Below are 72089 nucleotides of genomic sequence, written 5' to 3'. Positions count from 1 at the left end.
GTTCTTACTGCAGCAGCATCATTGATCTTAATTGCTAAAATGTCTGTTTTAATCTGGACTAATGCAGGGCTGTTATTTTAGTGATTTTCCTTCGGGGCTTTCAGAGTGGGGCTTGATTAGGTTGATTGACAAGTAAGGTCATGTGTATGGTGTGCTGGCCTTTATCAATCGAGGGATTGAGTTTAGGAGTCCGGGGATAATGATGCAGCTATATAAGACCCTCGTCAGACCCCACTTGGAGTACTGTGCTCAGTTCTGGTCACCTCATTACAGGAAGGATGTGGAAAAGATTGAAAGGGTGCAGAGGAGATTTACAAGGATGTTGCCTGGATTGAGTGGCATGCCTTATGAGGATAGGCTGAGCGAGCTCGGTCTTTTCTCCTTGGAGAGACGAAGGATGAGAGGAGACCTAATAGAGGTATATAAGATGTTGAGAGGCATAGATCGGGTGGACTCTCAGAGGCTTTTTCCCAGGGTGGAAATGGCTGCTACGAGAGGACACAGGTTTAAGGTGCTGGGGGGTAGGTACAGGGGAAATGTTAGGGGGATGTTTTTCACACAGAGGGTGGTGGGCAAGTGGAATCGGCTGCCGTCAGTGGTGGTGGAGGAAAACTCAATAGGGTCTTTTAAGAGACTCCTGGATGAGTACATGGGACTTAATAAAATGGAGGATTATAGGTAGGCCTAAAAGGTAGGGATATGTTCAGCACAACTTGTGGGGCCGAAGGGCCTGTTTTGTGCTGTAGTTTTTCTATGTTTCTATGTGACTGGGCAGGGCTAGGCTCACAGAAAGAAACTAAGTTCAATTGCCATTTGGGATCTGTGCAGAGAAAAAAATAGCTGTCTGTCTGTTTCTTTCTCTCTCTGGAGGTTCTGGGATCTGTCAGAAAACAGGTCTCTTTCTCTGAAACCCTGCTTGAAGGTAGATCGTTCTCTGAAAACTGCTGTATGGGCGTCAGAAATCAGGTTTCTTTTTGTATCTGTCCAGAGAAGTTAAAAGGCTGGAAATCTAGCATCCACATGAGCATATCTGTTTTTGGTGCTAACTGGTTTTGAAGAAGGATGCATGTCTATGGGGATATTGCTTAAATTGGAACTAAAGAGATAGATAGCTGTTAAGAATTATACTTTGTCGTGTTTTAGTATTTTAATTTGTAAAAGTTATGCTAATTATTTTTGTTATATTCAAACTGTGCTCTTGAATCAAGTTTATTTTCATATAAACTACCGAATGGGTCAATAGAATCACATCTTCAGTGGAACACCTTATGCTCATACTGATGCCAAAATCAAATAAAGTTGGGGTCTTGGCTAACCTAATTATCTACCTTGGAGTTTCTGATCTGGTCCCTAACAGTCTCGAGCTGTTGAACTACCTAGTCATGGGAGCAATCTCTTCCTTAATGCACAATAAAGGGTGCTTGGTGACAAGAAGCTGGCATTCAGCTGAATTATTACACCAAGGAAAGTGTGTTGAATATCAACCTGAAAATCCTTCGAATGCATGCCAATGGCAGGTGTAAAGAGCTGGAGAGGGTCTTGGTCAGCCCCATTTGATGGACAGAATATTGGTGCCTCTATCCATAGCTTCAGACTATAATAAAATGCCACAGAAATTCAATTAATGACAACCTTTTTGGAAGATATTTTATATATTCTGTACCAAAATGATGTGCCATCCTGATTTAACTGCCAACTTGAATAAGTTATCGTTTTTCAGTTCTATTTTAAGTCAAGTGGAAATCAAAATTTCGATAGTGGTTCATCATTGCTATACACTTCCGTTCCGCCAATAATTTCCAACAGAGTGAGTCAGAGGCAATGACCTGATTTGCTGTGTGTTCTGGAATTACGTCTCTTTAGCAATCATCGGGAACTCTTATCTCAGCTCAGGGACTCAATAAGATAAAGCTGCTGTCGAGAAAGAAGCCAGTTCACTCATCTGGCATAGCGGTTTGGGACATCTACTTTCTTTCATACCATGTCAGGGACAAAGGGAAAATTCTTACCCTTCCTGCAAGTTCTGCTGCTTGCATTTTCATCTGTTAAAGCTGTAAGTGAATTTATAAGAAAGGCATCAATGAATCATTTGGAAAGAATTGACTTTACAGCTGTGAACAAGTGATAATATTCTCCTTTTTCTTTTATTGCAGGTTTCACCACTTTCATCCTGCTGCATCTTAGACGACAGATTTGTAAGTAGCAAGTCATTATACAGTCTGCCGTGCAATCACAAGGAATATGACTTTCTGGTTGGAAATGTAATATCACATCATTTACTCTCTGTTGTGGCAATTTAGGGAGAATTCTGCCCAACAACATGTGGAGTTGCTACATATTTTGGAAAGCGTCAAGCAACAGTTGACCAGCAACTTGGGGCAATTGAAAATAGGTTGCATCGCATTGAAAATGAAACCACTGTAACAACAAATAAGATTGAGCATATCGAAGAATCCAATAATCTCATTAAGAAACAATTGCCAGGTAATATTTCCATGGTAATTTAAGTACACAAGCTAAAACAGCAAACTTTTCATTTAAAACCAATCAGAATGACTCCTCTGCCAGGAGACATATGACTTTAATCTGCATTTTTATGTTTTAAAGATGTATACATTAACAGGATTCGCGAAATACAAGGAGAAGTTCTGAGGTTTGAAAAATCCACTGGAGACAGAGATCAAGAATTGCGGTAGGTACAAAAGTATATTGTTGTGAAAAACAAGTATGTGATTCTTTGACGCTTCCACAAGCATCTAAAAGACTAAATCTACTTGTCGATTCAATTTCCAATTGATAAAAAGAACAAACTGAAAAAGCTTTTAAGTCTGAAATGAAAACAGAATCTGCTGAGAATACACAGTAGGGGTTATCAGTATCTTTATGTAGAGAAGCTGAGATTATTTTCTCGGTGTAATGCTTATGTCCCTTATAGGCTCAGTCTATGTAGGAGCAGATTTCCAGGTAGAAATAGCGGTGAGGCTAACAGCATTCACCATAATTTACATGGAAATTGGCCAACGACAACGAGGGTCCTTACATGAATGAGAGAGGATCTCATAGAAACATATAAAATCCTGATAGGGCTGGGCAGGCTAGATGTGGGAAGAATGTTCCCAATGTTGGGGAAGTGCAGATCTCGGGGTCACAGTCTAAGAATAAGGGGTAAGCCATTCAGGACTGAGATGAAGAAGAACTTCTTCACTCAGAGAGTTGTGAACCTGTGGGATTCTCTACCACAGAAAGCTGTTGGATCCAGTTCATTAAATATGTTCAAGAGGGAGCTGGACATGGCCATTGTGGCTAAAATGATCAAGGGATATGGAGAGAAAGCAGGAATGGGTTACTGAAAGTTTATGATCAGCCATGATCATATTGAATGTCGTGCAAGCTCGAAGGGCCAAATGGCTTACTGTTTTCTGTGTGTCGTTAAAATGTCATGATGTGGAAATGCCGGTGTTGGACTGGGGTAAACACAGTAAGAGTTTTAACAACACCAGGTTAAAATCCAACAGGTTTATTTGGTAGCAAATGCCATTAGCTTTCGGAGCGCTGCTCCTTCGTCAGATGGAGTGGAAATCTGCTCTCAAACCGCATTTGCTACCAAATAAACCTGTTGGACTTTAACCTGGTGTTGTTAAAACTCTTACTCGTTAAAATGTACCAGGGACAGAGTGCAACATAGCAAAATTTGCGGATGATACTAAAATAGGAAGGAAAGCCGGCAGTGAAGAGGATATAAAGATGTTACAGATGGATATTGATAGGCGAGGAGAATGGGCCAAAATTTGGGAGATGGAGTTTAATGTGGATAAGTGTGAGGTTATCCATTTTGGCAGAAAAATAGAAAGGCAAATTATTACCTAAATGGAAAGGAGATTCAAAATGTGCAGGGGCAGAGGGATCTGGGTGTCTATGTTCAAGAATCGCAGAAAGTCGGAATACAAATGCAGCACATAATAAAAAAGGCAAATGGGATGTTAGCATTTATTACAAAAGGACTGGAGTATAAAAGTAGAGAAGTATTATTGCAATTGTATAGGTGAGACCACATCTGAAGTGTTGTGTCCAATTTTAGTCTCCTTATTTGAGGCAGGATGTGGTAGCATTGGAGGCAGTTCTGAGGAGGTTCACCAGGTTGATTCTGGGGATGAAGGGGTTGATGTATTAGGAGAGATTAAACAGTTTGGGAGTTTAGAAGAACATAAGAACTAGGAGCAAGAGTAGGCCAATAGCATGAGAGGGGATCTGAACTCGCTGACGGTTAGAAGGATGAGAGGAGGTCTGACCGAGGTATATAAATTTTAAAAGGGATCGATAGAGTAAATATAGACCAAATGTTTCCTCTTATGGGACAATCTCGAGCAAGACACCACAGATATAGGTTGAGAGGCAGTAGATTTAAAACTGAGATGAGGAGGAACTACTTCTAGCAGAGGGTAGTGAATTTGTGGATCTTGCTGCTTATAGCGCGGTGGAGTCTGAATCATTGAATGGTTTCAAGAAGATAGATATATTTTGAATAAAAAAAGGGATAAGTGGATATAGAGAACAGTTGGGGAGGTGGATTTGAGAGCAGGGAGAGATCAGCTATGATCTGATTGAATGGCGGAGCAGGCTCGAAGGGCTGAATTTGCCTACTTCTGCTCCTAATTCCTATGTTCCTATGTGAAAGTGTGGAAGCTACTGTCTGAGATGCCTTGCTCCTCACCAAACATTTTGGAAATACGGTAGCTCGCCAATTGATTTCCCATTAGATGCTGACACCCTGTGAGAGAACTGATAAAGTTAAGCATCATCTATTCTAGTTTTAACTTTGAATGACATTGTTAATAACTTACCTGGCACTGAAAACTAACTACTGAAAAAATAACTTTTTTCACTTTGTCTCCTGTTCTCTCTTGTTTAAATCAATCTTTCTTTCCCTGTTTATATTTTGCTCTCTGTAACAGGGTTGACATTAAATATTCTTACTGACCTATATCGGCCTCTGCGCTGTTCACTAATGATTCTCCAATCTACTTTGTTAAGGAGCTGCATGCAGGTGCTGTTTAAACAGGAGGCCTGTAGAGGCTGCTGTGCCATGTAGAATGACAGCAACTCTCAACTTCGGCAAATGCATGTTTGTTGACCACCGACTCCTGAATCCAGTCTGTAATTTTGCAGAATAATCCACATCCAGACCACTTTAAGCAAGCTCAAATTGAGGAAAAGATGCAGCATTGGTTTAATGCAGTCAAGCTGTTGATTGTAGCTTTTAACTTACAAAGAAATAAAACTGACCATTGTGTATATCTGCACAACAAGCAAATGGTTCTGCACACTTGTTAAAGTCATTTTCAGTTATTTAAAATCAGGTTCCTCAGATGGTGAATTCTGATTTAAAATTGCTATAGGTTGGCAAGTAAGCTTTGATTGGTTGATGTGTTACCATGGAGAATGCACCAGGAAACAGTTAACTTCCAAGCTTTTATATCAGCAAACAACGATTTACAAAACTAGAGCAAGCTTGGGAGCAATTTGTACCTGCATCATCAATAGGGCCAAAAACAAAACATCTACCTCCCTGTCATTGGAAATTGCTAGTCATTAATATCTGTTCACACGTTCAAATCCTAAACATGATTTCTCAGAAATTGCTTATGTTGCTGATTCTTAGTTTTACGATGGGAATGTGTTTCTTATTGAGAAATGTTTGCTAAAATTATTATAATGATTAGGGTTTTACCCATATGACTGGCCCTGTCTACATTCAGGAGTAGAGCTTGGGACTGATTCTCTGATTGGGGAATCCCAGTGAGGTGTAATTCTTGCAATGGATTAAAAATCTGGAGGCCAGTGGGGCTGCATTTTTCTAACCAGTATCCTGCAAGTCAAAATGTCCAATTAGGGAATCAATGCTCCTTTGGCAGAATAGAAAGAAGTATGAAGGGAGACAGCGGTGTAGTGGTATTGTCACTGGACTACCCAGAGACTCAGGGTAACGCTCTGGGAACTCAGGTTCAAATCCCACCACAGCAGACGGTGAAATTTGAATTCAATAAAAATCTGGAATTAAAGGTCTAATGATGACCATGAAACCATTGTCGATTGTTGTAAAAAGCCATCTAATGTCCTTCAGGTAAGGAAATCTGCCATCCTAACCTGCTCTGGCCTACATGTGACTCCAGATCCACAGCAAAGTGGTTGACACTTAAAAGCCATCAGGAATGGGCAATAAATGCTGGCACAGCCAGCCATGCCCACATCCCATGAACAAATAAAAATAATGAAGGAGTAAGACCTGAACCAATGACCTGCCTTTTCTTTTTGAAGGTGTGAACTGACTTGTGTTTTTCAATCATTTTCTGTTTTGATCTTGATTTGTTGAGATTACCATTGTGGATATTATTGCCTTTCATCAAACATCCATGACTTATTTTATTTTTCAACAGGCAACTGAAAACCCTTGTCCTGATGAACAATGAAAAGATCACTTATTTAAAGAGTATTACTCAACAACTCCAGGCCAGGTGCAGAGACTCATGTCAAGACACTGTTCGTATAAATGAAATTACAGGTCCAGGTTAGCATCCCCTGCTAAATGGTTATGTTTGTGTATGTATTTAGACTTTACCGATTACCTCAGAAATCAATTCTTCTTCGGTTGGATAGTTTAACGTTCTATTATCCTAATTCAAATCTTAACTTTCACCAAGTCTTCGCTCTTCATCCATCTGGCCACCGACTTACACTGGTGTTAGTTCCAGCACAGTTTGAGTTTAAAATTACCCTCTCCATCTTCAAGTCCCTCCATGACCTCATCCAATTCTGATCACTGCCTCCTGTCGCACTCTGAAAACTCTGCGTCCCTCCAGTTCTGGCTTCTTGCACATTCCTACTTCCATTGTTGCTAGCTGTGTTTTCCTCTGTGCAGGCCCTAAGCCTTAGAATTCCCTCACGAAAGTCGATGGGTGGGATTTTACAGCCTCGCTCGACCCGAGACTGGAAAACCCCGTCTGAGGTCAGTGGACCTTCTTATCGTCCGCCCCTCGCCTGCTCCGATTCCCATGGTGGGCGAGACTGTTGAACTCCGGCCTTTAACCTTTTACCACTGTTTCCTTCTTTTTAAAAAAAATCTCCTCAACTGCCTCTTTGTGATAATATGTGGCTTGGTGTCAAATCTTTTCTCATAATGCTGCCATGAAGTATCTCGGTTTTACTATGTTCAAATTGATGTTGTTTATTATAGTTTTAGTAACGATTATTGCACCATTGAAATAAATAAGTTGTTTGGTATGATGTTACTGTAATTGTAATTGGCTAATAAACAATTACCGAACTGTAACCTGCTCCTATTCAGACTGTCAAGGTGTTGCTGACAATGGTGCTCAAGAAAGTGGCCTGTACTACATCAAACCACTGAAAGCTCGACAGCCATTCTTAGTGTATTGTGAGATAGACGGGAATAGGAGAGGCTGGACAGTGCTCCAAAGGGTATGTTACACCATCGTTCTGCTATTGACAAGCGAAACCTTTTGTAAATGTGATAAAAGGTATCATCATGCAATGCTCCACTAATTTCTTTCAGCGACTTGATGGAAGTGTGGACTTCTCTAGAAACTGGATCCCATATAAGGAAGGATTTGGATATTTGTCACCTGGTGATACCACAGAGTTCTGGCTTGGTAATGAGAAAATACATTTAATAACTACACAGACTGACAGACCCTATTTACTCCAAGTAGACTTGGTGGACTGGTCAGGTGAACGAAGGTAATTATTGATTTACTTTGGTAAAAAATAAAATATATGTGGAAGCATTTGTAAGAATTGAAAAAAAAACTCCCTGAACAATATGGTATTAGTGGTTATAAAAATAACTGTTTTAAAGTGCCAAATATTTGTTTTGTTTTACATTTTTTTCACATTGATAGAAATTGCTGTTTAATTTTATTTTGCTGACTTTAGCTGGGGTGTTATCATTCTCATCTCCACTCACCATCCTTCCCCATCCAGGGCAGGATCCTCTGGGAAGACCCACTCATGTTAAATGTCTCTCAGACACTTAAGTAGCCAAAGGTAGACCTCCCTCAGGATTAAAGGCCACTTTGGTGGATAAACCTGCCCACTAAGAGCTTGCGGCCAGTCAGAGGCTGGCAGTTCTTTTTCTCCCCAGCATTATCAGGGAGGGGGTGGCTGCTAAGGCCCAGGACCGAGTAATGAACAATTTGGTAGAGTGGGGGCCATGCGGCGGGGAGGGGGGTGTTCGATAGCAAAGTCAGATGAGTGGCTCTAAGCAGGGTCCCCCTTCTCAATGCCCGACCTAGATCCGGCACTGAGTGCCTTTCAACAAGTCCACCTCTGTCTCCCCTCAACAATACGTGGAGAACACAAGCAGCCCGCAGCTCCCCGAGTGACAATATCCCAGCCCGCAATTGGGTTCATAGCAGCCATAGCAGAATGTGGTCCTTACATGGTCATTAATTGCCCACTTAAGGGCCTCAATTGGAGGCTGGGCATTGGGAAGCCCAATCACGGGCCTTCCTGCCAAAAACGTAATGTTAGCGGAGGCAGGTAGACAACGTTGTGTTCACCTGCCACCCTCCTGCCTGGTTAACTAGCCTCCCTGCTTCCAAACACATCACCAGCAATGGCATAATATTGCCCCACAGTCTGTTACTTTCAATTCAAAAACACTTAATTATAGGAGAATATGGTATTTTTTGAATACCAAGTTTTGCTGAAAAATTCAATTTTATAGCACAAAAAATTCAATTGGATTATCAGGAGTAGACAGTTTCAGCTTCACATTCATTTTTAAAATTATATATTTACACTTTTAGTTTATTTTTACAGACACAGTTGTCCTTTTAGTTCTTCACTGCACCAAACATTTTCCAGACATTTGGTCCCCAGTGAACAGAACTCTATCCTCGTGTGTCCATACAATAAGAGAACAGAGGATCATCTTTGTATGGAGTCAGTCTTTAGTAATAGAGTCATAAAGGTTTACAGCATGGAAACAGGGCCTTCGGCCCAACTTGTCCATGCCACCCAGTTTTTACCACTAAGCTAGTCCCAATTGCTCACGTTTGGCCCATATCCCTCTATAGCCATCTTACCCATGTAACTGTCTAAATGCTGTTTAAAAGACAAAATTGTACCTGCCTCTCCTACTACCTCTGGCAGCTCATTCCAGACACTTCTGAGTGAAACAAGTTGCCCCTCTGGACTCTTTTGTATCTCTCCCCTCTCACCTTAAACCTATGTCCTCTAGATTTAGACTCCCCAGCTTTTGGGAAAAGATATTGACTATCTACCTTATCTACGCCCCTCATTTTTTATAAACATCTATAAGATCACCCTTAAGTCTCCTACGCCCTAGAGAAAAAGTCCCAGTCTATCCAGTCTCTCCTTATAACTTAAGCCATCAAGTTCTGGTAGCATCCTAGTAAATCTTTTCTGCACTCTTTCTAGTTTAATAATATCCTTTCTATAATAGGGTGACCAGAACTGCATGCAGTATTCCAAGTGTGGCCTTACTAATGTCTTGTACAACTTCAACAAGGCGTCCCTACTCCTGTATTCAATGTTCTGGCCAACAAAACCAAGCGTGCCGAATGCCTTTTTCACCACCCTGTCCACCTGTGACTCCACTTTCAAGGAGCTATGAACCTGTACTCCTAGATTTATTTGTTCTATAACTCTCCCCAATGCCCTACCATTAACTGAGTAAGTCCTGCCCTGATTCGATCTACCAAAATGCATCACCTCACATTTATCTAAATTAAACTCCATCAGCCATTCATCGGACCACTGGCCCAATTGATCGAGATCCCGTTGCAATCCTAGATAACCTTCTTCACTGTTCACTATGCCACCAATCTTGGTGTCATCTGCAAACTTACTAACCGTGCCTCCTAAATTCTCACCAAATCATTAATATAAATAACAAATAACAGTGGACCCAGCACTGATCCCTGAGGCACACCGCTGGTCACAGGCCTCCAGTTTGAAAAACAACCCTCTACAACCACCCTCTGACTTCTGTGGTCAAGCCAATTTTATATCCAATTGGCTACCTCATCTTGGAACCGTGAGATTTAACCTTATGCGACAACCTACCATGCAATACCTTGTCAAAGGCCTTGCTAAAGTCCATGTAGACAACATCTACTTTTGTGGTAACCCCTTCAAAAAACTCAATCAAATTCGTGAGACATGATCTTCCACTCACAAAGCCATGCTGACTGTCCCTAATCAGACCTTGCATCTCTAAATGCCTGTAATATTTCTTTCCCTTCAGATTTGCTCAGTATATAGCTTTTAAAGTGGCAAGCGAGGAGGACAAATATCGTTTGAGTTATGGCTATTACATAGGTGGAAATGCTGGAAATTCCTTTGATGGCTTTGACTTTGGAGATGATCCCAGTGATAAAATGTATACTGCGCACAACTATGCACAGTTTAGCACAGCAGACTCTGATAATGATAAATACGAACATAACTGTGCACAACAGGATCAAACCGGCTGGTGGATGAACAGATGTCATGCAGCAAATCTTAATGGCAGATATCACAGAGGTAAATTTTGTCATCAATGCGAGTCTTGTAAATGATGTCCGTAACTGTCTGTGCAGAGTCTGCACATTCTCCCTGTGCCTGCGTAGGTTTCCTCCAGTAGCTCTGGTTTCCTCCCACAGTCCAAAGATGTGCGGGTTACCCAGGAAAGGTTCAAAGGATTACAGCCACCTCTAACTCACGGGTAACTAAACCACTGACCCCTAACTACCTCCCCTGAACCCCCCTCACAGGGCCACCTGGCTACATGTACACACTTTGAGTATATTCCCCACCATCCAACTATACTCCAGACCCCTCAACCATTCCCCATCCTGATTAACCCCCACCCCAACTAACCTTCCAACCCCCTGATTACCGCCTTGGCTCCACAATTGCCCAGAACTGCACAAAATACTCCGTGGGCAGAATTTTCCTGAAAAATGGCAGTGGCTGGAATTCTCCTTCATCGCCCGCAGCTGGGATTCTCCGGTCCCGCTGCAATGATTGGAGATTTGACTGAGTGCCAAATTCTCCATTCTTGTTGACAGTATCAGCTGGTGTGCGAGACTGGAGAATTCCGGCCAAAGTATCAAGTTCTGATTGAAAACCGGTGTGTTTCACCCCAGAGAATGAGGCAGGTTTTCCATTCAGATCTTCCCACACTTTGCCATGTTAAAGCAGGGGGCATGTTCTACATTTTCATTGTGAGGGTCAGGGCCTAAAGATGCTGGTAAGCCCAGCTCCACAGAGATCGGGACGCCCTGATTTCAAATCAAGAACCTCTCCCATCTAATTGCCGGCATCAAGCCCCCACCCCCCAGCCCCCCGCCACTCCCCCTACTTCAAATGCTCGCCTCAGGCTCAAATCTCCACCCCCTCTATTCATCAGCATCAGTACCCTCCTATCGCCACCCCCCCCCCCACCCCCGCCACCGCCCACACAATATGAAGCAACCCCCCACTATGGGGTTGTCTACCAGCCCAACCCCCTACAGGTCCCACCCATGAAGGCCCTGCCCCTCAGACCCTTTCTCCTACAGACCACAAATCCACAGGCCGCCCCCTTCAGGCCCCACCCCCTGGCAGTGCCATGAACCTGACAACTCGAGGGTTACAGTGACCTCCGAGCCCCAGGCGTGGTCATCATGTCTGGCCTCATTTTTGGACACCAGCAGTGATTCCCTCTGACATTAAGCCAAGTTTGAATATTTAAATACATTTAAATGAATGGTGATTGGGTTCATGCCCTCACTGGGCATGAACTTGATTACATTGCGAGCTAGGGGGAGGGGGTGGAGATGGTCTCATTCTGAGATTTACCTGATGCAAGTCCCATTAAGGCCCTCTCCCGAGAGTTTCCTGCCATAATTGGATTTACACCTACATTGAACCAGAGATTGTCCTCCATCTGTGGTCTCACCAATGCCCTGTACAGCTGCAGTAAGACAGTCTTCTCCTGTACTAAAGTCCTCTTGCAATGAAGGCCAACAGAGCATTAGCCTTCTTAGCTGCTTGCTACACCTGCATACTTGCCTTCAGTGACTGATGTACAAAGACACCCAGGTCCCACCGTCAACATTTTCCAATCTATCACTATTTGAATAATATTCTGCTACTCTGTTTCTCCATTCAAACTTCACACTTATCCATGTTATACTGCGTCGGCCATGTATTTGCCCATTCACTCAACCTGTCTAAATTTCTCTCAACATTCTCTCAACATCCTCCTCACCATTCACATTCCCACCAACTTTCATGTCATCAGGAAATTGGAAATATTTATTTTGGTTCCTTCATCCAAATCCTTGACGTAAATTGTGAATGTCTGGGGCCCAAGCACTGATCCCTGTGCGACCCCACACTTCACTCCCTGCCACTTTGAAAAAGACCAATTTATTCCTACCCTGTCTGCTAACCAATTCTCAACCCCATATATGTTTTAATTTTGCACACTACCCTCTAGGGCAGGATTTTCTGGCCATTCCCGCTGGTGGGATCTTCCAGTCCCGCTAATGGTGAATTCCACCTTGGATTCCCCAGGTCTGTAGATGTCTGTGCGGGACGGGGGTGGGGGGGTCGGGGGGGGGGGGTGATGGACCATCAACTTAACTTTGAGATTGGGGTGTCCCAATCTCTGAGGAGCTGGCCTTTAGGTCCCTACACCAAAAAAATCTACTAAATGTAGGAGAATTCAGCAGGAATCTCTCCGGGCTCCAAGAAAGTCTCTACATGTGATAGATCCATGAACTGGATTGCACCAACTCTCCCAATGGGAATCTCATCGGTTTTCTCACTGGGGACAACACCTAGAAATCATTTGGGAGAATGTGTCTCATAGGGAGGATGTGAAAAATATCGGGATTTATCTCACTACTTTGATGGGTAAGTTACCATAATTCCCTACTTATGAAATCGTGCAAAATGGGAACGTTTCAGACACAGTTCTCCATCTGTGCCGAGTTAACTGACCTCAACCAGGCTGGAAGTGAGTGCCACCACTTACCTGGAGAATAATCCTGGGTTTTGAAAAGAAGAACTAGGTCAGATTCTCACTGCTGATGGTGATCTAGTGGATCATATCTTTATGTGGCAAGTGGTTGAAGGGGATGATTGGGCTCAACTGCGGTTCAACCTCTCTCTACCCACTCTTATATCCCCATTGAAAATACCGCTAATGTTCACAGTATGGCTCAGACCTGAAGAATGAGCACTCAGAGAAGACACTCAAATATCCCAGTGTGAGTCATTTGCCCCAGGAAGTATAACACTCATCGCAAAATTCTACAATATTACTTAGAACTTACAGCACAGAAAAAGGCCATTCGGTTCAACGAAGCTGTGCTGGAACAAAAACAGAAAATACTGGAAAATCTCAGCAGGTCTGACAGCATCTGTGGAGAGAGAAAAGAGCCAACGTTTTGAATCTGAATGACCTTTTGTCAGAGCTAAGAGCAAAGAAAATCAGAAGAGACTTATACTGAGGATGGTGTGTCGGGAGCGGGGGGGGGGGGGGGGAGCGGGGGGGGCAGCGGGGGGAGGGGTTGCTGTAATTGGACAAAGGGAATATAAATGATGATGAAGAAAACTGAGAAAGGTGCTAAAAATGTCTATTAAGTGATCAGAATGTGTGCAGTATTTTGCTTGAATCTGTGCTGGAATTTATGCTTTGTCCCAACTTGTTTCATTGTATTCTATCAGCATATTTTTATACTCCTTTCTCCCTCATTTACTCATCCAGCTTTCACTTTAATATACCTATGCTAATAGCCCCCGTGTGGTAGTTTCAAATTCTAGCCACTCTCTGGGTAAAAAAGTTTCTCCTGAATTCCTTTTGGATGAATAAATGACTGTTTTGTATGAATTACACGCACTTTCAGAGGTGACATTGGGAAAGGGAACATGAAAAACACTTTGGGTGGGAATTTCAAGGTGCGTCTGCCCCCGAAACTGGAAAACAACCCTGCCCGAGGTCAGCGGACCTTTCCATGGTCTGCCCCTCACCCACTACAATTCCCATGGTGGACGGAATGGGAAAATTCGCCCCTTTGTGTTCTTTACTCAGACAGACGCTTTCCTGGTGGTACCAAAGCCATGATTCAGAGTGATTATTGAAATCTGTTTGCCTTTGTTTCAGGTGGAGCTTACACAGCAGACCAGAGCGCAAGTCCATTTGATGATGGTATTATCTGGGCAACATGGCACAATCGCTGGTACTCCCTTAAAGAGGTTAAGATGAAGATCATACCAAAGTGGAGATATGATTCTTTACAAACAGAGCAGGTTGAAGAACAAAGAGGCGATTTTTAATTGATTCAAATAAAATCATCACCATAGCAGTCACATAATTTGGCTTCCAGTTCCTTATGTTGCGAATGCTTTGATTCTGTGTTATGGTCACAGCGAAGGTGAATTTGCTCTATTCTGACACTATACTGATTGAGACCAGAGAAAAGGGTCCATTCCAATGTCAAATCCTACCTTCACTCTTTTTGATTGCCAACAGATCTGTTGGTCTGTGTGTCTGCCTGGCATGAATGATGGAAAAAATTATTTTTAACTCATATTCCCAGCGACAACTTTTCCTTTCAGGACAGATTCCATATCAAAGAATCACCGAAATCTGGAATCGTTCCCATTTATCTCGGCTATTTGTTTCACCTCCACTTCTGGCAGCTTTGTACTTTTTTTGGGTACCTTGATCAATAAAGTCATGATTTTCTCAAATACTTAACTTTGCCATCTGTTTCTAAAGAAAAGCCCAATTTTAACTCCGGGCAGGTCAAGAGGCAAATTCTACTGATCTTGTCATTAGAACATAGAACATAGAACATTACAACGCAGTACAAGCCCTTCGGCCCTCGATGTTGCGCCGACCAGTGAAACCAATCTAAAGCCCATCTAACCTACACTATTCCAATATCATCCATATGTTTATCCAATAAGCATTTGAATGCTCTTACTGTTGACTAGTCTACTACTGCTGCAGGCAGGGCATTCCACGCCCTTACTACTCTCTGAGTAAAGAACCTACCGCTAACATCTGTCCTATATCTCTCACCCCTCAATTTAAAGCTATGTCCCCTCGTGCTAGTCATCACCATCCGAGGAAAAAGGCTCTCACTATTCACCCTATCTAATCCTCTGATCATCTTGTATGCCTCTATTAAGTCACCTCTTAACCTTCTTCTCTCTAACGAAAACAATCTCAAGCCCCTCAGCCTTTCCTCATACGATTTTCCCACCATACCAGGCAACATCCTGGTAAATCTCCTGTGCACCCTTTCCAACACTTCCACATCCTTCCTATAATGCGGCGACCAGAACTGTACGCAATACTCCAAGTGCGGCCGCACCAGAGTTTTGTACTGTTGCAACATGACCTCCTGGCTCCGAAACTCAATCCCTCTACCAATAAAAGCTAACACACCGTACGCCTTCTTAACAACCCTATCAACCTGGGTGCCAACTTTCAGGGATCTATGCACATGGACACCCAGATCCCTCTGTTCATCCACACTACCAAGTATCTTACCATTAGCCCAGTACTCTGTATTCCTGTTACTCCTTCCAAAGTGAATCACCTCACACTTTTCTGCATTAAACTCCATTTGCCACCTCTCAGCCCAGCACTGCAGCTTATCTATGTCCCTCTGTAACCTGCCACTTCCCTCCGCACTGTCCACAACTCCACCGACTTTAGTGTCATCCGCAAATTTACTAACCCATCCTTCTACATCCTCATCCAGGTCATTAATAAAAATGACAAACAGCAGTGGCCCTAAAACAGATCCTTGCGGTACACCACTAGTAACTGAACACCAGGATGAATATTTCCCATCAACCACCACCCTTTGTTTTCTTACAGCTAGCCAATTCCTGATCCAAACCACTAAATCACCCTCAATCCCATGTGTCCGTATTTTCTGCAAAAAGCTTACCATGGGGAACCTTATCAAACTCTTTGCTGAAATCCATATATACCACATCAACCGCTTTACCCTCATCCACCTCTTTGGTCACCTTCTCAAAGAATTCAATAAGGTTTGTGAGGCACGACCTACCCTTCACAAAACTGTGCTGACTATCCCTAATCAAATTATTCCTTTCCAGGTGATTATAAATCCTATCTCTTTTAATCCTTTCCAATACTTTGCCCACAACAGAAGTAAGGCTCACCGGTCTATAATTACCAGGGTTGTCCCTACTCCCCTTTTTGAACAAGGGGACAACATTTGCTATCCTCCAGTCTTCTGGCACTGTTCCAGTAGACAATGACGACCCAAAGATCAAAGCCAAAGGCTCTGCAATCTCCTCTCTAGCTTCCCAGAGAATCCTAGGATAAATCCCATCCGGCCCAGGGGACTTATCTATTTTTACCCTTTCCAGAATTGCTAACACCTCCTCCTTATGAACCTCAATCCCATCCAGTCCAACAGCCTGCATCTCAGTACTCCCCTCGACACTGTCCCTCTCCAGTGTGAATACTGACGAAAAATATTCATTTAGTGCCTCTCCTATCTCTTCAGACTCCACGCACAACTTGCCACTCCTGTCCTTGACTGGCCCTAATCTTACCCTAGTCATTCTTTTACTCCTGACATACCTATAGAAAGCTTTAGGGTTTTCCGTGATCCTACCTGCCAAAGACTTCTCATGTCCCCTCCTGGCTCTTCTTAACTCTTTCTTTAGGTCCTTCCTGGCTAACTTGTAACTCTCAAGCTCCCTAACTGAGCCTTCACGTCTCATCTTTACATATGTCTCCTTCTTCCTCTTCACAAGAGATTCAACCTCCTTAGTAAACCACGGTTCCCTCACACGTCTGCTTCCTCCCTGCCTGACAGGTACATATTTATCAAGGACACATAGCAGCTGTTCCTTGAACAAGTTCCACATTTCAATTGTGCCCATCCCCTGCAGTTTCCTTCCCCAACCTATGCCAGCTAAATCTCGTCTAATCGCATCATAATTTCCTTTCCCCCAGCTATAACTCTTGCCCTTTGGTATATACCTATCCTTTTCCATTGCTAAGGTAAATGTAATCGAATTGTGTTCACTGTCACCAAAGTGCTCACCTACCTCCAAATCTAACACCTGGCCTGGTTCATTACCCAGTACCAAATCCAATGTGGCCTCGCCTCTTGTTGGTCTATCTACATACTGTGTCAGGAAGCCTTCCTGCACACATTGGACAAAAACCGACCCCTCCAAAGTACTTGAACTATAGCTTTTCCAGTCAATATTTGTAAAGTTAAAGTCCCCCAGTACAACTACCCTGTTACTTTCGTTCCTATCCAGAATCATCTTTGCAATCTTTTCCTCCACATCTCTGGAACTTTTCGGAGGTCTATAAAAAGTTCCCAACAGAGTGACCTCTCCTTTCCTGTTTCTAACCTCAGCCCAAACTACCTCAGTAGACGAGTCATCATCAAAAGTCCTTTCTGCCACCGTAATACTGTCCTTGACTAACAATGCCACACCTCCCCCTCTTTTACCACCTTCCCTGCACTTACTGAAACATCTAAATTAGGAGGCATCAGAACACAAAGCCACCTCTGAGGTACCTGAGGCACCCCGCCACGTGACACCATTACTATGAAACACCTCTGTCATGAGGTACCTTCTCCATGAGGCACCCGTGCCACGCGGCACCACTACTGTGAGACAACTCCGCTGTGAGGCATCCCCACCATGAGACACCTCAATTATGAGACACCTTCACCGTGAGGCATTTCTGCCATGATGCGCCACTACCGTGAGACATCTCCACCATGAGGCACCTCCACCATAGACACCTCCACCCTGAGGCACTACCACTGTGAGAACCTGCACTGTGAGAACCTCCAATGCAAGGAATCTCCTCTGTGAGAACTTCCACTGTGAGAACCTCCACTGTGAGGAACCTCCACTGTGAGGCATCTGCATTGTTGAGGCACCTATGCTGTTGAGGCCTAGCACCATCACTGTGAAGCTCTGGTGTTGTCAATGCAAGACAACAATTCCAACCTGAAGCCTCAGCACTGTGAATCTTGACAGATCAAGGCTCTGGCACTGTCATCATAAAGCTTGGCACCATAACAGTGAGGCAGTTGTGGTGGGTTCTTCTTTTCAAAACCCAGTGAAGGTGTTTGTGGCCTGAGCTAGCCGAGACACCATTGATCTTTGGGCCTCTGTTCCTCTTTTCATGACTGGTATCCTCTTCTGATGCACCATCCAAAACATCACTGGAATTTTACTGACAGTGGGTGAGGGAGGAGGAAATATATAACCCCTTTTTGCATGCACTGGATGAAGAGGGGTCTATCGGTGACAGTCCCAGTGGTCTGCCAGGAGGGAAATTGAGGTTAGGTTAGGGTAAGTCTCATTGCCTGATTTTCCTCACAGATAATGTTGCTGAAGTTTGGGATGAAATACAGTAATGAAGAGAATACCAGTTGTAAGCATACAATGGAAACTCGATGGAGAGAGGAGCAGAAATTGATTAAGACACTGAGAATGCAATTTCTGTTCAGATGGGGGGATAAGGGAGTGTTGGAGTACACTTTACATAGAGGACAACATAAAGGTAAAGGGAAAGCAGGGCTTCAGAGAGGACTTGGGAGAACTCAATCTCTTTGAGTAGAATTAAATGAGTGAAACATAGAGAATCTACTGGTGGGAATTTGTTCTTGACCCATTCTTAGGGATATTCCGGCAAGATCTACAAGTATTTCAATGTTCACTATATGTAAATGTACTGTCATTATTTAACTCTAGGCCAGGACGGCCATTTGGTTTCACACTAGCATTCGGTAGAATCTTAAAATCAACTGTCAAGGGAAGCCGATTATACATCTATGAATAAATTAATTAATTGGCAGGTGTCATCACACATTTCCAAAAAATAAGTTATATCTGTCAATTAATTGTATTTTGAATCTCGGGAATAAGAATGTTGGTGTTTTCGAATACAATTTACCCTTTCTCATATTCCATCCACTGAACACACAACTGCAGCATCAGCATATGATGCAGTCTACATCAGTAGTTTAAAACATTGAATTTCCTCGATTCTCCAATAGTGAGGCATCAGGGACAAAGATACATTGAGGATCGTTGCCAGTATAAGCTGAAAAAGACTCAAACGATGCAATTCTGGGGCTGAAGAGTGACACGTTTGAGGAGCAATGACTGCAGCTGGGAAAGACACTTGGGTCAATTTTAATGATACCAACTTGCCATTGAGCTTGTCCAGTGTTTTCTGTGCACGTGTGTCATGAAATAAGCATCATGCTGATACACCAAACTGGTCTGAAGTGTTTAGAAAGTAAAGGGACCTTAAAGGCCTGGCAGATCTAAGAAAAAGTGGCTGGCTGCTGCAGGCAGGCTGATTGGCTCCCAACTGATAATGCTATTAATTGTGCGGGGTCCATGCAAGGGAACCGATAGTGCTACTACAATGTAACAACAGCTATCGGTGGGAAAATAGTTAACCAAGTGGTTATAAAAAGGAAAACGGTCGCAGTGAGGAAAGAAGTGGAGAAGCTTTTATAATGATTCAAGAAGCCTTGGAAATAAACTATTGGGATTGAAAGCTTGCACAACAGCAATACAGCTGTACCATGAAATAGGCAAGAATTATTTGATATACAAAGGCTGAATCCCTGATAGAACATTTCCGTAATGACTTTAATGAGGCCAATGAGGTTGGTGTCTTGGAGTATGAGCTCCCTGATTGAGATCATAATTGCCTGTCCACTCAGAGAGCCTCACCTGTATATAAATCCGGGAGTGTCAGGTCCACTGGCTCTCCTGCTTCTGACTTTATACCTGGAGCAGTTTCAGGAGTGGAATAGAGTTTGTAAATAAAGGAAATTGAGTGAAGGGGCACCGAACTCTAAGGAGTTATTTCAATTTCCATGAGCTAACCTGTGCAAGCCGGTAAAATGAATGCCTCACAACTTTTAACTTTCTCTCCATACGTTTAAATGGTCAGAAAATGAGCAACTGCAAGTCTGTCATTTGCCGACCAGCACTGTCTGGGACCGTAGCTGTTTCCTGGAGCCCTTGATCGAGAGATTGGCCCAAGAATGAGAAACGTTAGACATTTAATTTCAAAGTTTATTGATTAGTGTCACGAGTAGGCTTACATTAACACTACAATGAAGTTACTATGAAAATCCCCTAATCACCACACTCTGGCGCCTGTTTGGGTACACTGAGGGAGAATTTAGCATGGCCAATGCACCTAACCAACACGTCTTTCCGATTGTGGGAGGAAACCGGGGCACCCAGAGGAAACTCATGTAGACATGGGGAGAACGTGCAGACTCCACACAGACAGTGACGCAAGCCAGGAATCGATCCCAGATTCCTGGCACTGTGAGACAGCAATGCTAACCATTATGCCACCATGCCACCCAACAAAAAACAATCAATATTCAAGGAACACTGATGGATGTTAGTGCAGAATGGGCAATAGTCACCCCACCGATCGCCCGCAGAGTGGCAGCAGTCCCCCCTGCCCCCCCCCAACTAGACAACAATCTGGCCTCCCTCTGCCCTCCTCCACCCCCCCACCAGAGAGCCATCTGTCCTCCCTCCCCCCTCCCACCAGAGATACATCTGACCCGCCTCCTCCTCTCCCCTCACTAGAAAATGATTGGGCCTCCCTTTTCCCCCCACCCTCACCAGAGAATGATCTGGCCCGCCTCCACCCCCCCCCCCCCGAAAGAATGATCGAGCTTCTCCGCCCCCCCCCTCCACCAGACAACGATTGGGCCTCCCTCCTCCTACCCCCCTCCCCCCCCCCCCCCCCCCCCCCCCCACCACCACCAGACAACAATCTGGCCTCCCTCCCCACCTCCACCAGAGAGTGATCTGGCCCGCCTCCCCCTCACCACCGATCTGAGTCAGAGAGCCGTTGGAAGCTCTGAACCTACCTCTTCAGAAGCTGGAGCGCCCGAAACAGACCTTTGCCGAGCAGGTCTGCTTCGTGCTGAATCTGGACGGGCGAACGCGATGGTAAAGGGGGAAATGCTGGTAAAGTTGGGCGGGCAGCCCATTAATTCAATTTAAATGCATAAAAATGCATTTAAATCGCCGTTTCGGGCGCGTATCGGATCGCGGCCATTTTCGGGCCTCGGTAAAGTGGGCATTTGCACGGACACGGGCGCGGATTGCATTAATGGCCTCATGCCCATTTTCGGGCGCGGAAACATGGTATGCGCCCAAAAATGGGTGACGCAATGGCAAAATCGGGCCCTGAGGCGTCACTTGAAGCGATTTTTTGAAACTCCTTTTGGCTAAGATGAAGCTCAGATCAAGCCCAGGAGGGGGTGTAATGCCTCCTCCTATCAGCTTGGATCTTGTTGATCTAGCCCAAGACAGGAAGAATGGGCCCTGCCTTGTCAGCTTAGATCAGTAATGTCTCTCTTGTAGGGACTTCAATTGGACCAATTTGGCTTACTGATTGGAAATAAAATTTTAAAATACTTTAGTTGCGGTGTGCTGATGCCTTCAATCGTGGTTTTCTCTAGGCAGAGCAAGTGATAAGAGTAGCCAATAAATTCAAACCGAGGCTTTACCTGATGCAATTTTTCAAAGCAATCTTGGTCTTTTGGCTAAGGTGAAAGCATTAGATCAAGCTCGGGAGAGGTTGCAATGCCTCATTCTGTCAGCTTGGATCTTGTTTGATCGAGCCCAAGATGGGATGCAATGACTTGTCTTGTCAGCTTGGATCTGGTTTGTCCCTCATGTCGGGACCTGGATTGGAATTGATTTGAATTGGCTTTTTTTGATTAGAATTAAAGTACCAATCGGTTAAAGTTTATTTTATTAGTCTTACAGTCTTAGTAGACTTACAACAACACTACAATGAAGTTACTGTGAAAATCCTCTGGTTGCCACACTCAGGCGCTTGTTCGGGTACACTGAGGGAGAATTTAGCATGGCCAATGTACCTAACCAGCTCATCTTTCGGACTCTGGGAGGAAACCGGAGCACCCGAAGGAAACCCACGCAGACACGGGGAGAACGTGCAAACTCCGCACAGACCAGGACCCAAGCCGGGAATCAAACGCAAGTCCTCTTCGAAATACTTCAGAATAATGCCCTAACTTTTCCCGAAGTAACAGCTGTTCTCGGTTACAACTTGAGCATGCGTTTCACAGTGACAGGATTACAACATTAAGTGGCACATAGTAATAATATGGAACAGAAAACATTGCATAAAGTGCACATTCCCTAATTCCACAGCTCCCAGTGGAAAGCTGCAATGAAGGAAACTGTATCTTTTTAGGCCCATCTCCATTTCACCCTTCTTTCAAACAGGGCTCCCCACTGGGAGAGTAGCAACAGTGAATTTTCCCCAACATCAAAAAAAAATTAGAATAACTTTATTTGTTCTTGTTGAGGGGAGCAAGGCCCAAGGTCCTTAGATTAACGAGTGCCACAGTGTGGATGAGTCAATTATTTAGCTTGTACTATTAGCTAAGACCTAAAGGACAACTTTGCAGCTTAACATGCCTGAACTAAGAATACTGATTAGAAGATTTTCTTTGCAAGGGGGAGTAGATTTGTGAGCTAAACTCTCAGAAATAAAGAACAAATACTGTGCTGAATAACTTGCTTGTAAAGAGTTGATGCAATATCTGTTTCACAACAGGATTGAAGGCTGGAATGATAAGCAGGGATGGGAAACCATTCAATTATCCACAGAACACAATTATTCCTGTGCTGTTGTGACGATGGAAACCCTGCCAGCAAAATGTAAATGTCTATGGATAAAACAATAATGATGTGTAATATCTTTGAGTCGGATTATTCTATGAACTTTTTCAAGTTCATCTTTCTGAATGGTTCAATTGTGGACAATGATCTCCTTCAGGAGAGTAAAATCATTTTCATTGGGTCTGATTGTACATTTTCATTGAATCTGATTGTACATTTTCATTGAATCTGATTGCACATTTCCATTGAATCTGATTGTACATTTTCATTGGGTCTGATTGTATATTTTCATTGGGTGGATTGTATATTTTCATTGAATCTGACTGTACATTTTCATTGGGTCTGATTGTATATTTTCATTGAATCCGATTGTACATTTTCATTGAATCTGATTGTACATTTTCATTGGGTCTGATTGTATATTTTCATTGGGTCTGATTGTACATTTTCATTGAATCTGATTGTACATTTTCATTGAATCTGATTGCACATTTCCATTGAGTTTGATTGTATATTTTCATTGGGTCTGATTGTATATTTTCATTGGGTCTGATTGTACATTTTCATTGGGTCTGATTGTATATTTTCATTGAATCTGATTGTACATTTCCATTGAATCTGATTGTACATTTTCATTGAATCTGATTGTACATTTTCATTGAATCTGATTGTACATTTTCATTGAATCTGATTGTACATTTTCATTGAATCTGATTGTATATTTTCATTGGGTCTGATTGTACATTTTCATTGGGTCTGATTGTATATTTTCATTGAATCTGATTGTACATTTCCATTGAATCTGATTGTACATTTTCATTGGGTCTGATTGTACATTTTCATTGGGCCTGATTGTACATTTTCATTGAGTCTGATTGTACATTCTCATTGGATCTGATTGAACATTTTCATTGAGTCTAATTGTACATTTCCATTGAATATGATTGTACATTTCCATTGAGTCTGATTGCACATTTCCATTGAATCTGATTGTACATTTTCATTGAATCTGATTGTACATTTTCATTGAGTCTGATTGTACATTTCCATTGAATCTGATTGTATATTTTCATTGAATCCGATTGTATATTTTCATTGAGTCTGATTGTACATTTCCATTGAATCTGATTGTATATTTTCATTGAATCTGATTGTACATTTTCATTGAGTCTGATTGTACATTTCCATTGAATCTGATTGTATATTTTCATTGAATCCGATTGTTCATTTTCATTGAATCTGATTGTACATTTTCATTGGGTCTGATTGTATATTTTCATTGGGTCTGATTGTACATTTTCATTGAATCTGATTGTACATTTTCATTGAATCTGATTGCACATTTCCATTGAGTCTGATTGTATATTTTCATTGGGTCTGATTGTATATTTTCATTGGGTCTGATTGTACATTTTCATTGGGTCTGATTGTATATTTTCATTGAATCTGATTGTACATTTCCATTGAATCTGATTGTACATTTTCATTGAATCTGATTGTACATTTTCATTGAATCTGATTGTACATTTTCATTGAATCTGATTGTATATTTTCATTGGGTCTGATTGTACATTTTCATTGGGTCTGATTGTATATTTTCATTGAATCTGATTGTACATTTCCATTGAATCTGATTGTACATTTTCATTGGATCTGATTGTACATTTTCATTGGGCCTGATTGTACATTTTCATTGAATCTGATTGTACATTTTCATTGAATCTGATTGTACATTTCCATTGAATCTGATTGTACATTTTCATTGGGTCTGATTGTATATTTTCATTGAGTCTGATTGTACATTCTCATTGGATCTGATTGAACATTTTCATTGAGTCTAATTGTACATTTCCATTGAATCTGATTGTACATTTCCATTGAGTCTGATTGCACATTTCCATTGAATCTGATTGTACATTTTCATTGAATCTGATTGTACATTTTCATTGAGTCTGATTGTACATTTCCATTGAATCTGATTGTATATTTTCAGTGAATCCGATTGTACATTTTCATTGAGTCTGATTGTATATTTTCATTGAATCTGATTGTACATTTTCATTGAGTCTGATTGTACATTTCCATTGAATCTGATTGTATATTTTCATTGAATCCGATTGTTCATTTTCATTGAGTCTGATTGTATATTTTCATTGAGTCTGATTGTACATTTCCATTGGGTCTGATTGTACATTTTCATTGGGTCTGATTGTACATTTTCATTGAGTCTGATTGTACATTTTCATTGAGTCTGATTGTACATTTTCATTGAGTCTGATTGTACATTTTCATTGAGTCTGATTGTACATTTTCATTGAGTCTGATTGTACATTTTCATTGGGTCTGATTGTACATTTTCATTGGGTCTGATTGTACATTTTCATTGAATCTGATTGTACATTTTCATTGGGTCTGATTGTACATTTTCATTGAGTCTGATTGTACATTTTCATTGGGTCTGATTGTACATTTTCATTGAATCTGATTGTACATTTCCATTGAATCTGATTGTACATTTTCATTGGGTCTGATTGTACATTTTCATTGGGCCTGATTGTACATTTTCATTGAGTCTGATTGTACATTCTCATTGGATCTGATTGAACATTTTCATTGAGTTTAATTGTACATTTCCATTGAATCTGATTGTACATTTCCATTGAGTCTGATTGCACATTTCCATTGAATCTGATTGTACATTTTCATTGAATCTGATTGTACATTTTCATTGAGTCTGATTGTACATTTCCATTGAATCTGATTGTATATTTTCAGTGAATCCGATTGTACATTTTCATTGAGTCTGATTGTATATTTTCATTGAATCTGATTGTACATTTTCATTGAGTCTGATTGTACATTTCCATTGAATCTGATTGTATATTTTCATTGAATCCGATTGTTCATTTTCATTGAGTCTGATTGTATATTTTCATTGAGTCTGATTGTACATTTTCATTGAGTCTGATTGTACATTTTCATTGGGTCTGATTGTACATTTTCATTGGGTCTGATTGTACATTTTCATTGAATCTGATTGTACATTTTCATTGGGTCTGATTGTACATTTTCATTGAGTCTGATTGTACATTTTCATTGGGTCTGATTGTACATTTTCATTGAATCTGATTGTACATAGAACATAGAACAGTACAGCACAGAACAGGCCCTTCAGCCCACGATGTTGTGCCGAGCTTTATCTGAAACCAAGATCAAGCTATCCCACTCCCTATCCTCCTGGTGTGCTCCATGTGCCTATCCAATAACCGCTTAAATGTTCCTAAAGTGTCTGACTCCACTATCACTGCAAGCAGTCCATTCCACACCCCAACCACTCTCTGCGTAAAGAACCTACCTCTGATATCCTTCCTATATCTCCCACCATGAACCCTATAGTTATGCCCCCTTGTAATAGCTCCATCCACCCGAGGAAATAGTCTTTGAACGTTCACTCTATCTATCCCCTTCATCATTTTATAAACCTCTATTAAGTCTCCACTCAGCCTCCTCCGCTCCAGAGAGAACAACCCTAGCTCCCTCAACCTTTCCTCATAAGACCTACCCTCCAAACCAGGCAGCATCCTGGTAAATCTCCTCTGCACTCTTTCCAGCGCTTCCACATCCTTCTTATAGTGAGGTGACCAGAACTGCACACAAAATTCCAAATGTGGTCTCACCAAGGTCCTGTACAGTTGCAGCATAACCCCACGGCTCTTAAACTCCAACCCCCTGTTAATAAAAGCTAACACACTATAGGCCTTCTTCACAGCTCTATCCACTTGAGTGGCAACCTTTAGAGATCTGTGGATATGGACCCCAAGATCTCTCTGTTCCTCCACAGTCTTCAGAACCCTACCTTTGACCCTGTAATCCACATTTAAATTAGTCCTACCAAAATGAATCACCTCACATTTATCAGGGTTAAACTCCATTTGCCATTTTTCAGCCCAGCTTTGCATCCTATCTATGTCTCTTTGCAGCCTACAACACCCCTCCACCTCATCCACTACTCCACCAATCTTGGTGTCATCAGCAAATTTACTGATCCACCCTTCAGCCCCCTCCTCTAAGTCATTAATAAAAATCACAAAGAGCAGAGGACCAAGCACTGATCCCTGTGGCACTCCGCTAGCAACCTGCCTCCAATCCGAAAATTTTCCATCCACCACCACCCTCTGTCTTCGATCAGACAGCCAGTTACTTATCCAATCGACCAACTTTCCCTCTATCCCACACCTCCTCACTTTCATCATAAGCCGACCATCGGGGACCTTATCAAACGCCTTACTAAAATCCATGTATATGACATCAACTGCCCTAACTTCATCAACACACTTAGTTACCTCCTCAAAACATTCTATCAAATTTGTGAGGCACGACTTGCCCTTCCCGAATCCGTGCTGACTATCCAGGATTAATCCGCATCTTTCTAAATGGTCATAAATCCCATCTCTAAGGACCTCAATGATTGTACATTTTCATTGAATCTGATTGTACATTTTCATTGAATCTGATTGTACATTTTCATTGAATCTGATTGTACATTTTCATTGAGTCTGATTGTACATTTTCATTGAATCTGATTGTACATTTTCATTGGGTCTGATTGTACATTTTCATTGGGTCTGATTGTACATTTTCATTGGGTCTGATTGTACATTTTCATTGGGTCTGATTGTACATTTTGATTGAATCTGATTGTACATTTTCATTGAATTTGATTGTACATTTTCATTGAGTCTGATTGTATATTTTCATTGAGTCTGATTGTACATTTTCATTGGGTCTGATTGAATGCTGAAAAGGGCTTTTCTCAATCCATGGATGGAATTGTCTTGCCGTGCTCATCCGAAGATGGAATATCCTGCCCGAGGTCAATGAAGTTTGCGTGGTGCGCTCCCTCCAGCTACAATTCCCGTGATGGGCAAGATGAGAAATTTCCACCTCTTATGTTTTTTTCCTTCTGCATTTGCACTGCCGCATATAATAGCTAGCTTGCTCTGATTGGGCCTTGAAAGCAACACATTTCTGATGATATTCACAATCCAAGATAAAGAAATGGTTGTGATACTTCTTGCCTGAATATTTGTTAGCCTTTTACTCCCACAACATGGAAAAAACCCACAAAAAAAAGCCTACTGGTACCATAGTTGGACCATAAAGGATTACAAGGTAACAACAGGCTTGCGCTGTAATGTTGCATCATTGTGCCTGTCGAGCCATTAGGAAGAAACAAATGCTGGTGGAATGGAGAGCCAATATAAAGCGATAAAGGTGCTCCTTCACTAATTGGACAAGAGAGGTTATTGACTGGATTATGGAATGTATTTTTCCTTACCGTCTGATGGTTTTGTTTGAGTTTATATGATTTTGTATAATTTTATATAATAAAAATAGATTTTGACCTTTTACTAATCAAAGAATTCTCGTGTGATTTTTGTGTAATTCCCATATTAATGAAGTGATCGAATTATAGGATCATTATGGCATTGATGGAGGCCATTTAGCCCATCAAGTCTATGCTCGCTCTCCATAGGGCAACCTAATCAGTTCCATGCCTCTGCTCTATCCACATAGCGCTGTAAGTTCTTTTTTCTGCTCAAATGTCTGCCTTTTGAAATCATTCATCCTCTCTGCTTTCACCACTCTTGCAGCACTGTCACATCCTTCCCAAAGTCTGGTAGACCAGAACCAGGTGGCCGAAGCAAAGCTTTATAAATGTTCAGCATAACTTTCCTATTTTCATACTCAATACTTCTATTCATGAAGTCCAAAGTCACATGTGCTTTTTGAACTGTTCTCTTGACATGTCCTGTCACCTTCAAACATCTAAGCACATGAACACTCAGGTCCCTGCTTTAGAACATGCTTTAGAACTGTGCCATTTAGTCTATTTGGCTTCTTCTCAACCCTTCTGCCAAAACGCATCACCTCACACTCCTCTGTATTATAGCCATCTGACACATGTCTGTCCAGTCTGCGAGAATGACTATGTCCTGTTATAGTCAACTTTTCCAATCTGAAAACATCCATTTACCATGACCTGCTGTTTTCTGCGCTCACGCAGTTGTTTTTATCTGAGCTGACTTTGATGCTCCTATTCCATGAACCTCAACTTGTTAAGCAGTCGTTTATGCGGTACTTTATCAAGGATTCTCTTTAAAATCATAATGACAATAACCATTGCATTCCTTTCATCAGCTTTATCTGTTTCTTCATCAAAAGATTCAGTTGAATTAGTCTAGCACCATCTTTTACAAACCTAAGCTGGCCCTCCTTCATTAACTCAAACCTCTCCAAAGCCCCTGTCAATTTTTTTTCCTTGATTATTATTCCATGATATTAAACTACTAGGATTATTCTTATATCCTTTCTTGGTGTCACATTTTCCACTGTTCAATCCCTTGGCACTTCTGTATCGAGAGAAAACTTGAAGACATTGGCAAGAATTCCACTATCTAATCCCCCACTTCCTTTAGTAAACTGGAATGCAAGCCATCTGGACCAGGCAAGTTATCCACTCTGAACATAGCCAGCCTTTCCAGTACGTTTTGCCTAGTAATCTTTGCCCCTTACATTACCTCTATCATCACTGCTTCTACTGATATTTTGTTAGCATCCTCTTCCTTAGTAAACGCCAATACAATGTACACATTAAGCATCCTAACTTTGCCTGCAACCTGCAACATTTATTATCTGCTTTTCTCCGAACAGGCTGGACCCCACTTCTGACCACTGTTATGAACAATGCAGAATTTGAAGTTGAATTTATACATTTATATTTGTATGTTAAGAAAGAAGAAAATAGTTTCAGTTTCATTTAGATTTTGTTTATAAACCTTGATGCTTGGATGTCTGGATAGTCTTGTGACTTAAAGATTTCAGGTCTTTTAGCTTCTTTGCATATACATTTTAATGAGGTTTTACAACCCCTGAAGTTAAAGAGATGGGTTAAAAGGGGTTGAAAGTTCAGGTTACTAGGTGCTTGTCACTTGTACCCTGTTGTGAAACATGTCGTTCTAACTGATCCAGTATGGGGGGATGATTCCAGTGAGGAAACTTCAGAATGAGATGCAAAAATACGCCCCCATGTCAAATTAAAATTCCACTTCGGTGTGATTTTAGAACTGTATGATTTACATTGCCACACAACTTAGCGCAGTGCTCGCGAGGAACCAAATGCAAGGAAGCAGCTCTGCAGATTCAGGGGATAGTGTTATAGGCAATTCTTCACAGCAGCTTCTTCATGCTGGCTTGTGGTGCCAAAGAGAAGGAAACAAAGGGAACCTCTGGCAAGGCAGCAATGCCAGGAAGAAGGAAGCAAAGGGAAAGTCAGGGCAAGGGTGGCACTGTCAGAGAGAAATTAAACTCGAGGTAAAGGGGAACAGTGCCGGATGAAGGGAACCATGGGGCAAGGGTGGCAATGCCAGAGAGAAAGGAGCCTCAGAGCAAGGACGGCATTGCCAGAGAGAAGGGAACCTTGGGGCATGGATAATAGTGTAAGGGTAGATCATGGCACCACAGGCTGAAGGATGCAAGCAAACACATGGTGGGGCAGTGGGTGGGTGGATGGGGGGAAGGAAGGGTGCTGTAGAGGGGGTGGGGTGAAGAAGACAGCCAGGCAAATGGGAAAATATGTCAAAGATGAGCATTCTATAACAACTGAGATCATTTAGCTTGAGTTAAATTGACATGCTTGGAGTCAGGCTAGTCAAGCAATTGTACCCACTTATTCTTGAGAGTACCAATTATTTCGGCTCTCCAATTCACCCCTCGGGCACAGATTTCCAATTCAATGAGCGCTACAGTTTTGAAGAACCACTGGGCAACTGGGCAGGCTTGAGAATTCCCTTAGAAAAGTGACCATGGAGCGCTGACCAAGTGCTAATCCCTTGCTTTATATTAAAGTGCACACTGACAAGCACCTCCCATGATCCAAGCAAAATGCAAGGACATGGAGTGCAGGTTAGGACAATGCCTGCGCCTGAGGTGAGAGCTCAGGATATAATCAAATGGCCAAAGCTGTCACAACAGGTTTATTTGGTAGCAAAAGCCACAAGCCTTCGGAGCCTTAAGCCCCTTCTTCAGGTGAGTGGGAATTCTGTTCACAAACAGGGCATATAAAGACACAAACTCAATTTACAGAATAATGGTTGGAATGCGAATACTTACAGCTAATCTAGTCTTTAAGATACAAACAATGTGAGTGGAGAGAGCATTAAGACAGGTTAAAGCGATGCGTATTGTCTCCAGACAGGACAGCCAGTGAGGCTCTGCAGGCCCAGGCAGGCTGTGGGGATTACAGATAGTGTGACATGAATCCAATATCCCGGTTGAGGCCGTCCTCATGTGTGCGGAACTTGGCTATCAGTTTCTGCTCAGCGACTCTGCGCCGTCGTGTGTCGTGAAGGCCGCCTTGGCGAATGCTTACCCGAATATCAGAGGCTGAATGCCCGTGACCGCTGAAGTGTTCCTCAACAGGAAGAGATCAGTCTTGCCTGGTGATTGTCGAGCGGTGTTCATTCATCCATTGTCGCAGCGTCTGCATGGTTTCCCCAATGTACCATGCCTCGGGACATCCTTTCCTGCAACGTATCAGGTAGACAACGTTGGCCGAGTTGCAAGAGTATGTACCGTGTACCTGGTGGATGGTGTTCTCACGTGAGATGATGGCATCTCTGTCGATGATCCGGCACGTCTTGCAGAGGTTGCTGTGGCAGGGTTGTGTGGTGTCGTGGTCACTGTTCTCCTGAAGGCTGGGTAGTTTGCTGCGGACAATGGTCTGTTTGAGGTTGTGCGGTTGTTTGAAGGCAAGAAGTGGGGTATGGGGATGGCCTTGGCGAGATGTTCGTCTTCATCAATGACATGTTGAAGGCTCCGGAGGAGATGCTGTAGCTTCTCCGCTCCGGGGAAGTACTGGACGACGAAGGGTACTCTGTCCACCCCGTGTCCCGTGTTTGTCTTCTGAGGAGGTCGGTGCAGTTTTTCGCTGTGGCGCGTTGGAACTGTCGATCGATGAGTCAAGCGCCATATCCTGTTCTTATGAGGGCATCTTTCAGCGTCTGGAGGTGTCTGTTGCGATCCTCCTCATCCGAGCAGATCCTGTGTATACGGAGGGCTTGTCCGTAGGGGATGGCTTCTTTAATGTGTTTAGGGTGGAAGCTGGAGAAGTGGAGCATCGTGAGGTTATCCGTGGGCTTGCGTTGCAGTGAGGTGCTGAGGTGACCGTCCTTAATGGAGATGCGTGTGTCCAAGAATGCAACCGATTCCGGAGAGTAGCCCATGGTGAGTCTGATGGTGGGATGGAACTTGTTGATGTCATCATAGAGTTGTTTCAGTGATTGTTCACCATGAGTCCAAAGGAAGAAAATGTCATCGATGTATCTAGTGTATAGCATCGGTTGAAGGTCCTGTGCGGTGAAGAAGTCTTGTTCGAACCTGTGCATGAAGATGTTGGCATATTGAGGTGCGAATTTGGTCCCCATGGCTGTTCCGTGTATCTGGATGAAGAACTGGTTGTTGAAGGTGAAGATATTGTGGTCCAGGATGAAGCGGATGAGTTGTAAAATTGCATCTGGAAACTGGCAGTTGTTGGCGCTGAGCACTAAGGCCGTTGCAGCAATGCCATCATCGTGAGGGATGCTGGTGTAGAGTGCTGAGACATCCATTGTGACGAGGAGCGCTCCTGGTTCAACTGCTCCATGTGTGCCAAGTTTCTGTAGGAAGTCCGTAGTGTCGTATGGTGGCCAGGACACTCCCGTATGCATGAAATGGCTTTGAGAGTCAGCTACAGGCAATGTCATGACCAGGGAGGCACAGTGACACAGTTGGTAGCACTGCTGCCTCACAGCTCCTGGGACTCATGTTCAATTCCGGCCTTGGGTGACTATCTGTGTAGAGTTTGCATGTTCTCCTTGTGTCTGCGTGGGCTTCCTCCGGGTGCTTCGGTTTCCTCCCACAGTCCAAAGATGTGCACGTTTAGCAGGTGCTAAATTGCCAATCAGTGATCAAAGGTATGTAGGTTAGATGGATTAGCCATGGTAAGTGAGCGGGGTTACGGGGATAGGGTGGGGGAAGGGGCCTGGGTACTCTGTCAGAGAATCGGTGCAGACCCAAAGGGCTGAATGGTCTTTTCTACACTGTAAGGATTCTTTGATAAGAGTGGTCCTTAGGACACAAATAGAGACCTCGCATCTCTCTCTTTGATACTGCAGTGAGCCTCAGGAAGATGGAGCCTGGTGATTTCACAGTCTACTTCATTGCTCATAAACAGGATAAAAGATGGAGAAGAATGTGATGAAAACATTTGGTTCAGCAGAGGCAGGAGCAGAGCCCTCTAGACCTAGGGGCAACAGGGCCTCCTCTGTACACAGATGACCAATCCCAGAGAACCATCATTCGTAAGTGTATCGATAGATCCAGGGCCTATAGAAGGCTCATGTGCTTCCTATAGATGAGCGAGAACCAGTGTCACCGATGACTGCACATATCAAGGGAACTGGTCATGCACATATGGCACCTTCTGCTGGCACCACAGGGACTCAGAGGGCATCCTCTGCCAGTGGTAATAAAATTGACCACTACGCTCAATTTCTACAGCAGTTGCTCTTTCCGGGACCCATTGGGGATCTCATAAGCTTCCACACACAAATGTATCCAGGGAGTCACAGGTGCCATTTTTGCCAGGGCGCACAAATTTGTCAACTTTGACAGAGATCAGAAAGCAAGAGCACTGGGATTTGCAGTGATGTCCAGATTTCCACAAGTGCAGGGTGCAATCGATTGCACTCACGTGGCTCTCACATCTGCCTGGTAACAAGCATGTTGTGAACTGGAAAGGTTTCCCATTCCCTCAATGTTCAGCTGGTCTGCGACCATAGCAAATGGATCATGCAGGTCCGTGCAAGATACCCCAGGAGCAAACATGACTCAGACATCCACAACAGGTCTCAGATTCCTGACATCTTCTAGGAACAACAATAGCTGAAGGATTGGCTCCTCGGAGGCAGAGGTTACCCACAAGGGAAGTGGCTGATGACGCCTGTGCGACAGCCTCAGATTCCTGCTGAAAGAAAGTACAGCAAAGTTCATGCTGCAACCCAGAGTATGGTGGAGCATACAAACATACACAGATCATTCGACCCCCTCAGGCCTGTTCCGGCATCCAATAAGATCATGGCTGAAATTCTTGTGTTCAGTTCCACATTCCTATCTACCCCCGATTTCTGATCAGAAGATTCAGGCCCATTGGTTATCTTTAATTCCTGTCATAATTCTTTCTTACAAGGCAGAAGGCCACTTGGCAGGTGGCTCATGATGACAATTTAACACAGAGTTAAACGGCCAAGTGAATTCCCTTGTACAACTACAAATTCTTTATCTTTCTTTTTCTATCTCTCATACATGATGCAGTTCCTGAGGTTTAGCACAGATCAAGGCAGACATGCTCATTCTCTGCTCTGACTGCTCACATGCTCTTGCTCAGCATCCTCAGGGGTATTTGAGGCCCTGTCACTGCCCACCTGTAAACGCACACCGGTAGGTTTGGCTATCAGGACAGCATGTTGGGCTCCGATTGGCAGGCTTGATGGGATCGTTGGAGTCAGGAGTTAGAAATGCCCTCTGTCCATCTCCCTCCTGGCTTCACTCTGACACACTGTTACCATTAAACCTTTTGTTCTTTTCTGTCACACTCTGCTTAAATCATCTCACTGCTCTGAGGCCATCTCTCTTTAGATTTCTGTGGCTCCAGCATTATCATGGTCCTTGATTGATTGAGGAAAAGGAGCAATCCTTTAGAGGAACACCAAAAAAAAAGCATATTAAGAGAGGTGGGAAAAGGATGAGTTGTATGTGGGAGACATGAATAAATCTACTTCGATCTCGCATTGCATATTTTTATTCTTTCATGGTGTGTGAGCATCAGTGGCAAGGTCACCATTTATTATCTTTCCCTAGTTAATTTCAAAAAAATAATGGTGAGTCACCTTCTTGAATGTTTGTAGTCTATGTGGTTTAGCTACACCCACAGTACTTTATTAGGAAGGACGTTGTAGGTTTTTGACCCAGGGACAGTATAGGAATGACATTATAGTTCCAAATCAGGATGGTGTAATAAAGAAGGGAATTGTAAAATTCTTCGTAGACAAGGAAGTATATGTGAAGCATCGTCGCTGTTGTAATATAGGAAAACACCGCCTTAACTTAAGCTAAACAAACTCCCACAAATATGAATAAGATAAATGAAAAGATAGCCTATAAGAGTATTGTTAGCTACTGGACAACTATTGGCCAGGGCATCTGCCCTTCTTCAAATAGTCTTTTAAGATCTTTTACATCCACTTCTGAGACCAGAAAGAACACCAATCTCAGGCATTATCCAAAACATAGCACCTAGCCGATCATGTGATCATGTCTCTGGGCTCTGAACTTATGACCATCCACCTTAAAGGAGCAACTGCTACCACTGAACCAAAACTGATATCTAGCACAGTGATGAGGAACAATATGATTACCAATGGTGCCCATTTTCATTTGTTTATGTCTCTCTTTTTGGAGCAATCTAACTAAAAAACATTCCTGTGGAACCAGCACATCAATTCCATGCTGTATTTGTGCAAGCGTGTTCCAGAGTTTTGAAGCTATTGACCTTTGATGTGTCAACAAAGCATCAGTAAAATCCAAGAATTTCAGCAAGGCCTGGATGGTAAATGATCAACAGGGTCTCCACAGTAAAGGGTAAATATGTTTCCCACTAACTCTGACTGATTCTTATTTTTGTAGGTTTGAAATTTGGTAGAAGGGAGAGAGAAGTGACATTTCCTCAAAGCTTTGCTGCAGAGCTAGAGAGATGAGAGCTGGACAGGCCTTGGGGTTGTTTGTATGCTTCATGTTAGTTGACTGGGTAAGTTTTCCTTATAAGTCATACACAGAGGATACATTGTGAAGACCCATGGGCTCTGATTTATATCCTGAGGGTAGGCCAACCTAATAACTCCTGTATAATAAAGTTACAAAGGAGTTGTGAACAACAAGAGTAGGATATAAATCAAATCCCATTAATCTTCATAAGTTCTCTTGTTTCTATAACATATTAATAATGAACCTTTAAAGAATGAGGTAAAGTTAATGTGGTGAGGTGCTGTGCAGATTGGCCTTGTGGATCTAGGGATACTGTGACTGGGAATTGCTGTATGACCAGGTTCAGAGCATTTGAGAATAAATCTTTGAAGGAAAACTAGTTCCTGTCATTTGAATGTAATAATTCTCCATGGACAAAAATCAATTGGAAAGTTATTATATCTAATATAATTACGATAATCTCTAGTGAGGTGACCCTAAAAGTAAACAATTATTAGCCCATATGTAGTCAAGATTTCAGTTATACAGCTACTTTCACACATACAGGGTAGGGTTTCCCAGCCTCGCTCGCCCCGAAACCGGAATATCCCATTCAAGGTCAACAGACCTTTCCATGGTCCGCCCCTCGCCCGCTCCGATTCCCGTGGTGGGCGGAACAGAAAAATTTGCCCCACAAAGTCATGTTAGGTGAATATTAATCTGAAAATGGTAGTGGAACATGGGAGTAAGGTGCCATAGGACTATCAAGTGCACTTATAGAAACAAAATGCAAAGGTTATAATAGTCTGGCTTTTCACCAGTTATTCAGTATAACTCGAATAAAAACTGAAAGTGCTCCAAAAGTCCCTGTTAGCATCTGTGGAGAGTTAATGTTTCAAATCATTGTGACTTTTCCTCAGAGCTGAGAATGTAATGGATTTTATAGTGTTCGAGAGGGGGTGGAGCAGCTGGAGCAAATTAGAAGGTCAGGCATAGGTGGGAGCTAGGAGAGATTGGATAAAGATGTTTGGAGCACAAGATAAAGACTCAGTATGACTCCACTCTGGTACAAAGCCAAGGTGTCCAAGAATGTCAATGTTAAGAGAAAGTGGATACTCCCACTTGCTGTCTCTTCATATTATAAATTAGACATCATGGAGTTTGGATATTTGTATGATGCTTCTTGGGCCCTTAGCTCCGTATAGTTGGCAGGGGTTGCCTAGCACCATAACTTCAAGTTACCTCTCAGAGGGTCACATTCTAAATGGTATAAGGGATGGATGTTATATTCACATGTTTCCGATATTTTGAAATATGTGAAATCAGTGATATTGTAACAGGCTGGTAATCTGATCCTTTAGCCTGTAGAGTCATAGATGAAGATGTAGGTGAAGATGAATGTCCACTCTATGTTGGGAATGTAGTAACTCCTATTGGCACCTTTGAAAGTCAAGACATCTGTGTCTCACTGCTGACAGCGACGTATCCTGTTTTCCCCATAGATAGATTCTTAAAAATTGCCTATTTTGATATTGCAACTGTGAAAACATGAAAACATCTCCAATGTTTATAGAATGTATATTTTATTATGCAAGGTGCACTGAACTATACCAAAAATGCTGTGCCATCGTGATTGTAGATTTAGTAAGCCTTTAGTAAAGGCCGCATTCTACGTTCACACTAAATTCAAGAGAGAATACAAGTTTAATGTTTGTGGGTTAGTGCTGTATATGGAAAACCAATGTCCTTTTTGGTTTCTTACACTTGAAGATTCTGTCCAAGTCCATTCTTGTACCTCGCAGTCTTCAGCCTGTCAAAAGTGGTGACCGGTCTAGATTGAAACAATGTTCAGAGAAGGAATGGTCGACTTGTGCAGAGGAAGACTGGGTAGGTGGTACAGTTGTCATCTCATCTTTCTCTGAAATGAAACATTACAAGTAACTAAAACAATACAATTCTGCGTTAATCAAATAGGGCCCTAAATGTCCATCGGGGTGCAGAATACAAGGACTAATAAAGACTGAGAACGGACAAAATGATGACAGAATCAAAGAGATTCGACGAATGTTGGAAATGTATTCCACAGTGTTTGGGGATGCTCATCTCACTGTGACTAAAGCTGTTCACAGAATCAAACAGACTCTGAGTGGAATGGGAAGTGAGTGGTTGCTGTGTTCATCTTTTCGAAAGAAGTGTTCAGCTTTTATTTCCACAGAAATTAAAAATAAATTACTAACTCAAATTTTATCTTTTGGGCATTTTATAACACTTGAAATTCTCATCCCATTCAATCTTGCCTCAGGAAATGCAACTCTTTCTCTAACATTTAGTTTACATTTTAGTTCTTTCACAAAATGTGCAGTGAGAAACTTGAGAAAAACCTTTTGAAAATATGTTGATATCCAGCAGAATTCTTTCATTTTTTTTAGGATTTGGGGACACCTACTATCAGCTGGTGGATCATCTGAATTCCAGACTTATCATCTTGCAGAACAAAACCAATGATCAAAGTCTCAAATTAACACTGCTACAAAGTAATATAGTTGAACAATTCAAAGTTATCTCAAGACTGGAGGTAAAGATTTCTTACTTTTCAATCGCAATGCTTTTACTCTGATGGTTGGAAATTTGGAAGTCTGTGAGTCTTATTTTGAGAATTTTAAATCATTAATATTAAATTTTTGCCATGAATTTGACATCTGGCAGAATTGTTTGAATGTGATTGTATTTTTTAATCTTCTTCACATCTGTTTGAATACCTTCTCCAAATTCTAGCTTTTCTGAATATCGAATTGCTCTAACAACATTGCAATTCATTCTCAGAGAAAAAACTTCTTTAAAGTTGGCAACTACTTGTTAATTTAATCTTATTTTATCCATTATTGTCACATATATTGGGATACAGTGAAAAGTATTGTTTCTTGCACACTATACAGACAGAACATACTGTTCATAGAGTACATAGGGGAAAAAGAAAGGATAGGGTGCAGAATGTAATGTTGCAGTTGCAGATAGGATAAAAAGAAAGGTCACCTTAATATATGATAGGACCATTCAAAAGTCTCATGGCAGCAGGGGAGCAATGATTTTGCATTGAGTTTACAAGAGAGCTATGAAGGGGCCATATGGATAGGTAGAGGGCATGGATTGACACTGAGTTGGAATAGAGGTGGCAATGGGGCATGGAAGGGATATGGGGAGCATCTGATTGATGTAAAGCTTATTATGCCTCCACTAATGTCTGAGCAATACAACTCATCCATAAGCATTATGCAGTGCAAACTATTAACCCTTCTTGCTCATTGGGAAACATGAGTTTGTGGGGTGAAGGTGGTGGTGGGCAGGGAATGAAATAGAATCTCATCAAATTTCTCCAATAACGATTGTTGTTGTTTGATTATAATATTATTCTTCTTGTCAGGTTGACATTGACATCAAGATACAATCTTGCAAAGGATCTTGTGCCAAGTCAGTTGTTTATGATTTCAACAAAGAAAGTAATATCCAGATGGAGAAATGCCTTAAATCACTGACAGATGTTAGACTGGATAGTATCGTACCTAACACACCGATAAATATACTCAAAATGCGTTTGGTGAAGAATTCTGATCAAGTAACTGGCTTCAAATCTGCACCTGATGTTGGTGATGAATATCCAAAGTTCTGGGAAGAGGTACACACTAGGTTGATGACTCTGGAAAATGATGCACCTCAGGCAAATTCACATCCAGTTCCTGACTATTATGAAGGATCATTTTCAACTCCTACCCCTATGACTTCACATGCCGTATCCACTGGCAACGGTATAGACACTCAAACAGGCAGCATGAAGGTTGATGCTGTGTCCCTCACTCCTGATGGAATCAACAGCACAGGGAGGGATGATGTGGCTTTAACCCATGGAGTAAACATCACAAGGAGAGCAGAAACGTTCCTAATGCATGGTAGTGTGGATAGTGGAACTGAAGAGCCACACTTCACTACAGATTCATTCAGAGCAACTTCCTCATATACTTCTCACAGCACAGAAACACACCACTACATAACTGGTTCCAAAACTGCCACAAGCCAACCTTTTACCAAAGATAGGGACATGCAGATTTCCAATCAAGATATTTTTTCTGATGCATTATTCCACAATTCGGAACGGATTGACGTTAAGGAATTATCATTGCCGCCAGCAAGTAAGGGCTTTTCTAGTCATTCAACTCACACAGAGGCCGATAGCTCTGGTGATTTCACTGATTATTCAAACTTAGGGCATTTTGATGACTCTGTAACGGTCGGCAGCAGGAAACGTGATTTCCCTTCAACCAAAGAGGTGGCAAGTTCCAAAAGTAAAGTGTCTCACACAGAATTATTTAATATTAGCAGTGGCCGCCAGATCTCTAACGCAGGGGAATCAAAGGGGTTTTCAAAAATCTCAAACACCACACAACTTACCTTGGACCCAAACTTGTTCTTTAATGAGGAAACTGGAGAGGGGATTCTGGATGTACAGGCTCGCAGCTCTCACACAGCTAAAGTACAGAAGGTTAAAGGCTACATTGGGAAAGGTATGTTTAAGCATAATCTAAGTTAAAAATGTTGGCTTCTTTTTAGATATGTAGAATCAATATGCAGATCAATTCAATGGGTTGGGATTAGAGTCACAGAGTCATAGAGGTCTAAAGCACAGAAAAAGGCCCTTCAGCCCATCGAAGATAAATCACCCAACCATTTTAATCCCATTTTCCAGCACTTGTCCATAGTCTTGTATGTCTTGGTATAATAAGTGCACATCTAAAATCTTCTTAAGTGTTTTGAAGGTCTCTGCTTCCACCACCCTTTCAGGTAGTAAGTTCCAGACTCCCACCAACCTTTGTGTGAAAGGTTTTTCCTCACATCTCCTCTCAACCTTCTGTCCCTTACCTTAAACCTATGCCCCATAGTCTTTGATCCCTCCACCATGGGAAAAGTTTCTTCCTGCTACGCTATCTATTCCCCTCTTAATTTTACACATCTCAATTGTATCCGCCCTCAGTCTCCTCCACTCCAAGGAAAACAACCCCAGTCTATCAAATCTCTCTTCATAACTAAAACTCTCTAGCCCAGGGCAACATCCTGGCAAATCTCCTCTGTATTGTTTCCAGTGCTATCACATCTCTCCTATAATGTGGATTCCAGAGCTGCACACAATATTCTAACTGTTGTACAATGTTCCATGGCTCAGTGTCTGGTAGGCATAGTTTGTAATCTAAAAGCATATTAACATAGAGACCTTTCAAAGGCTAGTAAGGTGGAAGATTTCTGAATGTTGAGTCTCGAATTTGATTTTTGTAACTTTCCAAGAAGCCTGCTGGAGAATGTGTTTTGTGACATTTACTGTCAGCGCACTCAATTTATATATATATATATATCAGTTCCAATTGTAGCTTCTTTATTTGTGTTCAACTCACGCAACTGTTCAGCTACTCTCTATAACATTCATAATTCAGCATAATCTTTTAAATTTTTCAGATTGTGACGACATCATACAAAAACATGCATTTGGTGATGAAGATGGTTTATTTAAGATAAAACCCACCGGCTCTGCTGATGTTGTGACAGTTTACTGTGATCAGAGTACTGCACTGGGTGGTTGGGTCTTGGTTCAACAGCGAATGAGTGGATCGGTTCATTTTAACCGATCCTGGGATGAGTACAAGAGGGGTTTTGGTAGCATTGATGGTCAAGGCCGAGGAGATGTCTGGCTGGGAAATGACATCCTTCATTTTCTCACACAGAACGAAAGTGTCCTCCGTGTCGAGCTAGAGGACTGGTCGGGGAATGAGGCATTTGCTGAATATGCTGTATCGGTGGGCTCCGAGTCAGAAAGCTACGTGCTAAATATTACCAACTATGTTGGGAATGCTGGGGATGCATTAATAACAGGGTTATTATGGGATAGGGAACATACTACTCACGCAAACATGAAATTTAGCACTTACGACAGAGATAATGATAAATGGGAGGAGAACTGTGCGCAGTTTTATGGAGGAGGTTGGTGGTACAATGGTTGTCAGTCTGCTAATCTGAATGGAATTTATTACCATGGTGGATTGTATGATCCTCGTAACAACATTCCATATGAAATAGAAAATGGAGTGATATGGGCACCTTTCAAGGATATCGACTATTCTCTTAAAGTGGTAAAAATAAAAATACGGCCAATTGCTTCAATTTAGAAAAGAATTTCTACTGATAGTTTTTTAAAAGTTATGGCAAATTTTACGTTTGTCTAGGTTGCAGCAAAAAATCTACCTCTTTGCATAAGCTTCATTTGTAATGTTTGAACACTTGATTAAACTGTTGGAAGTCCTGCACCAACACTGAATAAATGGGTAATCATAATATTTAATCAAACAGTTTACCATGCACCATGTCTTGTTCATTCATTCATTTATTTTTATCCATCATTTATACAAATGACATTGATGACTATGTGGGGAGTAGGATTAGCAAGTTTGCGAATGACACAAAGGTTGGCCGGGTGGCTAACAGTGAGGCGGAGTGTCTTGGGCTGCAAGAAGATATAGACGGAATGGTCAAATGGGCAGATAAGTGGCAGATGGAATTTAATCCTTAAAAGTGAGAGGTGATGCACTTTGGAAGGAGTAATTTGACAAGAAAGTATTCAATGACTGGTAGGACGCTAGGATGTTCTGTGAATTTGATTTGATTTGATTTATTATTGTCACATGTATTAACATACAGGAAAAAGTATTGTTTCTTGCGTGCTGTACAGTCAAAACATACCGTTCATAGAGAAGGAAATGAGAGAATATAGTGGTACAGTCATAGCTAGGGTGTAGAGAAAGATCAACTTAATGCAAGGTAAGTCAATTCAAAAGTCTGACAACAGCAGGGAAGAAGCTGTTCTTGAGTCAGTTGGTATGTGACCTCAGACTTTTGTATCTTTTTCCCGACGGAAGAAGTTGGAAGAGAGAATGTCTGGGGTGCATGGGGTCCTTAATTATGCTGGCTGCTTTTTCGAGGCAGTGGGAAGTGTAGACAGAGTCAATGGATGGGAGGCTGGTTTGCGTGATGGATTGGGCTACATTCACGACCTTTTGTGGTTCCTTGCGGTCTTGGGCAGAGCAGGAGCTGTGATACAACCAGAAAGAATGCTTTCCATGGTGCATCTGTAAAAGTTGGTGAGAGTCATAGCTAACATACCAAATTTCCTTCGTCTTTTGAGAAAGTAGAGGCGTTGGTGGGCTTTCTTAACTATAGTGTCGGCATGGAGGGACCAGGACAGGTTGTTGGTGATCTGGACACCAAAAAACCTGAAGCTCCCGACCCTTTCTACTTCATCCCCATTGATGTAGACAGGGGCATGTTCTCCTTTATGCTTCCTGAAGTCGATGACAATCTCCTTTGTTTTGTTGACATTGAGGGAGAGATTATTGTTGCTGCACCAGTTCACCAGATTCTCTATCTCATTCCTGTACTCTGTCTCATCATTGTTTGAGATCCGACCCACTACGGTAGTGTCATCAGCAAACTTGAAAATCGAATTGGAGGGGAATTTGGCCACACAGTCATTGGTGCATAAGAGGTATAGTCGGGGGCTGAGAACCCATCCTTGTGGGGCACCAGTGTTGAGGATGATCGTAGAGGAGGTGTTGTTGCCTATTTTTACTGATTGTGGTCTGTGAGTTAGGAAGTTCAGGATCCAGTCACAGAGGGAGGTGCCGAGGCCCAAGCCACGGAGTTTGGAGACGAGTTTTGTGGGAATAATAGTGTTGAAGGCTGAGCTGTAGTCAATAAATAGGAGTCTGACATAGGTGTCCTTGTTATCTAGGTGTTCCAGGATTGAGTGCAGGGCCAGGGAGATGGCGTCTGCTTTGGACCTGTGGCAGCAGTAGACAAAATGTAGTGGATCCAGGTAGTCTGGGAGGCTGGAATTGATTTGTGCCATGACTAGCCTTTCGAAGCACTTCATAATGATGGATGTCAGAGGAACAAAGGGACTTTGGGGTGATTGTCCACAGATCTCTGAAAGTGGAAGGGCATGTTAGTAGGGTGGTGAAAAAGACATATGGGACACTTGCCTTTATCAATTGAAGCATTGATTACAAAAGCAGGGAAGTCATGTTGGAGTTGTATAGAACTTTGGTGAGGCCACAGCTGGAGTACTGTGTGCAGTTCTGACTGCCACATTATAGGAAGGATGTGATTGCATTGGAGGAGGTGCAGAGGTGATTCACCAGGCTGGAACATTTAAGTTATGAAAAGTGGTTGGGTAGGCTGGGATTGTTTTCACTGGAGCGGAGAAGATTGCGGAGTGGCCTGATTGAGGTGTACAAGATTGTGAGAGACATGGGCAGAGTGGATAAGGAACAGCTGTTCCCCTTAGTTGAAGGGTCAGTCACAATGAGACATAGGTTCAAGACGAGGGGCAGGAGGTTTAGGGGGAAATGTGAGGAGAATCCTTTTTACCCAAAGGGTGGTGACGGTCTGGAATGCACTGCCTGGGGGGGCGGTGGAGGCGGGTTGCCTTATATCCTTTAAAATGTACCTGGATTAGTACTTGGCACATCATCACATTCAGGGCCATGGGCCAAGTGCTGACAGATGGGATTAGGTGGGAGTTCAGGTGTTTCTAATGTGTCGGTGTGGACCCGATGGGCGAAAGGGCCTCTTCTGCGCTGTATGATTCTATGATTTTTCACAGAACAGAAATGTTTCACTGCAGAAGGAGGCCAATTGGTCCATCATGCCTACACTGGCTCATCAACTGAGCAACTCACCTTGTACCATTTCCCCACCTTCTCCCCTGAACCCTGAGCATTCATCCTTTTTAGATACCAGTCTAATTCCCTTTTCAATGCTTCAGCTGAACCTGCTTCCACTACATTCTCAGGCAGTGCATTCCAAACCCTAACCACTTGTTGCATGAAATAAAGAGTCCTCACATCACTATTGATTCTTCTACTAATTACTTTAAATCTGTACCCTCTCATTTTCAATCCTTTTACAAGTGGGAGCAGTTTCTCCCTATCTACTCTATCCAGGCCCCTCGAGATTTTGAATACCCTTATCAAATCTCCTCACAGCCTTCTTTTCTCTAAAGTTCCTCATCCCTGGAATGATCCTTGTAAACCTCTTCCACACTCTCTCCAATGCCTTCACACCTTTCGTAAATGCAGTTCTCAGAACTGGGCACATTATCTAGCTGAGGCCAAACTAGTAACTTATACAAGTTCAACATAACCTCCTTGCTCTTGTACTCAATGCCCCTATTAATAAAATCCAGGATGCTGTATGCTTTATTAACGACGCTCTCAACCTGTCTTGCCATCTTCAATGACTTATACACCCAAGTGCCTCTGCTTCTGCACTCCCTTCAGAGTTGTACTGCTTATTCTTATTGTCTCTCCATGTTTTTCTTACAAAATGAATCCCTTCACATTGAACTTCATTTGCCACCTGTCTGCCCATTCCACCAACTTGTCTATGTCCTTTTGAAGTTTTATACTGTCCTCCTCACCGTTCACAACGCTTTCATGTTTTGTATCATCTGCAAACTTTGAAATTGTGTCCTGTACACCAAGATCTAGGTTATTAATATAATTATAAATTATTATAAATGCAAGAGTCCTGACATTGGCTGATGCGGAACAACATTACAAATCTTTCTCCAGCACCAAAAATATCAATTAACCTCTATTCTTTATTTTTTGTTGCTTAACCAATTTGTGTCCACGCTGCTACAATCTCTATTATTCCATAAGCTATAACTTTTCTCACATGTCAGTTGTGCGACACTATATCAAATGTGTTTTTGAAATCCATGTACACCACATCAACCATTTAAGGGGAGGTGATGGCCGAGTGGTATTATCGCTGGACTATTAATCCAGAAACTCAGCTAATGTTCTGGGGACCCACGGCCACGGCAGATGGTGGAATTTGAATTCAAGAAGATATGTGGAATTAAGAATCTACTGATGACCGTGAAACCATTGTTGCTTATCGAAAAAACCCATCTGTTTCATTAATGTCCTTTAGGGAAGGAAATCTGCCATCCTTACCTGGCCTGGCCTACATGTGACTCCAGAGCCACAGCAATGTGGTTGACTCTCAACTGTTCTCAGGCAATTAGGGATGGGCAATAAATGCTGGCCAGCCAGTGAGCCCATGTCCCACAAACGAATAACAAAAAAAGATAAAAAACAGCATAGCCCTCATCCACCCTCTCTGTCAGCTCTTCAAAAAACTCCAGCAAGTTAAACAGATTTTCCCTTAAGAAATCCATACTGGCTTTCCTTAATTAGCCTGTATTTATCCATGTGGCTGTTAATTTTGTCCCAAATTATGGGGCAGAATTCTCTGACCATGCTTGCCTGAAAACCAGAGATTCCCACCTCACTTCAATGGGCTTTTACATGGTCTGCCCCGTGGCCACTAGAATTCCAGTCACGGGTGGGATGGGAGAATTCTGGACATTGTTTCCAGAAGTTTCCCCACCGCTGAAATTAAACTGGCATGTAGTTGTAGGACTTACCTTTACACACTTTTTTGAACAAGGATTTAGCATTTGCAATTAACCAGTCCTCCAAAACCATGTTTGAGTTTACGAAAGACTGAAAAATTATGGTCAATGCCTCTGCAATTTTCACTCTCACTTTGCTCAGTATCCCTGAATGCACCTCATTTAGTCCCAGTGACTTAAGTATAGATAGCCAATCCAATACCTCCTCCTTTTCAATTTTAAACCCATCCAATGTCTGAATTACCTCTTCTTTCACCAAGGCCTTTGGTAGCACAATTTTCCTTAGTAAAAACAGTTGCACATATCAATTTAATGCCTCAGCCATGCCCTCTCCCTCAATGGGGGCAATTTTGAGCCCACATTAGCCATGAGTGCAAACAGCGGCATGGGAGCAAACTCCCGTGAGAACTGGAAAACGAGATTCCCGTTTCCCAATTTTCCCTGCCCCTGTCAGTGATGTAATGAAGCAGGAATATCCTTTAAATAGAGGTGATGGGAGCCCACCGGAGAGGGGGGAGGGGGCAGAGGCAAGTGTAGCCCCGGGGGCAGAGGGTCAGGCCTGAGCAGTGCACTCTGACAGTGCCCTCTGACAGTGCCAGGGATAGCCCTCTGGGGATCCCCATGGGGAAGGTTCCCCTTATGTGTGGGGAAGGTTGCACTGGTGCTTGTGTATGGTTGCCACAATGTTTGTGCGTGGTTGCCCCGGTTCATGTGTGGATGGGGAGTTATCCCATTGCTTGTGGGGATGGATGGTCTCACCTGTCCATGAGAGGGTGGGGAGGAGTTTCTTTTGAAGGCAGAAAAGGACACCCTGACTCTGTGGAGCCGGCATTGCCAGGTCTATCAGGCCCACCCTGAAATGTGACAGCAGAAACCAGAGTGCCAGAGAATCGAGAGAGAGAATTTGGCTGTGTGCCAAGAGAGTTATCTGGAGCGCCACATGCCGGTTTGCTCACCTCAGCCAGCATTCTGTGCACAGAGAACAAGATACCACCTATGTGGATATCTCCTCTTTGGTCCCTAATTGGCCGTACTCCCCTTTTACCACCTTTTTATGATTGATGTGCCATTAGAAGACTTGGGGATTTCCCGATGCTGGTTGTCAGTCTCTTTTCAGCACGCCTCTTTGCTTCTCCTTGTTACTTCTTTTCCTCTCCTCGCAACCTTCAAAATTTGGCTTTGTTTTCAATTGTATTTTCTCCCTGGCACCTGTCATAAGCACACTTTTTATTTTTTATCCAAATTTTTATCTGCCTTGTCATTTGGAGATCTTTAGATTTGTTTGCCCTACCTTTCCCTTTTGAGGGAAAATACATTGGCCATGTCTGAATTATTTCTTTGAAGATGGCCCATTGTTCAACGATTGTATTTCCTGCCAACCTTTGACTCCAATTTATCCAGCCAAGCTCTGGCTGGACCCCATTCGAGTTGCCTTGCCCCAGTTAATTTTTCTTATTTTTGTATTGTTCTTTGTCCTTTTTCATGGCCAACCTAAATGTTATGGTTCAATCATCATTGTCCCCAAAATATTCTCCTCCTGACACTTGATCAACTTGATCCACCTCATATCCAAGAGCCCTCTTCCTGGCAATGCCTTCCTCCTGGGTGGGATGGACCATACTAGTGAAGAAAAATTTTCTGAACACAGTCTGGACACTTATCCCCCTTTCTGCCATTTACACTGCTATCTTAGTCTATATTTGGAGAATTAAAGTCCCCCATTATAAATACTGTGTCGTTTTTGCACCTCGCTATAATTTCTTTGCAAATTTATTCCTCTACATCCTTCTCACTAATTGGTGGCCTGTAGGCGACACCCAGCAAGGAAATTGCACCTTTTTAGATCTAGCCAAATAGATTCTCTCATTGAGCCATTGGAACATCCTGTTTCTCCAGCATTGCAATGTTCTCCTTAATCGATGTCATACCCCTCCCCCTTTCCTTCCTTTCATATCTTTTCTGAAAGCCTTGTATCCAGGGATATTTAACATCCATTCCTGCCCATCTTTAAGCCAGGTCTGTTATCGCCACCTTTTACATTACCTGGCATCATATTTCCACATGCCAGTCTGCACATGTAGCTCACCAATTTTATTATCCACACTCCATGCATTCTCATAGATGCACATTAACCATGATTTATATTCTATTACTTTCTCCTTTACTCTGGCCCCGCCTATTACCTTACTATTCCCTTCTCTAGTGCAGTCTATTTCTCCCAGTATTATCTCCTTCCCCCCACAACCCTGCTGAGTTAGTTTAAACTGTCCCCAACAGCACGAGCAAAATGTCCTGCAAAGAACTCCATCCCAGATCTGTTCAAGTGCTTCCAGTCTTTAGAGCATCTATCACCCCCAGAGCCTGTCCTAATGTCCCAAGAATCTAAATCCCTCCCTCCTGCACTATCCTACCAGCCACACATTAATCTGTTTTATCCTCCTAATCCTGTACTCACTGGTACGTGGCACCAGGAGTATTCCAGAGAATGGCACAGTGGCACATTGATTAGCACTGCTGCCTCACAGCACCAGAGGCCCAGGTTCAATTCTGGCCTTGAGTGACTGTGTGGAGTTTGCACATTCTCCCCATATCTGCGTGGGTTTCCTCAGGGTGCTCTGGTTTCCTCCCACAGTCCAAAGAAGTGCAGATCAGGCGGATTAGCCATGGTAAATGCGTGGGGTTATAGGGATAGGCTGGAGGGGATGGCCTGGGTCGGATGCTCTTTCAGGGAGTTGGTGCAGACTAGATGGGTCGGATGGCCTCTTTCTGCACTGAAGGGATTCTATGGCTATCACATCCTCCCAACCGCGTGTTTACAGACGGCGGGAGATGGCACTTTGTTTGCTAGGGGCGGGATTCTCTGGTCTCGCCGCTGTCAATGGGAATTCCCATAGATGTCACCCCATGCTGGCTGGAAAACCGGGGGCTGTTGTGAAAGGAAGATTGCATCTTTAACATTCAATCAATAAAGTAGGTTATTTTGAAATTTGACATATCTACCTAATGGGTTGAATTTTCCAAGCTCCATGGGGATGAAGTGGAAGGCAAATGGACCAGGAAAATATAGACAACCATATTGGGACATCTCTCTGACTGATCCCTCCACTGGAAGTTTCCCGGTTACAGGCAGGGATTCAGGACAGTTGACATGCTGAAGAGGCAGGCAACAAAATTAAATATTTAGGATCAATTCTTTGGGCCCACTGGCATTTTACTAGCAGCCGATTAGCCCTGCCCCATTCACAGTGTGGAGGCCACCAATTTAGTGGGGTTGTCTATCTTTGGTAGCTCTGGGGGCCATCTCCATGGTCCAGTGAAGGGGTCACATAAGGGAAAGAGCCACCATCATCCCCCAGAGACCTAAACCTTCCACCCAAAATACTTTTTTATTGGCCTCTTTTTAATAGCTACCCCTTCAAAGGCACCTCCACCTTGAGGTGCCTTTCTGGTCCACAACCTGCCTCTACAACACTCATATTTCCCAGTGAGGCTGCCAAGAGTCTAGAGTTGCTGGCTTTCTGATTGGACCATCAGCATCGGGAGCCTGCCCATCATCCCCAGTTGGACAACAAACCTGCAGATGACTAATTTGGAGTCTGCTTCTGGTAAAATTGTTGAGCTGGTCCCACTGCCTGCAAGTGCAGGCGTGGGACCCCCATTCTGTCCCAATGTCAGATGCCAAAGGCCAGGGTAAAATCCTACGCAATGTTTTTATAGTTTTCATATTTTAATGTATTAAGGAATTCACAAACTTTTTCACTTGAACACTTGAAGCATAATCCTCTGTGAGTAATACAATGATAGATTCTAAATAAATTAAAAATAAAACAATGTAATCTTTATCAAGTTTATTTTTGTTCAACGGGGTTTTTGAACCTATAATTTGTCAAGAGTTGCTTGAGGGATTTGTTCTGCTCCCACTCCTGGATAATTTGTGAATACAGGCCGGATTTTCATGCTAATTTTCTTCATAGAATACCATGATCCTTTCCAATCCATCCACACAATTCCATCATCTGTGCCATGTTTAGCCATTTGTTTTGTATAATTTCCATTCCAATAGTATCTCCCATTTGGATTTGAAGCATGACAGCGATTATACCACCAGCCACCACCATCTTCTTTGGCACATTGTTTGGTTGTGTCTCCAGGTTCCCTGCCAATGTTAAAACAGTTTTGGTTACCTTATGTCAAAATAGATGTAAATGTTACAATTTATCATCAGGTTACATACAGGGGTGCTAACAGGCCCAGTTGAGCTTCCACCCCTCTGTGGAGAGGAAGAACTGCCTTCGAGAACTGACAGCCAATCTGATTGACCAATATCTCCAACAGCCCCTGTTGTGCCACAACTCGGTAGTGGGTGTTCCTGGGACTGCAAGGAGGCCCAGGAAACAGAGTGATGGTGGCCAGAGTGAGGGAAGTCCTGGGCTTTTTGGGTGGGAAGGGATCGGGCGCACAAAAGAGTTGAATGGGGTGTGGGAGTGTGGTTTGGAAGTCAGACATGGAAGAACCAAGGGAGGTCTGACATCTTTGGGGGGGGGGAGGGGGGGAGGCGGTGGGTGGAGGGTCCCTGACACACAGATGGCACCCTTGAGTAATGTGCCCTCCCTTTGACTTTCCCTCCCACTTTTTCAAAAAAAAGTATTCTTAAAAAAATAACCTTTGAACTCTGACCTGCCTGCCATTGCTCAATGTTTAATGATCGTGGAGGCGAATTGAGGCTCTTAATTGAAACCTAATTGAGCAGTAAAGGGTCTCAATAGTCCTATGCGCAGGTGGCCTATTTGGCACCTTACCCACCCTCCCTCCCTCCATATTATGGGGGATGGGTCAGGAACAGGCAGGAAGGCGATGAACTGGACATACTTTATGCTCCCCAATTCATCCCAGTATATTTCAAAAGCAGATTGAAATTTAGCACTTTGGATATAACTTATTGGTGATATGATTCTCCGTGAAACAAATGGTCTTAAGATTGTACAGTGTAATGTTGGATACAACTGCTAATGGGTTTATTGGAATTTCTCAACAGATCTAAAATTATTGATTTTAAATGAGTTAGCTTCTGTTTGAAATGCCATCTGAATACATTAAAAAACCATATGTTAATATTGCATGGTATAATTTCAAATCCAATGTTCCTAGTTTATCCAGAATTCCCATGGACAGTATCTAGATGTTTAGAAACAGAAAAATGAAAACTGGGTAAATGTTATAAATGTTACAATTAATGATAGGCAAAAATAACCTTGCAGAGTATGTATTTTCTCATTAAGGCACCGAGGTAAGACATACTGAGGATGCATCAAAAGTTGTACAAGCCTATTTGCATTTTGTATTGATACTGCTGTTGGGTGCAAATTACAGCTTGTATTAGAGTCAGAGTTAAACTGAAAACATGGCAGAGAGGAGGGAGGTTTCCTGGGGAAGAGAATCTCACTCCACTTCACAGTGGATTCAGTTTGATCTTGTTACTCCAATTATATTCTGAAAGTTTTGCAGCAATGTTAAATCAAAATCTCTGCAAACTGACATTAGAGTTGCAACATGAAAGCACTGCTAAACTTTAAGGGATTGAATTTCCGCTGCTAATGAGCTAAATAACATGTTCTGACAGAATTATTTTGTGCACTATTTTAACACCGTCGCTAAGCCATTCGATTTCATTCCAGAAAATCCAGAAATCTGAATGCCCAGTTAAGGGCCAATCCAACAATTTCACCTTCAGCAAATCAGTGTGGTGATGAGTATCTCTTCATATTGAGGACAAAAAGTATTCTTACAAAATGCAAATAGTCACCAAGGTCTTGCCGCAAGCTTACGCTCCCAGGCCCCAGACACATTGTCCATTCGCTACAACATAAATCTGTCATGTACCAAAACACTCCAAGGTGATTTACATTGTGAGAAGACATGGGTATTAATGGGATGTAGGGAAGAAAGATTAGGGAAGATGTCTAAGGGCATGATTAACAGATGGGACTTCAGGAATGTTTCTAATGTGAGGTAATTGGTAGCGGCACAGGGAGATATTTTAAGGGAAATCAGGATATAAGAGTATGGTGGCTGATTGCTCTGCCACCGATGGTAAATTAATTGATCGGAAATTGCTTTTGGGAAGGTCAAATCTTTGTTATTTGCTGCTGGCAAGCAAATTTCTGCATTAAAATGCTAAAGAGAAAAGTTTACTCCTTAGGCTTTTAACTTCAGGTAAAACTGGTTAAAATCATTATGAGCAAGAAATAAGGACAAGTTGTTCTCCCAGACTTACCATCCATCATTGTCTCTATCATATGTACTGAACATCATGTTCTGATGAATTGTCATTGTTCGATTCTTTCCATAGAGGGTTTTAGCTCCTTCCATAAGTGTATTGCCAGCCGTTCCAAAGTAGCCACTGACTAATAGTCGATATTTATTGACTTCGTTTTGTACCATAAATTTGTTATAACCAGCAATTAGTTTATTACTTTCCCAGTCTTGCATCTCAAAAAGGAGCTCTGTATTCTTCAGTTTTGTCAAATAGCTGATTCGATCATTTCCAAGCCAATATTCACCTGGAGGATATTTTAGGAAAAGAATGACTTTGATCCCACAGAATAGCGGCAAAATAAAACGCACCACGATCTAACATATAAAAAGGGTTCTGATACAGACCAGGAAGGTTCTATATTCAATTGCAGATTTGGGTTGAGTTACAAAATCTCAGCTGGGCTTAATGCCCTGGATTATAGAGAATGAAGTCTTCTAGGATTTGTGTTCCTCATCATACAGTCCGGTGACCAATCCCAAAAATATACATGTAGGGATGTCATGGTTAGAGTAGGATTAAACATGACTCAGATACGTCTTCCAATAGCTACATATCCGGCAGTGCTCACTCTAAGAACATAGTCACTCGGTATAGTAGCACAAATGAAACCAAACCTCGAAAAGAAATTTATAATTTCAGTGGCGAGGAGAAGGGGTTGGGCAGATGGGTTTGAGTCAGAAATATTTACACCTTTCTAAAATGAGACAGAAGTCTCACTCTCCCGGCGTCTTAGCTTTAACAAGTTTTCAACTGAAGATAATGTACTATTGGTGGTGTCAATATTTACCCTAAAACTCCAGGGTTCGGGAGAGAAAAGTTGGGCAAGAGGATCTATATTGGATAACGTAAATGGATGAACATCAGATGAAGACAAGATTGAACTTAACTACGATGCTTCCTCTAAATCAGTGGTTTTTAAAGTGGGGGTTATTACTGTCGGGTGGGTTGTGGGGTGTTAAAAAATGGGTTGCCAAAATTGATTTGGCAAAGATTCCCTGACCTTTTTTCTTGGGTGAATGAAATATATATTCTCTCTGCAGTAAATAGTATCACCACATGAGGCAATAAACAGGACCGCATGCTCTGTATGTGCAATTGGTGCCAATTTTCTTTCCCTTTTGAGTAAGTTGATTCACACTCTTTCTATGCTACACATCTATGCCATAGATCATTTTGTTATCCAAAGAGAGCAGGCGGCATGGTGGCATAGTGGTTAGCACTGCTGCCTCACAGCGCCAGGGATTCAGGTTCAATTCTGGTCTTAGGTAACTGTCTGTATGGAGTTTGCACGTTCTCCCCTGTGTCTACATGCGTTTCATCCAGGTGCTCCAGTTTCCTCCCACAGTCCAAAGATGTGCAGGTTAGGTGTATTGGCCATGCTAAATTGTCCCTTAGTATCCCAAGATATGTAGATTAGATGGATTAACCATGGGAAATGTGTGGTGTTGCGGAGATAGAGCGGAGTAGAGGGCCTGGGTAAGATGCTCTGTCAGAGAGTCGGCACAAATCTGATGAGCCGAATGGCCTCTTCTGCACTGGAAGGATTATATGATTTTATGAGAGGGCCAGAGACACCAATAGCCCATAAACCCACTGGCCAGGATCTCACATCGTAAGCTGCCAGAATGTTAGCTGCTCCGCCGGTCCACAATAAGACAGAGTAGCACTAATGCTAGCTATGAACAGAGTGCCAAGATCTTCAGTCTGCAAATTATTGGGTTGCATGGGTGAACCATTTGGTTAAAGTGGGTCGCCCGAAAAAAGTTTAAAAATCGCTGCTTCAAATAAATAAACTGTCAAAACTCATATTGAATAAAGATCACTCGGTGACTATACAATAAATGCCTCAGAACCAAATTATAGTAGGCAGTTAACATCTTCAGCAGAGAAGCTGAGAAAATTGACAATAGTCAAAACAAAGTATTTTTATTGAAAAGGATTGGGAAAATACTTAATCATTTCTATTTAATTAATTATATATTTCATATATTGGGAAGGTATTGGTTTGAAGATTTGAATTTAAAAGACGCTAATGTTGAAAGGAAGGTACCATTTGAAAGCCTAATATTTGATCATGAGTAATTTTTTAAAATATAAATGACCAGAGAAGATTTTAAAAGTTCATTGTAATGTGAGGTAATACGGTGAGGGAGCCTTGAATCACAATGGTGATTATATAAGGAAGGATAAAACTATATACAAGCAAGTTCTGTACAGATATAGGCCTATTCTCACCAATTCCTAGGGTCACACTGAAGGTTCCCTCCAACCAGGACCCACAGCCTAACACCCGGTGGCCAATGATTTGCACACCTCCTTCTGAAAGGACTCAGGAGGGTGATGTGACCCACAAAGACCCATCTCTTAAAGGGGCCATGCTACCACATTTCTCCCCCCTTTAAGTTCCTTTACAATTATATAAACAAAAACTTGAAAGTAAAAATGCTGGAAATGTGCAGAGAGTTCACCAAGACTTTGAGAAGACAGATAAATCCAAGTACATTGTTTGTTCTCAATCGATATCTGGGTAGATTTTGAAGCAGATATGGCTGAGAAGGTAGGGTGAAATTGAAAGCATATTCAAGTTGCTGGTAAGATTGCCAAATCTAGGAGCTGCTGACACTACTCTGCCAGATACTGACGTGAGACTACCTTCTGTTCATGAAAAGAGGCATTTTACTCCATTGAGATCTCACCTGGTTAAAAAAAATCTACTCAGCAATTTAATTATTCAATTATTAGCTACTAAAAGCAATTGTATTTCAAGTTTAGCTCCAATAGAAAATGCTGAAAACCCGCAAAAAGCCTATCCGTACCTGAAAGAGAAAATGAATGAATGCTTTGGGTGCATCCTTTAATCAGAACTCAATGATTATTACTTTTGATGAATAATTAACTGAAATATTAACCAGACTTGCTCTCACATTTTAGGTTTTTATTTTTGGCCTTCCCTGCCCCCTTTCCTCAGAAGCTGGTCATGTTTAGTTTAGTTTATTTAATGGCTTCCATTAACTCTGCAGTGAAGTTACTGTGAAAATCCCCTAGTCGCCACACTCTGGCGCCTGTTCGGGGACACTGAGGGAGAATTTAGCAAGGCCAATCTACCTAACCAGCACGTCTTTTGGACTGTGGGAGGGAACTGGAGCACTCGGGGAAACCCACGCAGACACGTGCAAACTCCACACAGACAGTGACCCAACCTGGGAATTGAACCCGGGTCCCTGGCGCTATGAGGCAGCAGTGCTAGCCGCTGCTTCCATCCCCGATTTAGGGGGATGGAAGATCCAACCCAGGCAAAGCACCTTGGTGCAGGCTAAGACTGAGTGTGACTTCATGCTGGCTTATTTCCTGGTCCTTCGGTGCACTCAAACTGGAGTGTAGCAGATGCCTGTTTATTTCTGAAGCATAGATATTTACTGTCAACAATAATGAATTAAATCGGTTAAAAAGCATTGTTCTGCTCACGTATTTCCGATTTTGTACTTCTTCCCCCAGTGTCTCCGGGCTCCGAAGGACACAGAGCAGCAATGGACATGACTGTAGGCCAGCAGGCAACTTACTCCCTGGCCTTCATAGAAGCATGAACTTAATGAACTAAAACTGTCGTACTCAGCAAGGTTCCTGACAGAGAGTAATATTTCTATAAAATAAACTCTATGGGTGGAATTTTCCAGCCGCGCTCGCCCCAAAACTGAAAATCCCACCCGAGGTAAACAGACCTTTCCAGGGTCTGCCCCTCGCCCACTATGATTCCCGTGGTGGATGGAAAGGGGAAAATTCACCCTTATACGTTTAATTAAAGCTGAATCACTTGGGCTTTTATGAGCCCGGTTGCCAGGGCTCAAGAACTATATGTGACCCAATTATTGCAATCAAATCATTGTTGTTGCGCGATTCCCCTTTAAATCTTTCACTTCAAGCCAGTCATCATGTTGCAGTGAGCTATGTCATACTTGTTTGAAAGAACAGTCGATCTTTTTGAGTCACGTTAATAATCTCACCTGGAGTATCGCAAAAGCCTTTTCCCACATCAAATGCAATGTTACCGAATCCATTTTTGTAGGCATCCCAGGATCTGCCAAAATCTACACTACCATCCTGTCTATTTTGAATCAGTGCCCATCCTGGAAAACATTTATATTGTTGCAAATGAAAAGGTAACAACATTCAATGCCATGCAGAAGTTGAAGTTATTCACAAACAAATAATTTTATGAACTACAAAATAGATACCTCCTTGATTTGTTGTCATGTCACAGTAAACTTTGTAGGGTGTTGCCTGTGAATGTGGTCGGATTAAATAGAGTTGAGATGTTCTACCACCTTTCTCGTAAATGTCATTACATTCTGCAAAATAAATATGCAACTAAATTTATCTTGTAGTGGGGAAAATGGAAAGATATGTAACAATAAAAGAAGAATGTTTGAAATGATTTTTAAGTGAACGTACCCTTGCCAGATACTACTGGTATATTACAGGTAACTGTGCACGGATCCTTACAGTATAGACTCTGAGTCTGTACTGCTTGCTCAAGATTCTGCAGTTTAGTTTTGAGACTGTCCACAAGAGAACGCATCAGGCGGATGGTTAAGGGAAGTGTTCTCTCTATCTTGTCTTTTATCAATACAAAGGAGTCTTCCAATTCTGCATTGTATGAATCCACTATTCGATTATTACCTGCAGAGACATATGTGTATTACTGCAGATAACATAAACTTTCCGTCACTTGGCATCCCAACAGGCAGTATTCAGGTCTGATTTCTAGGAGGTCCAGAAATTAGCTGAACAAACTTGATTCAAGTGGATGAATTGCTTACTAAAATATATGAACTCTGTACCTGAATGTTGTGCTTGTCTCTGTTGCATCTCATAATCTACCCTATCCACATAAACATGGATGGTATTTGTGAACTGAGAAAGATTTGAAACTTTCAGCTTTAAGTCATCAATGACTGGTTGTATACTCTGTTCCTCCTTCAAAAGACCAGTCCTCAGTTCACAGCCATTTGGGCACAGCACTCCCTTTATAACAGAAATTGATAAAAGGATAAAAATAGTCAGCAAATCTGAATTAATATAACTTTGAGTGAAAACCTGTATAATTTGCATTTAGAATGATGGATTAACTTGTTTTCTAAAAGTTGTTTATTCAGTGATAAAAATGGCCAGTTCATTTTTTACATCAGTCATGTAACTTTCAGATTCAAGGATTACACATGTGCTGGTCTTAATTAGATACAACAAGTATTTTGTAATATGAATACATGTGATCAATTCCCTTGCACTTCATAGAATCATAGAAGGAAGATGGCAAACAAGACAGAGTTCATCCAAAAGGTGTGTTCTGCTGACATATCCTGAACCCACCTTTACTTTAAGGCTAAGGTCATTACTAGATTCCAAGGGTGGAACCAACCAGGGAGAAGGCTATTTTGGATTTGGTATTGTGTAATGAGCAGGGCAGGTCATATGGATCTGGGCAGCATGGTGGCACAAGTGGTTAGCTCCAGGGACCTGGGTTCGATTCCTAGCTTGAGTCACTGTCTGCGGAGTTTGCACATTCTCCCCGTGTCTGCATGGGTTTCTTCCGGGTGCTCCGGTTTCCTCCCACACTCAAAGATGTACGGGATAGGTTGTTTGGCTATACTAAATTGTTCCTTAGTGTCCTGAGATGCATAGGTTAGAGGGATTAGTGGGGCAAATATGTGGGGTGATGGGGATAGAGTCTGAGTGGGATTATTGTCAGTGCAGGCTCGATGGGCTGAATGGCCTCCTTCTGCACTGTAGGGTTTCTATGGATCCTCCATCTTTGCGTTTCCTTCCAAGTTGTCCCATCTCTCCAATTCTTTCTCCTCTTTTTAGGCCCCTCTGTTAAACCATCTCTTTGGCCAAGTATTTGATTGCCCCAGATAATGTCTCTGCTCTTGGCTTAGTGCCTATTTGCTTTTCCTTTGTGTTCTGTTGAATACTTTGGGATGGCTTTTGCAAAGACCCAATTGGTTAGTCCAACTGCAGATCAGTGCCCTCATCATCTGAATGATTCCTCAGCATTGCTGGCAACCAAATGTACGATCTTTTCAATTTCCCTTTCTGTCTCCACATATTTCAGGGGAAAATGGGATTGCAAGTTGCACTGCTATAACTTTAACATGGGTGAGCATGGAAGACTCTCAGTCCTCCATGGATCAGTGTACACCCCTCCTCCAGGAACAAAAATGTCTCACGTCAGGAATCCTTTGATCCAAAGTAAGGCTTCGGAGTTGAAAAAGTGGAACCTGTCACTTTAAGAGAAAATAGATCTGAAAATATAACATTCTTTGGTCCTCCTCACACTTAAACAGCAGAAATGGAGGGATGTTAGTCATGGGCATCAATGACATGATTTGATGCCTTTAAGTATACACTTTAAATATTAATCCCTGTTTCTCACACAGTGGGCTGAATTTTACCAGCCCTCTGGAGTCAGCCTGGGAGGAGGAGGGGTCATAAAATAGCACCAGAAGGTGTCAGGACCAAAACCCAGTATCTAGAGTTGTGAGGATGGAAGGGGTGGGGGTTGGGGGGGGGGGGGTGTTGGTGGGGTACAGTTATTGGGAGGCAGGGAATGACCTTCATTTCTAGCCAATCCCCACGTAGGTCCTTGCCAAGTCTCAATGGCCATGCTGCCAACACCCCTGCACCTCCTCCCCCTCACCCCCACCCGACCATCACAACTCCAGCAGCATCTCCCTTGCACTAAAGGACACCCATGTCAAAGCGCTTCACTATTCTCCACAGGATTTGGCCACCCTGACTTCTGATCACCATGACAGGCTGAACAAATTTCTAATCTACCCTTCAAGAATGCCTGAAAGTGGAGGCACTCACTCCTTCTCCCCACAGCCTTAGCGTTGGCCACCTCTATTGCTAGCGCTGCAGAAATGGAGACAGCTGTAAATATGGACCCAATTTTAATCCACACTGCACCCTGAAATTAAATGTAATTGGGATTCAGACTAACGTGGTGTAAAATGGGCCCTATATTTCTGCATTGTCTTTAATGTTTGTATTTTCACACCCTTTCATTTTTGTTCTGTTTCCTTCTCTCTCGGCTTACCCAATCTTCATTAAAATGTTTGCATCCTCCGTCATCCTGATGCTCTGTATCATGAATAACTCTGGATCGAGCGGTAGAGGGAGTGGGTTGGGGATTGAATCTGCTTTTTAATCTATTAGTGCCAACTGATGTAGGTCTTCTTTCTGTGTGAGTGGCACTACCGTCAGGTCTGTGGGATCCAACCTGTGGAACATTAAAAAGAATATTAAGCAACACAAAAGTGCACTGTTATGCCTTTCTCCTTTCTAACTTATTTATTTCTTATTTTGATTCACTTTTTTTGGTCCAAAGGAATCAAGCTGAAGATAAGTGCTGACCTGCTGTGGTGAGAAGCTCCTATTCATCTGTCCTGGACAACATTGAGGGGGCTGATTTTGTGGGAATGGCGGTGCGTGCTCAAAATGTGGAGAGCACGATTCGTGCCGGTGACTTTCCAAGTTCCAATTTTACCGGCCCCTCGCCGGTGGAGTGGTGTGAAACACACCGTGGAACAGCAGAAAGCTCATTTTAATATATTAGCATGTCATTGGTGAGCACTCTCTCTGGGACTCCCCCCCCCTGCCGCCCCCCCGCACCAGACATTAACCGGGCCATTCACAACAGGGTCACATGCAGATTGAATTTAGACATGATGGTGGCCTGCAGTGGACAGAGGTGCAAGGGATGCCGGCAATGGCCATTGAGAGGGGAGGGGGATGGTGGAAGTGGAAATGGCTGCCAGCTCAAACTGTGGGTAGGGCGGTGGGGTAAGAGGGTGGGAAGGTGCTGATGATCAGGGCGGGGGAGGGGGGAGTGGGGAGAAGGCGCTGATGATCAGGCGGGTGGGTTAGAGAAGTGTTGACTCTGATCGGTGGTGGGGATGGGGGCTCCCAAGACCTCTGTGGTGAGCTGGTGGGACGGTGGGGGGAGGCTTACTCAAGTTCTGATTGGGGCACCCTTTAAAGATGGCGCCCCAATCTCAGGTTTTTCTGGCTTGCTGAGTCCCCGCTCCCCTGTATGATGGCATGAAACATACCACTTGATTTTTTTTTGGCAGAGTGTCGTAAGATCTTGAGGGACAAACCAACTGGTTTCTCTGGAAAGAAACTAACATTTCCAAAAATCTAAATTAAAACATCCACGTCAGTGGGCCTTGCTGTGTGCAAATTGGTCACTGTGTATGTTACATAAGCACAGTAATTACATTTCACAAGTAATTCATTGGATGTGGTGTACTTTAGAATACCTTGAGGACATGAAAAGTGGAACAGAAAAGCAAGCCCTTATTTTCGGCTCTTAGTATTAATACATTTTAATTTTGTTTGATATATGCAAGATATTTGAAACTTCATACAGTCATACAGTGAGAATAGATGGATACACCTAAAATTAGTTACATAGTAAGCTTGGTCAGTCTATCTCATTCCCCCAAGATTAAATAATATGAAACATGAAATTCAAGGTCATACGGCTTTTAAAATATGATTTTCATTACTCCATGGGAAGGGAAAAATAGGTTAGGATAGGTTTCCGGAAATGCTGTCAGCGACAGTGAGAAAACATTCCTGCAAGATGTGAATATGTCGCATTAACAGCAGAAATCTGAGAGTCAGAAATGGCTCTGATAGCTGAGTCTGCAGATACGCAAGGCCAACACTTGCTTCGACAACTAAACAATTCACTGGCATTGAGCTATACTGTCGGATCTGCAGTACTCCCATCAAGGAAAATCAGAATTTGGCCCCTGGATATTTAAACATGTTCAGGGGGATCTTTGAACTAACATTGGAATGTTGGTGTGATTGTTGATATTAGCAAAGATTTTGCAGAACAGTATTAATTTACTGATGTTAAAAATTAGGTTACAAATTAAGCCTTTTGATACTAGTACATGAATGATTAACATCTTTGCGTGTGGTTACTTTGCTATTTTATTGAAGGAATTACCCTATTTATTGAATGAGGAACCATCCATTTAGGTGCCATTATACTGCATGTTCTGTATTGTGGAAAATCTTTGTCTGCTTTACACCACTGCATAATGTCAAATTGACTGATCCATTTCATGCAAACAATTTTAAGTCACACAGGGGCAGCCTATCAGTGTTCTACTCTTCTGTGTTCTCTGTGGATTTCAATGTGATAAGCTATGGGAGATTATATAGCATGGTCCTCATTTCTGAATGTTTGAAACAAATAAATGTTTGAAATTTGCAAAATGTGTGTGTTGTGCAATGAAGTGACATTACAACCACTACTGCGCAACTTAAATCAAACTTCTTACCTCAGCATCCGGTGTTTCAGAATTATCATAGTCATCATCAATAACCATTGCTCGAGCTACTGCAATGCAGAAAAAGAGCACCAAAGTCCATTTCATGGTGCTTAAAGTAGTGAGCTTGCTTTCCTGATTTCTCACCACTTATCTTGTCCTTTCTCTTAAAGTCTTTCTCAAGTCCTTATTGTGCTTTTTATATGTTTCAACCACCGGACGTCGGAAACGTAGGGCAGAGATTGGGGCAATCAGTTGCCACATGATCAATTTTTATCAATAAGTTAATATTTAAACACTTGTCACTTGCTTACAATAATCAGATTGAGGTGCAGGGCACTTGTGTCATTCCTCACTATAGTAACATAACCAATAGTGTTAGAAACAAAAATGTAAACTGATAAACGTTCAGGGTTTTGGCCAGTACTTTGGTTTCCATAACATAAAAAAGATTTTTTTTTAAATTCGTATTTGTGGCATTATATTTAATGGCACAACATAAATGTGGTTAGGTTCCAGAAACATGCCAATCAATTAACAGAACTCCAGGATGAATAAAATTAAAATGGTATCCTGTTTCTCAATGTTTATGGGTGGCACGGCTCCCGTGTCTGCAAGGGTTTCTTCCGGGTGCTCCGGTTTCCTCCCATAGACCAAAAATGTGCCGGTTAGGTGGATTGGCAATGCTAAATTGCCCCTTAGTGTCAGGGGGACAAGCTAAGGTAAATGCATTGGGTTATGGGGATAGAGCCTTGATGGGATTGCGGTCAGTGCAGACTCGATAGGCCAAATGGCCTCCTTTTGCACTGTAGGATTCTATGATTCTATGTTTCAGTTTGCCTAGATTGATAAAATCAACATGGTATTTAGTGAAGCTTTTTCATATTCAGTATCCTTTGAGTATAAGACATAAAAGCCTGGATTTTTGAATTCCATTCAGCCATTATTATGTTACCCTTAGCCATAGACATTCCATGGGATTTTGCAGCAGACTTTACTGTGATTAAAAGAACAGCACTGTCCAGAGGATCTGGGCAAGTGTAGCTCATTAACCAATCAAATCCAAGAATTCTTGCTGCTAGGGCAGAACCTAACCTCAGTGTACACACTTGCAGCGGGTTAGGGCCCAGGGTGTGTGATTTTGTGGGTAGGAGGACAACATGCAAATTGGTGATGGGTCAGGAACCTAATTGTTTCATAAGTAGAATTTTCCATGGCTCTCTAATTCAGCTTACACCTTATACCAGTGCAGACATGTTCATCAACTCTAGGAATGGAGAGGAGACCTGGGAAGAATGTTCCCAGTCTCTCACTCTTCCCTGGAGATCCTGCTGTAGAAGCTGAAGGTCTGAAGTGAAGTGATTATTTCTGCAATGAGAGGAAGAGGCTGGCCTCTTAAAGCAGGCAGGTGTGGGTGCAAGTGGCTGGGGAAGTCAGCAGCAGAAGTGTAATCCTTTGAACCAGGATGCAGTGTCTCAAGGTCAGTCACCCTCCACAAATGTCATTATTGCATTATCTTCAAACAATCCATTCCTCACACTTCTATCCCTCCGCTTTCTCTGCTTGCAGGAAAGCACACTCCCTCTTGAGGCACTGTATCCAGGTTCTAGGGACTACATTCCTGCTGCTGACTTCCTCGGTCACATCCACCTACATCTGATTGATTTGATGGGCTAGTCTTTTCCTGTCATCAAGGAAAACATAACCTCCCTTCAGTGTCTCAGCTCCCATAGTAGGACCTCCAGGAAAGAGCAAGAGAGACAGAGAAGCCAGGTGGTTCGGGGATAGGGAAGGCTACATTGAGTGCCCACTGGATCCACAAGAAGGCAGGTTTAGTTCCAATTAACTGAAGGTACCAACATCAACCTTCCATGAAAGCCTATCCCTCATATTGTACAGGTGCTCAGACACATCACCAAAGCTGAGCTTAGAGTTAGCGTTCTCATCCCCGCTGAGCTGGAGCTTTGTGTCCATACACTCTGTTCTGTGGAGTAGTATGTGGCTGTGGAGAAGGCAGCTGGTACTGCTGGTTGTGTTACTGTTCCTCCTGTTCCTCACCAGCATAAGCTGCTCCCAAGCTGCAGTAAAGGTTGACAACAAAGAAGATCAGATCAGATCAGCCCGAATAAAGAGCAACATGGTGACTTCAGAAACATGGGAAATCACCTGCACAGCGATGAAATCTGGTTCTGTTAACAATTGCTGGAAGTGCAAACCTCTCAAATTGGTAGCCAGTGACTATGTAATTTCATTTAAGGTTTCCCAGCCTGAGTTTATTTGAGAAATGACTTCCGGTTGTAATCTTGCCATGTACACTGGTGAACTCCCCACAGCTTGGGAATCCTGTACATTGGCTTCTGAATTAAATTGACAATTAGCACTTCTTTGTGGCTTTAACCCTTAGGCACCACCCAGACACTTCCCGCCATTCCCCCCCCCCCCCCCCCACAACTCCCCACCATTCCCCTTGTCCCCATCACCACCAATACACACACCTCCTTGGCAGTTAAAATGATGCCTTGCAAATTAGAATGTTTAATTTAATGTCAAATCAAACATGGAAAGAAAAATAGAGAGAAAGAAAAATGGCATCGGAGAGATAAACACTGGAATTCTCCAGCCTTGTCCATGGCTGGGATTCTCCAGTGTTACTGTAGTAAATGAAGTTTTGGCTGAGCGCCAAATTTTCCATTCTCGCTGGTAGTGATGGTGGGTCGAATGAGAGAGATCTCAGAATCCCACCCAAAGGAACAGAAAGGAAAGCTTTAGAAATGTTTTGAAATCTACTGTCTGATTGGCACTGTAACGATAGTTAGCTCTGATAAGCTCAATGTTACTTTTATCACAAAAATCTGAACTAATATTTCCACTGAGCCTTTTTGATGTTAGGTCACAGTGCAACTGGTTTATCTAGAGGAGAAGCCACACAGATGTTGCTAAAAACTGACCCAAATAGATGTAAGATAAGGTAAGATGTAGGATATAGAATTAGGCCATTCAGCCCATCAAGTTTGCTCTGCCATTCAATCATGGCTGATAAGTCTCTCAACCCCATTCTCCCACCTTTTCCCTGTAACCTTCGATCCCCTTACCAATCAAGAACCTATCTATTTTGTCTTAAATACACTCTATGACCTGGCCTTCACAGCCTTCTGTGGCAATAAATTCCATAGATTCACCACCCTCTGGCTGAAGAAATTGCTCCTCATCTCGTTCTAAAGGGTCGCCCCTTTACTCTGAGGCTGTGCCCTTGGATTCTAGTCTCTCCTACTAATGGAAACACCTTCCCCATGTCGACACTATCCAGGTCTTTCAGTATTCTGTAAGTTCCAATGAGATCCCCCTTCCAAACAATCCTTCTAAACTCCATTGATAACAGACCCAGAGTCCTCAAGTGCTCCTCATATGTATGTTCATATGTACATCTTCTTCTTTGCTTCAGCTTCTCCCACTTTAGTTGGGGTCACCACAATGCTGGTTGACCACTCTTCTTCATCTCCTGCTATCAGTGATCCATTCCTCTTCCAATCTCACTGCATTTAAAGTTTCTCAGCGCCACATCCTTCCATCTGGTCTCAGACCTTCCTCTTCTCCTTCTTCCTGGCAGTCCCATGTCCATCGCTCGCCTCAACACATTTCCTCTCTCTCTCTGTCTTCACAACAGAGGGCAAAACTGATGGATAATGTTTTTAAGAGATATCAACATTCCATCACTAGAAGGCACAGCGCGCTATCCCTTAAGCACAAATCATTTTAATCTCTTCTCAGCTACATTTTTCAATGATTCCACTATGTTCACCAACTCCCTGATGTCCTGGTTTCAGAACTTACCCTTGTTACTTCACACATCCAACTCAGCATTCACATCTCCTTAGTCTCCAGTCATTGTTCCTCTCATCTTTACATTGCTCAGGTTTCTGTTCTGTCAGACAAGACTTGTCTCACAACTGTCTTATAGATTCTTCCTTTCAGTTCCAGCAGTGCTTTTCTATCACACAGCACTTCATCTCACTTCTTCCAATTACTCCAACCAGAGCTAAACTATTGCTTAATTTCCATTCCTATACTTCCATCTTCTGCCACCATTGACGCTAAGTGTTTGAAGCCACTCATTTTTCCAGGCCTGGTAGACATACATAAGCATGGAAATTATTATAAGCAGTGTAAGTGTCTGACAAGTTAATATCTTCATATTAAATTCCTTTCTCTATAATTTTGTCAGAAACATTAAACCATTTCAAATAAATGGGAGTTCTTTAAATTAATAGAACGTGGATTTGATATGAGCACATTTTACATTTATGTAACACTGCACACAGCAATTTCCAGTGCTTAGAGGAATTATAGTCAGATGAATGTGGCGATCACATTTCTCACAGTCTAATCCATGCTACAATCACCTTAATTCACCAAGTAATGATATGTCCCTGAATTTGAACTTCTGCAACCAGGGAAGGGTTTTATACAGTGACATATTCTGCACTATTAAGGGAAGCAATGGTATTTTATGCAGGCTGTGGTTTTACTTAGCAGAATCTAAAATTGTATAAATAGTATAAACACGTAAATAAAGTGAAGGAAGCGAATTAAAAGTTGCTTGGTTATTGATGAGAATCTTGACAGAACGAAAACGAGTATAGCTATCCCAAGTATGATGTGTGCTCCTATAGTTTCATGTTAATTTATTAATTAGGCTTAATTTAATATAAGGTGCATTGAAGACATCAATGAGCATTAGCCTTTAATATTGGCAAATCACAACAAATATTTTCCTTCCAGCACAAGGTCAGTATTTGTCACTGATTTACCAGAATTTCATCAGTGAACTCTCAGATCAGTAAATGTTTTCCATCATTTCGCCAGAGCATCATTGTGCAATAGACAAATTTGAAGAAAAATAATCTGTTATATTTGTTAAAAGGGCAGTGCTATGTCAGTTTTCCTCTTGACCAGTTGATCTTAAACAATGAATAGAAATGCTTGACCATGCTGTACCAGCACCATTTTTTAAGCTGAAACTAAACATTTTAGCTTGCTAATCAATAAAGTCAATGAAAACTCAGTCAGTGTTTGTCTGAATTATCAACATGTACTGCCGTTGAGTAAATATTCACTGTTCTGCACAATATGATTCATTGTTACAATAACGACTTAGAGTCACAGAACTATATTCAGGTTTTTTTTCCAACTGCATCATGAAATGCAACCTTTGAGCAACAGGATCTAGTCATGAGTCATAAACTTCAAAGCAACATTCAAGACGAGAACATGGTGGTTTTCAACAGCTTTGCTTATTGGGAATAAAACCAACTGCAGGACATTTTGGACAAAGGAAAGTCCCATATTGCTTTACAGATTCTTTTTTCATTAATATTTTCTCTGTGCCCAATTCTTGTGTTTCTACTGGGTTCCACACTGGGGTGTGAACAAAGAACAAAGAGAACAACGAACAGTACAACACAGGAAACAGGCCCTTCGGCCCTCCAAGTCTGTGCCGCCCATTGGTCCAACTAGGCCATTCGTTTGTATCCCTCTATTCCCAGAATGCTCATGTGACTATCCAGGTAAGTCTTAAACAATGTCAGCGTGTCTGCCTCCACCACCCTACTTGGCAGCGCATTCCAGGCCCCCACCACTCTCTGTGTAAAAAACGTCCCTCTGATATCTGAGTTATAATTCGCCCCTCTCACCTTGAGCCCGTGACCCCTCATGATCGTCATCTCCGACCTGGGAAAAAGCTTCCCTCTGTTCATCCTATCTATACCCTTCATAATTTTGTACACCTCTATTAGGTCTCCCCTCATTCTCCGTCTTTCCAGGGAGAACAAGCCCAGTTTACCCAATCTCTCCGCATAGCTAAGACCCTCCATACCAGGCAACATCCTGGTAAACCTTCTCTGCACTCTCTCTAAAGCCTCCACATCCTTCTGGTAGTGCGGCAACCAGAACTGGACGCAGTACTCCAAATGTGGCCTAACCAGCGTTCTATACAGCCGCAACATCAGACTCCAGCTTTTATACTCTATACACCGTCCTATAAAGGCAAAGATACCATATGCCTTCTTCACCATCTTCTCCACCTGTGCTGCCACCTTCAAGGATTTGTGGACTTACACACCTAGGTCCCTCTGTGTTTCTATACTCTTGATTGTATAACTCACCCCTACATTAGTTCTTCCAAAATGCATCACTTCGCATTTATCCGGATTAAATTCCATCTGCCACCTCTCCGCCCAATTTTCTAGCCTATCTATATCCTGCTGTATTGTCCGACAATGTTCATCGCTATCCGCAAGTCCAGCCATCTTCGTGTCATCCGCAAACTTGCTGATAACACTAGTTACACCTTCTTCCAAATCATTTATATATATCACAAATAGCAGAGGTCCCAGTACAGAGCCCTGCGGAACGCCACTGGTCACAGACCTCCAGCCGGAAAAAGACCCTTTGACTGCTGCCCTCTGTCTCCTGTGGCCAAGCCAGTTCTCTACCCATCTAGCCACCTCTCCTTGTATCCCATGAGCCTTAACCTTCTTAACCAACCTGCCATGAGGGACTTTGTCAAATGCCTTACTGAAATCCATATAGACGACATCCACGGCCCTTCCTTCGTCAACCGTTTTTGTCACTTCCTCAAAAAACTCCACCAAATTTGTAAGGCACGACCTCCCTCTTACAAAACCATGCTGTCTGTCACTAATGAGATTGTTCCTTTCTAAATGCACATACATCCTGTCTGTAAGACACGACCTATTACCTTACTCAAGGAATAACTCTTATTATGATCCCCATAGACAGCAATGACTTAAACAGAAATTTGTATTCCCAGTTACCAACTTAAAGGAATTGCATGACAAGATTTCAAGTTTTAAGACTTTTACTGTAACAAACCAATGAAAAACAATTAAGTATTATCTTGTAAGCAACTAATTACAGAAAGCGTGACCGAAAGAGAAAATGCTGGAAAATCTCAGCAAGTCTGGCAGCATCTGTAAGGAGAGAAAAGAGCTGACGTTTTGAGTCCAGATGACCCTTTGTCAAAGTAGCCAGGAATGCCTACAGAAAACGTAACCAACATTACTGCTTGAACCCGACCAATGACCACATTGCACATAAATATACATTAAATACATTCTCCACAGGATTATAGGCTTTGTGGGAAATAGTTCACAACCTCTCTCAATTTCTAATGGGTCCACATCTCCCTATTTCATGAAACAATTGGCCCGAATTGTTAGGACAGCATGGCTCAGCTTCTACCATTGTTGGCGAGGAACACATGAGTCCAGCAGCCCTGATGCAATTTGAAGCAGTGCTGATTGGCAGTAGTTGGGACTTACACCCTTACTCAGGAGGAAATCCCACCTTGAAGAACTGCTCACCACTCAGATTGGCTAGCAGCTCTCCAGTTCCACCAGAAACAGTGCTGCAGTAGCTGAAAGAGGCTCTGAGGACGTTGCCTCAAGTCATGGATGGAGAGGGATAATAGGATTTTTATGGGGCCTTAAGTGGAGGATGCCCCCACTTTCCTGCCCACAGTCGAACTCTGTTCTCTTTTTCTGTCTGCCAGCCTAAAACTTAAGGCTGGGTGGGAAAATACCCTTAAGTGGCCAGTAAGGGCCTTAATTGGGGCAAGGGTGGGCTTCCTGTCCAAGACCCTGCCTGTCCCAGCATAAAATCACTACCATGTTGGGGAGGGGAGGATCCCAGCGAGAGTCCCTTCTATGCAATTTCAAGCTTCCTTCGTCCCGCCTCAGAGCCAGCACCGGCAGAGTATCTACCTTGCTAATCCTCCTGACACTAAGAGGAAATTCAGCATGGCTAATCCACCTAACTTGCACATCTTTGACTGTGAAAGGAAACCAGAGCACCCGGAGGAAACCCACGCAGACACGGGGAGAACGTGCAAACTCCACACAGACAGTGACCCAAAACAAGAATTGAACCCGGGTCCCTGGTGTTGTGAGGCAGCAGTGCTAACCACTGTGCCACCATGCCACACCTCAAAGAGCATAAGATAAGAGAAAGAATAAGCCATACAACCTCTCATGCTAGCTGTGCCACTTAATAAGATTATGGTTATTATAGCATGGTAATGGTTCACATGAGTTGGATTGTACTTCCTATAGGTGTTCAAAGCTATTTGGACATTTATTACCCATCCCGAACTGTCCTTGAAAAGGTGGTGGTGGGCTGCCTTCTTGACTCGTTGTAGTCCATGTAGTGTAGGTACACATATAGTGCTATTAGGAAGGGAGTTTCAGGATTTCAACCAAATGATATTTCAGGATAACGATATATTTCCAAGTCAGGATGGTGAGTGGCTTAGAAGGAAACTTCCAGGTGGTGATGTTCCAATGTATCTGCTGCTCTTGTCCCTCAAGATGGTAGGGATTATGGGTTTGGAAGGTGTTGTCAATAGAGCCTTGGTGAGTTGCTGCAGTGCATCTTGTAAATGGTACACTCTGCTGCCATTGTGAATCAGTGGTGGAGAGAGTAAATGTTTAAGGTGGTGGATGGGGTGTCAATTAAGCTGCTTTATCCTGGATGGTGTTGAGCTTTTTGAGTGTTGTTGGAGCTGCACTCATCCAGGCAAGTGGGGAATATTCCATCACACTCCTGACTTGTGTCTAGATCATGGACAGGCTTTGGGGAGTCTGGAGATGACTTGCTGCTGAATTCCCAGCCTCTGACCTGCTTTCATATGACTGGTAACCTCCAGGATGGTGATAGTGGGTGATTCAGCAATGTAATGCCATTGAATGTCAAAGAGTGATGGTTAGATCATCTCTTGATGGAGAAGGTCATTGCTTGGCATGAATGTTACTTGCCGCTTATCCACTCAAACCTGAATGTTGTCCAGGTCTTGCTGCAAATGGATATGGACTGATTCAGTATCTGAGAAGTCGTGAATGGTTCTGAACATTGCGCAATCAGTGAACATCCTATTTCTGACCTTATGATGGAGGGAAGGTCATTGATGCAGCCACTGAAGATGGTTGGACCTAGGACTCTGAAGGACGCCTGAAGTGACATTCTGGGACTCAGATGATTGATCTCCAACAACCACAACCATCTTCCTTTGTTCTTGGTATGACTCCAACCAGTGGAGAAGTTTTCTTCTGATTCCCATTGGCTTCAGTTTTGCCAGGATTCTGATCAAATGCTGCCTTGATGTCAGAATTGATCAGTGTGGCAAATAACCCAACTATTGATTCATACATGGGTTCCTGATGGATGTCAATTTCAGTTTGGTCAAAATTCCTTTGGGACCAAGCTGTAAAAAGGACATAAAAGTGTTTTTAAACTCTTTCTTAAAGCACATTGAATTTATGGCATGTAAGATAGTTGTCCAAACAATTATCTTTTATAGTTCAGAAACCCCAGGCATAGAACAAAAGGACAACTTCCAGCCCATCTGCAAGGTTCAGAAGAAACTTGGGAAATAGACTTAAATAAGGAAGCAGTTGTAGGTGATTAAAGTTCATGGCCTGTTCCAAACCATCAATGTGTACCTTGGAAGACAGCGAATAGCGTAAAAGGGAGCCAGCCTCAGAGCAGGAAACATGTCTGACAAATTACTAGTTGGTGACAAGCCACACTGGGTAGCCAATTAAGCCACTTAAATGGCCAATTAAGGGTCACCTCATGGCTCCGTGGGCATTTGCCCTTACCAGGAGGGCCTTGAGCCATGTAGGGAGAGCACCAAACTAATCCTGGTGTCCACCAACACGTCCCGAGGAGTGGTGCTCCATGTTGCTGTCCTGGCACCATATCCTGGATAGTGATGTGTGCCTCAATGGGGAGAGAACATGCACTGCATCTTCTTTGCACATTTGTTAAGTGAGAAATGTCACCCCCATTCTGTGATGTTATAATGATTTGAATCAGAAAAGATTAGAGAAATGTTCACATTTAATGTGGATTTCTCAGAAACTGAGAAATGAGTCAATGGCTCTTAAGTATGTATTTTATGCATGTCACACTAACCAAACCGAACATCAATGGATGTAGACAGCACAGTCAACTAAAATGGCAACTGTGATCTGATTGAATATTGGAACAGACACAAGGGACTGAACGACATAATCTTTCTTCTATGTTCCTTCCTATGTTCCCAATAATATCTAGATTTATTTGGTGTCAGTTACAATAAATGTCTGCTCTAAATCCACACTGGGTGATCCTGTAACATATATTTTCCCGACTACTATGTTGAGTTTGAGTAACCTTGATTCCTGCCTCAACTTCAGATCAGGGTAATGAAAATTGAAACTACAACTCTTGTGTTCAACCAAATTATTATTTCAAAGAA

At 42.5% G+C, this 72089-nt stretch overlaps 3 protein-coding genes across 4 annotated transcripts; 2 read left to right on the top strand and 1 right to left on the bottom strand.

Moving 5' to 3' along the window:
• The first annotated feature begins 1894 nt into the window (after positions 1–1894).
• fgg (fibrinogen gamma chain) lies at positions 1895–14774 on the top strand. The gene is made up of 9 exons (XM_078213083.1): positions 1895–2053; positions 2154–2195; positions 2301–2484; positions 2608–2692; positions 6435–6565; positions 7343–7476; positions 7571–7755; positions 10289–10566; positions 14180–14774. The coding sequence occupies exons 1-9, from the start codon at positions 1982–1984 to the stop codon at positions 14350–14352; spliced, it is 1284 nt and encodes a 427-aa protein (XP_078069209.1). The 5' UTR covers positions 1895–1981; the 3' UTR covers positions 14353–14774.
• A 20745-nt stretch (positions 14775–35519) lies between these two features.
• Positions 35520–41949, top strand: fga (fibrinogen alpha chain). Of its 2 annotated transcripts, XM_078211494.1 has the most exons (6): positions 35520–35656; positions 37363–37479; positions 37567–37750; positions 38022–38167; positions 39014–40148; positions 41092–41949. In XM_078211494.1, the coding sequence occupies exons 1-6, from the start codon at positions 35603–35605 to the stop codon at positions 41796–41798; spliced, it is 2343 nt and encodes a 780-aa protein (XP_078067620.1). In that variant the 5' UTR covers positions 35520–35602; the 3' UTR covers positions 41799–41949. The 2 variants fall into 2 exon arrangements, with proteins under 2 accessions (XP_078067620.1, XP_078067713.1); XM_078211587.1 differs by lacking the exon at positions 37363–37479.
• Positions 41950–49946: 7997 nt separating this feature from the next.
• On the bottom strand, positions 49947–61882 carry fgb (fibrinogen beta chain). Its single transcript, XM_078224941.1, has 8 exons — positions 61787–61882; positions 59524–59748; positions 57266–57449; positions 56877–57104; positions 56660–56773; positions 56429–56551; positions 52386–52671; positions 49947–50267 (listed from the first exon to the last, which is right to left on the bottom strand). The coding sequence occupies exons 1-8, from the start codon at positions 61880–61882 to the stop codon at positions 49988–49990; spliced, it is 1536 nt and encodes a 511-aa protein (XP_078081067.1). The 3' UTR covers positions 49947–49987.
• Between the last annotated feature and the right edge of the window lie 10207 nt (positions 61883–72089).

This window comes from Mustelus asterias, chromosome 1, assembly GCF_964213995.1.
Source record: "Mustelus asterias chromosome 1, sMusAst1.hap1.1, whole genome shotgun sequence".
NCBI classification, from domain to species: domain Eukaryota; kingdom Metazoa; phylum Chordata; class Chondrichthyes; order Carcharhiniformes; family Triakidae; genus Mustelus; species Mustelus asterias.
This window is presented reverse-complemented; position numbering and strand designations above follow the sequence as displayed.

What these genes read in the sequence shown, in the direction of transcription:
- fgg (XM_078213083.1), top strand. Translation starts at nt 1,982, where the DNA reads ATGTCAGGGACAAAGGGAAAATTCTTACCCTTCCTGCAAGTTCTGCTG. An exon ending in CATTAAGAAACAATTGCCAG is followed by an intron (nt 2,485 to 2,607) that starts GTAATATTTCCA and finishes TATGTTTTAAAG; the next exon opens with ATGTATACATTAACAGGATT. An exon ending in GACTGGTCAGGTGAACGAAG is followed by an intron (nt 7,756 to 10,288) that starts GTAATTATTGAT and finishes CTTTCCCTTCAG; the next exon opens with ATTTGCTCAGTATATAGCTT.
- fgb (XM_078224941.1), bottom strand. Translation starts at nt 61,882, where the DNA reads ATGAAATGGACTTTGGTGCTCTTTTTCTGCATTGCAGTAGCTCGAGCA. An exon ending in AACATTTTAATGAAGATTGG is followed by an intron (nt 57,450 to 59,523) that starts GTAAGCCGAGAG and finishes TCTGTTATAAAG; the next exon opens with GGAGTGCTGTGCCCAAATGG. An exon ending in CATGACAACAAATCAAGGAG is followed by an intron (nt 56,552 to 56,659) that starts GTATCTATTTTG and finishes AATGTTTTCCAG; the next exon opens with GATGGGCACTGATTCAAAAT.
- fga (XM_078211494.1), top strand. Translation starts at nt 35,603, where the DNA reads ATGAGAGCTGGACAGGCCTTGGGGTTGTTTGTATGCTTCATGTTAGTT. An exon ending in GCTTCATGTTAGTTGACTGG is followed by an intron (nt 35,657 to 37,362) that starts GTAAGTTTTCCT and finishes TTACACTTGAAG; the next exon opens with ATTCTGTCCAAGTCCATTCT. An exon ending in TAAAGGCTACATTGGGAAAG is followed by an intron (nt 40,149 to 41,091) that starts GTATGTTTAAGC and finishes TAAATTTTTCAG; the next exon opens with ATTGTGACGACATCATACAA.